The following is a 72,089-nucleotide window of genomic DNA, read 5'->3' on the forward strand; positions in this document are numbered from 1 at the left end:
TTGGCAGAAGGCCTGACTCTGTCCCCATTCCAAGATCTGAAGAACACTACAGTAATTAAAGTGAAACATTGTTAATCTCTGTGTTCTGTTACATATGTGTCCCACTGTGCCTCAGGATCATTCTAAACTATTTTTCCACGTGAGGCAAAGGACAATATGGTGCCTCCCCCTATCCCATTCCAAGTACAGAGGCTGGCCAGATGGACATGTAACTCTTATTTGGCACTATGGGCAGGACTGCATTTTCCACGTCACCTGAATGTGGGCTTAGGGGCTCCAGGGCAGGCCACATGGCAGTTATCTCTCCAGTCTCCAGCATTTGCTGCTATTCCTCTCTCTGTAAGCATCTGCCAATGGATCATCTCACTATGCTTGACTGAGAAAAGGCTGGCCCCCTTTTTCCTTCCCTCACAAAGCTTCTACTTGCAATCTGAGGATTCTGGGAAGGAAAACACTCACCAGAGAACCTCTAGAAAAAGTGGCTTCCTTTGCTGTCTGCTAAAAGTGCTGATTAGTGCTTATTTTGTCACATAGTTCAACAACTATTTTATTAGGTGCTGTTAAATGCATTATTTTAATTACTGCTCTACAATGCATTGTGAGCTGCCCAGAAAACCTGATGGCTAAGGGGTGTGGCATACAAGATGAATTAATAAATTAACAAACAAACCAGGTGTTAAAAATATACCCAGTTTACTTTTTAAAAAAATAAGCATCCAATTCCACCTTTCTAAGAATTGGAAAAAGTCTTTCTTAATCTACCTCTCTCTGACAAACTCAGAGAAAGAGAGAAGAGATCAAGGAGGCAATACTTAGTATTTAACTAAGTATAAGAACAAAGAGCAGCCCTGGTGGATCAGAGCAAGGTCCATTTAGTCTAGCATTCTGTTCATAGAATGAACAACCAGTTGCCTGTGAGAAACCCACAAGCAGGACATGGGCACAATAACACACTCTTGGTTGTGTTCCCCAACAACCAATATACATAGGCATACCACTCCTGCCACTGGAGCAAGATACAGCCCTCAGAACTAGTAGTTGTATTTTCATCTATGATTTTTTTCTGATCCAGATTTAAAGCCATCCAGATTACTGACCATCCTGTGGTAGGAAATTCCATATTTTAACTATGCACTTTATAAAGAACTTCCCTTTGACCATCTAGGCTCTCTTATCAATCAGCTTCTTGAGATGATTTGGTTCTAATATTACTATCATATTTATGACTGCAGAGGCTCTGTGGAAGTTTGCAAAGTGCAAATTAAGCTCTGGGTCTGGAGAAAGAGTTCCTGCATTTCTGTAAGCTGATTGTTTTCTAAACACAGAAGAGCAGTTCCTAGTAAGCCACAAGGAGATATGGAGATAAATCTGTCAGTCAAAGTACACTGTTGTCAGATGACTTGAAGAACCCTGTTTTTAGTAAAGAAACAACATCTTATTATATGGAATCAAGGAGTAAAAAAGGGTGAAAATAGCATTTTGTCATTCACCTGGTATATACAAGTTCTACATTCCACAAACCAGTTCCTTTCCTTGCTTTCATGTCATGAGTGGACCTGGCTGGAGCCAGGGGTCAGACTAGATGGCCCAGGAGACCCCTTCTGATTCACTCTGTTTCTATGTTCCTATATAACACTTAATACTTTTAAAATCCTACTGTGCACCTTGCATAAACATACAGTAGGTTCATAAGAGAAATCCTGCGGACAGTGATGGAGAAAAATCCTCTCTGAAGTCAATGGAACAGTTGCCTAAGTACAAATGACATTGATTTACCTAGACAAATGAACCAGTTTGTATGACAAAGAATATACATGGTAAAAGGAAAAGAATGCCAGCTCTTTTAAGGAATGACACCATGGACAATATTGCTTAGCTTCACCACCAGACTTTTGCTTCTGTACAAATTTTCATATTTTTCAACTCCAGCAAGGAGGAAAACACACAGGTAGATTTTTGCAATGCTACATATGCAACTGCCGAGAAAAGTGTGTATAGTCAAGGCAATGGTTTTCCCAGTTGCAACATGTGGCTGTGAAAGCTGGACCATAAGGAAGGCTGAGTGCTGAAGAATTGAGGCCTTTGAATTGTGGTGCTGGAGGAGATTCCTGTGAGTCCCTTGGACTGCAAGGCGATCAAACCGGTCAATTCTAGAGGAGATCAACCCTGGCTGCTCCTTGGAAGGTCAGATTCTGAAGATGAAACTCAAATACTTTGGCCACCTAATGAGAAGGAAGGACTCCCTGGAAAAAAGCCTAATGCTGGGAACGATTGACGGCAAAAGACGAAGGGGACGGCAGAGGATGAGGTGGCTGGATGGAGTCACTGAGGCAGTGGGCGTGAGCACAGGTGGACTCTGAGGGATGGTAGAGGACAGGAAGGCCTGGAGGAATGTTGTCCATGGGGTCACAATGGGTTGAGCATGACTTTGCAACTAACAACAACAACATATGCAACATGAAAACTCAGATTTTTTGGCTCACATTGAAGGAGGCCCCACTCTTGAGATAATTTAAATCATGATATATGAACTATTGGAAGAGAAGCTAGATTACTATTTTCCCTCCAAATTCACAATCATTGCTCACAATAATGTCCTGTAACAGGATGACATGATAAAAGTGGTAGAATGTAGTTCACTACTCTCAGATTGAAGAGGGAGCTGTCACCACAATGTGCAATATGTACAATCCATTCTACCAACTCTGGATTCTGTCACCTTATTTTTGTGTGTAAGAGGAATCATCCGAAGTACTATATGGATTGTGAAACAAGCGAACATGAGTTTTGTGCAAAAAGTGGCTTATGGTTAGATTCCAAACTAAATGGATTCCAAATTACTGCATTTTAGGCCAAAGTATCACACAATTTTCAAGTTTTTGGAGTTCCAGATCTCTTTATCAGTAAAACACTACAAAAACAGGACAGTGTTGGGGTGAGAAAAAACTCTGACAGGGAGGTGAAGTAACATTGTGTGCATGTTCAGAATTCCAGCATGCAGCGGGGAGGCGAGGAGAAGGAGTCTCTCAAAGCAGAGAGGTCACTTTAATCAAACCACTTTTAGATGCTGTACTAGGTAACAAAAGTGATTTCATGTCAAACTTGGTAGTTTTACCTAGTAGCTGGGGGGGAGGCGGGGGAAGAACCTTTGGAGAATAAAATCTCTCCGTTAGGTAGCACAAAATCCTCTTCCCTAGCTATAGATTCCCACTGCAGAATGGCTAAGTTCAGGATACTCCAAGTGACAAAAAATAAAGGCAGCTGTGAAAATTCCAAAACAAAAATGCCAAAATCCTTATTAGCGTAATGTGTTTATTAAGTCTACCAAAAGATCAAAAAATATGCAGGCTTTTGCAATTTCAGATCTCTTCTGGAATCCAGAATGCTTTTTAATTGATTTCTCAAACTCCAGCTATTGGAAAATAGAGAAATATAATCAATAATAAGTCTGTATAGTTTATGTGTTGCAATGTTTTTGGTATATCTGAAATATTAGTTTTACATGTTTAAGTAGTTTTATGCAAATAGTTTAATAAGACTTGTCTTTGAAACATACACAAATACACTGCTGTCTGTTGTTTATTTACAAATGTCTTAAACCTTTAACAAGAATGGTTTATGCTCTATTTGGGTTCACAATATCATCTCTGTTTTAAAAACCTGTATTTATATTCCACCTTTTGGACTGACAAACCTTCAAAATATCTAAAATACAACATGAAACGCTGAGAACACAGCTATTTGCAAACAGCTCTATAGAACTGGAAGAGATGTCTTCTAATTTCTGAGCCACAGTAGAGAAAGTACTAAGGACACTTTAAATCTAGCTTGTGTTTTCTGAGGCTTCTTATGCTTGTGCATTCTTCTGCTGTGAAAACTTGTTTTATATTCATTTTCTAAAACTAATTTCATTTCTGTGTGTAAATCTCAATAAGCAGAATCCATGTCCTTGTTTTGTCTTTTCTCAGATTGTGAGCAGAATTATTATTTTGTTAAACACACACGCACACACCTGTGACTTTAATTTTTGGCCTATCAGAGTACTTATTGTTTCCCTAGCAGCCATTATTTCAATAAAGTAGGAGTGAATTATTTCTTAGTATGCATTGATAGCAAAAGCATTTATGTTGGATATTACATTGCTTGCCCAAATATAAGAAGGATTTTTGTTTTACTATTTGGTTTCAGGTCTTGATAATCAGTATTTAATCAGTATTTGACAATTCAATTCAATTTATAATGGGCCAATCAATTGGTTCCTTTTGTTAACAATTTGTGTGACATTTACATCATCATAAGTACTTCCAGTAATGAATTTGCTGTATATTATTTGTAATTCATACCTGACCTTGGATGGCAATTATCAGTATCTCCTTTTGAGAAATGTTCTTTTCAAAGATATGCTATTGATGTTCCGTTGTCAGTGCAACCAACAACTTATCTTGCTGAATTTACTACCTTCTGTATAAGTATGTGCATAGTCAAAGATAGCTTTTGCATATTTCAGGTGGAAACTTACTATGGTTCTACTCAGAGATTAAGGAAATAGCAGTTAAAGCAATGAACACTCTCCAGTCTGTAGAACAACCAACCAACCAACCAATGTTTTGCCCAACTGGACACATAAATAGATACATTTGACTAAAATAAAAATAATGGTGGTAAACACAGGCTTCAGTTTTTGAAGTCTCAAGAACTATTGACTGAAAGAATTCTGATTGAGCTGTTATAAAATATTTATGAACATAACTAATTATGCATAAAACTAAGGGGACAGATGAGAAGTTTGCACAAATCTTTATGTCTTATAATGTGAGCCTATGTGTAAATTAATTAAAATTAAGTTGAAAAATATCCTTCAAGATGATGTGTTGTGTGCTCATAAACTGTATGGCTGACATTATCCTGTGCACAATTACTCAGAAGTAAACCAATGTCTTTCCTTCCAATTGGAATTGCAGCCTCCATTAAATTTTCATTAATCTTAGGTCTCCTTTAGCCCATGAGGTATCTGATTCTTTTGCTAAAGAATATGTGTGGACCATTCTATAGCAGTGCGTGAACAGAATAGAAAGTCTAAAGCATGAGTAGGCAACACAGTACCCCTGCGCACCAATATGCTTCCAGACACCTTCCTTGGCACCTACCTAGGTGCCTTACCTGCTTTCACACTTACCAAAACAACATTTTCTTAATGGCCAGTGAAATAAAATGAGATGATTGCATGGCTAGGGGAGTTGACTTCTTTTATTCAGTGAAGTATTGAATGCCAATTCTCTCTCTCTCTCTCTCTCTTTCTCTCTCTCTCTCTCTCTCTCTCTTACACACACACACATACACACACTCATCCTATAAGCCCGCCTTTTAAAAATGAATTTATCTGTTTTATTTCTTTTCTCTTCACATTTCAGACCTAATGTCAGGTTACACAGTCCTTCCTCCCTGCTCCTGCATTTCTTGATGTGTGAGTTTTGATTTCCCGAGGCACTATATCAGTCTGTGACTGACAACAGACTACATTTTGAGCAGAATTAATGCTTTGGATTTGCCTGCATTCCACTTACACTGATTTTTCTTCCTGTCCAATTGTATTTTTCCTCCTCCTTCCTCACTACCAGCTTTAGATTGCTTCATGTTCCTTCCTTCTTTCTCTTAGTGAGCAACCTGCTTCTCAAACCATCCATACCTATGATGTCCTTCCAATTAGTACTTGAGGCCGGTTTAGCTGCACAAGCAACTGCAGAAGGGTGTTTGGGGTAAAAAACAGTATTTGCCCTATGAAGAAGCATGCAATCCACACTGGAATTTCTTAGAATGGAGCAGAATTCTATGAAAATTATAGTCAAATTTAAGTGATACATAAAATAACAGTCCTGCACCACGAACACAGTCTTTTTCATGTATGTTTGATGTAGCATGACAAACTAGATGAGCACTTTTTATATCATGTGGTGTAGCCCCTTTGGAGAATGAAAAGTCTTGAGCTGACCCCATTGGAGCTCACATTCCAATTTTATACAGTCACAAGTGGTCCAACAACACTAATTGTTGTAGTGTGACATGTTCCTGCTCACTGTTCCAGTCAGACAGACATGCCCTCTTCCAGGCATTGCAACCCATTTCCCCTCCTGCCTCATTTTCTGTTTTTGCCCCAATATTCACCATTCTACACCCACTGAAGATACTCACTCCCCTTTGGGTCATCAGTTGCTCATCCTGATTTAGTTCTTTGCCCAACCAAGAAGTTGGCTCGATCCAGCTTGCCTAGATCACTCCTGATTTTCAAGGAGTTTAAAGGAAGCTCTAAGAAAACAGCCTTTCTTTTTCTATAAGAGCAAAAGCCTGGATTCCCACACATCTAGGAATAATTCAGTGTGTGGATGATTGCAGTCCTACAGAAAAAATATGTCTTTTGGTCTGTACTACCTCATAGGTTTGGCAGTGCGCACATACTATTTGTCACAGTACTCCATTTCATTTTCCCTCGTTCTGATTCTAGAGCTGTCCCTTCAATTTGAGGACTGTGACCTATGAAAACATTGCAGGCAAGACTGCAGAGAACTTTTAAACCAAGGTCCAGGGATGGGAGGTGGGAAGGTCTATTGCCCACCAATATCCTTCCATTCATTGCAGCGATTATGTATTCTCAGAGGGTTGCCATGACGGTAGCGTAGGGTGTTTGCTTGGGGATAGGCTACACAAACTGTCCAGTAGATGGAGCATCTACATTGCTTTTCTTCAGGATTATTAGGGGGAAATAGGAGGCAGGAAGGGAAAAAGGTGAGATGATTCATTCAGAAAACAAATGGGGTCTATTTTTCATGGTTTCAGATACCTTCTTGATTGCTGGTGTCTCCTGGACTACTGTAATGAGTATATTTAGTGTGGCATACTTAATTTCCCAGTTTTGATGACATATTCTGAAATGGTCATGTTAAGACCAAACCCAGAAATCTTCATGGACAGGAGTGGGAAAAATATTTATTTATTTATCAATTTATATCCTGCCTTTTTCCTACGAAGGGCTCAAGGCAGCTTACATCATTCTCCTCCTCCATCTTATCCCCACAACAACAACCCTGTGAGGTAGGCTGGGCTGAGAGTCTGTGACAGGCCCAAAGTCACCCAGTTGGCTTCATGGCTGAGCGGGGACTAGAACCCAGATCCTCTGAGTCCCAGTCCCATGCTCTTAACCACTACACCACACTGGCTCTCCCTTATATTATTCCCTTATATTGTGCCATTATATGATCTTGGTCATCACACAGCTACCTTACTAGGTGGTCACTGGTGGGATATAATGGACTGAATCCATTCACAGGGCTGGATTCCAGGTAGCCTTCTACTGTGGGGGTGTGTGCAGAATGTCATTTGGTGGTGGTAAGAGATTTTGAGAATCTTCCTTCAGGGATCTCCAAGTTTGCTCCCTTTCCTTCTTGATAGTTATTATTTTATACGCTGTTTATTTGTTCAGCTGAGATGCTGGCATATGGCAAAGTGAAGGTCTGCCACCTGTATTTCAGTTCCTAAGAGTGGTTTTGTGTTTTGGAGCTCAGACCCCACCTCTGTCTTGCACTAAAATGTTTGGCTTAGGGCACAATCCTAGACAGAGTTGTAGAACATTTTTCTCTTTGGACATGCATTGGAATGTGCTTTATGCTGCATTTGTTTTAGTTTCATCAGTTTAATTTCTGGAAAATGAGTGTTTTATGATCATGACACCTAGTTATGAATGGGCAAGCTCCCATGGCAGTTATTCTGTGAGAAAGTCCCCATCACACCTCTAAGATTCCAAATATGTCCACCAACCCAAAAATGTTGGTAACCCCAAGATGGTAGTGAGTATGATGTTAGACTTCAGTGTCATAGGAGTCAGGAAACTAGACAAATATATTATTTGTCTCTCTTCAAAAAGAACAGGAAACTCTAGACACTGTCCAGTTACAGCTAAGTTATAGAGAGTAGGACTTACATGCAAGCCAACGCCATCCCCAACTTCCTCCGCTATTCACGTTCCCATATTAGTACAGTTTTTGTGTGTTGTAGCAAGTGCTTGAATAGAGGACTTACGACTAAACTGTATAATGATTCTATTTGTGCAGTGAGATAGACTTGTGGGGAAATACTTAGCTTTACAGACCTCAACTTTTATTTTTAGGGGTTGAGACCCTGGAGTTTCTGCTTAGATGCTTGTTTGCCTGTTAAACCTATTAAACATAGGTTAAAGCCTATTAAAATAATAGAAATTCCTGCATTTTTGCAGTGGTTAAATGTTAAGTGCTATAACCCAAGATTACTTTTATATTTATTTTTGTATTGTATTGTATTTTATTGTGTTGTAAGCCACCCCGAGGCTTCGGCAAGGGGCGGCATAGACATGTTCTAATAATAATAATAATAATAACAACAACAACAACAACAACAACAACCTATCTTTAGCACCATCAGTTGCTCACTATGATGCTTTTAACAACCATTTTGCAGATAAAAATTTCTTGGATAAGAGCTGAGCTTGATGTGATTGTGGAGGTGGAGATCAATACAGAAGTGTCCAAGAGCTCCATGAATCAGGTTATCCTGGATCAATTTCAATTTCTATGTCTTGATGATGTTGACAGGCTGCTTGGTCTGGTAAGAAAAACCACCTGCCCTCTCAATCCGTGTCCATCTTGGCTGATAGTCTAGGGGGTAAAAGCATTGCCGGAGCTTTTATGCCTTATCACAGGGTTTCTGCCTGTTTGAATGAGGCTACCATCTGGCTCATCCTCAGGTAACCTGATTTGAACTCCTGGACCTTAACAACTTCGGACCAGTCTCTAACATACCATTTCTTTGTACGGGGATCAAGATGGCATTGTCTCTCCAGCTCCGGGCAGTCCTGAGTGATATTGATCTTCTGGACCCAAACTGACTTGAGCAGGACATGGAGTTGAAACTGCTTTGGTCACACTAGTAGATGTTGGTTCTGTTGGATCTCTCAGTGGCCTTTGATACTATTGACCACAGTAACCTTCTGCAGGATCTGAGGAAGTTGGGAATTGGAGACACTGCTTTGTATTGGTTCCATTCCCACCACTTAGGTCAGTTCCAGATGGTGATGCTTGGACTGACTTGTGGGGTGCCACAGGGCTCCATTTTGTCTCCAGTGGTGTTTAACATCTACATGAAGTTGCTGGGAGAGATCAACTGGAGGAGTGGCACTGGATGTTATCTGTACACTGATGACACCCAGATCTACTTCTCCTTACCATCATCTGCTTCTTCTAGAGACAGTGTCCCCTCTCTGAATGACTGCCTGACGCTGCTAATAGGCTGGACAAGTTGGAGCCAGACAAACATTGAAGTTGGATCCAGACAAAACCAAGGTGCTTGCTGTAAAGGGTCCAGATCCAGGAATAGAGGGGTGTCAACTGGTTCTAGATGGTTCCACATGCCCCTTGAAAGACTATGTTCACAGTTTGGGAGAGTGGTTCTTGGCCAGGCCCTTCAGATGTCAGCTCAGAAGTTGTGGTTAAGAGTTTCTACTGTTAGCTTAGACTGATTCGCCAACTGCGTCCTTTCCTGGAGAAGAAAGACCTGAAAACAGTAGTGCAAACATTGGTTACTTCTAGGCTTAATTTCTGCAGTGCCCTTTACATTGTGCATACCCTGGAAATCATGACTTGTACAAAATATGGCAGCCAGGCTGGTCTCCAGGACATCATGCAGAGACCACATATCACCTATTTTAAAGTCTTTTCATTCACTGCCAATACATTTCCAGATACAGTACAAGGTGTTGATAATTACCTTTAAAGCCCTGCATGGCTTGGGTCCAAAATACTTTCAGGAGCACCTTTGCCCATATATTCTGCCTTACCAGCTATGGTCCTCCAAGGATAATCTTCTGCAGTCTGTTTCTGCCTTATAACTACTTGAAAACCACTTTTTCAGTGGTTGCTCTTAAGCTGTGAAATGGGCTGCCAGGGGAGATACCTCTGATTTCCCAAATTCCCACCTTTAAGAGGAAGTTATGTATCTCTTCTGACAGGCCTTCCCAGATTAGTTTTCATGTCAGTTTTATTTAATAAGTTGTATAAATCAATATTACTCACTGTTAGTTTAATTTCTTGTAAACCTTCCACAGCCTATGGTAATGGGGCAGTATATAAATATTAAGATGATGATAAGATAAAGTAGGATAAGGTGAAGATGCTTATCGACAACCACAGCTATTTATCCATGGCCTGTTCTGAGGAGCAAGGCAGGAAAGGCACTCCACATAAGAACATTCTGAAACTGAGCCTTGCCTTAAATTAAACCCTAACTAATGTGGAAATAGGTTGTGTATGCAAACAGTTTGTGTGTGTGTTGCATGTTAATACTGCATTTTCCCCTTCAGAAAGATGTTATGCCCTTCATAGCTAAGTGACAACCAGAAATTCAACAGATGCTTAGCACAGAGATGCAGGAAGGGAGAATGTTTCATCTACAGAATTTCTGCCATGCATGAAGCTCTTAAAATGAAAAATAGCAAAATAAAAATCAAAAAACAAATCACATTGCACATAACACGAATTGAAGGCATATTAAAATGAAGTTTCTTTGCTTCATCAAGTGAAACCTGCTGAGGGACTGAGCCACAGAAAAAAGGCGGGAAAAAGGCTGCAGAGGGCCTGAGGCAAAGGAAAAAGGCGGGAAAAGTCTGCTGAGGGGCTGCGGCAACAAAAAGCCATGAAGGGAAGCTTAAGAGGGCACTCAAGGGCCGCTTCAAAGCTGATGAAACTCACTTCTTGACCATCTTTCCCACTCTTTTCTTTGGCATCTCTTCCTAGTGAGTCACTGAGGGAAGAGCTTTGTTGCTGTCATGTTAAAGATGGCCTAAACATTTGGTGTGTGTGTAACTCCTCCTACTCTGTCAGACTTTTCTTGATGTATTTATGCCATGAAAGCCCCACAAATAGCTTGGGCAGGAGAAGAAGGGGGAATGAACATGGGCATCGTTATACATGAGCGAATAAAATAAAACTGTCCATTACTTAATCTTACCTCTCCCACCCTACCCCTAATCATTATCCTGGCCTCCTCCCGAATGTTTGAGACTTGGCATGCAGAAATCCACAAGTGAAAATGCTATTTTCATGGAATTAAGCTGCTAATGGCATCCAATCAAACTGCTGTTAAAGGAGCATGAGATACCACTTGAATAGCCAGCAACCTTTGTTTGCCAAATGCTGACACTCCTTTCCTTGTTAGGGGAGGATACTGTACTTGGAATTTTTTAGTTTTATTTTTAAAAGAAATGGCTAATTTAGACAGAAAAGGTCCTATAAGCAGGCTGGCTGAGGTGAGGTTTCGGCAAAGGGCGGCATAGAAATGTTATAATAATAATAATAATAATAATAATAATAATAATAATAAAAAGACCATTTTTTCTGCCTAAACTTACATAACCGTGTGGGAGATGCAATGAGCTTTCACTATCTAACAGAGTGTTATCACCTACAAATTCTCCACAGGGAGGTGTGGACAAAGTAGATAGAAATTCATGTGTGCCTTTCATCATCTTCCTCTGATAATACTAGGTGTCTGGGGTCACCCAATGATTCTGATGGGAAGTAGATTCACACCAGACAAAAGGAAACACTGCCCGCAACTCATGCTTTAAGGAATTACTACTGCCAGGTGTGAACTGCTTTAGATGGCTTTAAAAGAGGATTAGACAGTTTCCTGGAGGTCTATCAATAGCTTCATGTTAAGAGGCAGTTTGTCATTAAATGCCATTTGCTGGGGGATAACATGACAGGGTTATTGTGCTCATGCCTTGATTGTGTGCTCCCCAGAGGCATTTGGCCATAAGAGGGCAGAGTCTTGGTCGTCTTCTTTTGCTCTTATAAAATTCGCCCCTAAATCCTAGATTTTATGGCATAGGTTGTAATTAGTGGATTGGCAAAAAGGCCATGCTATGCAGTACATGGAAGAGCCATGACTAAATCTCCTGAAAGAAAGTGCTGGGAGTTTTTAATTCAGCACTTGCTATTTAACCCTAATCCTGACCCTGACCCTAAGCAGAACTGTAACCAGAACCCTAACCCTAACCCAAAGCTCTCCTCCGGCACCATATTTCAAACACACACATTTTCTTCCTATCAGCTTTCTTTTCTGCCCAGCTTTCTGCCCATACATAATGATCAGAAATAAAATAATGTAGTCTTCTTTGAATTTCTTGGCGTCAGTCTCCATTTGAATTGATGTTACTAGTGCAGCCTCAACTGCTTTTACAGTGGTATATTGCATCGTGAATTTATGCTTTTCTGATGTTTTTCTTTTTTTAAAAAATTCTCTTACTATAGGTTACAAAATGAATGACATTATATTAAACAACCTGGACAAGCTGCTGCTACAACTTGGTATGTTGCAATGGCTTAACACTGAAATATTTTAATTTAATTTAATAAAACATTTATATCCCATCTTTCACTAAACGTCTCAAGACGGCTTACAAAACAAAGTAATATGAAGCAAAGTAAACCCCTTTTCTCAACACTCTGTTATTGAAAAGTTCCGATTATGTGAATCATTAGGTGACTCTCAGTTTCAAGCAAATGTCATTGCCAGTTGTATGTCACTGCCTTAACCATGAATGTGAAAAGTCCTTTGGCAGATGGAGTTGCTCTACTGGATCAAGGTGGAGTTACACTCAAGGCTGAACTACAGGTTACATAAAATGCATGTAGTAAAACTCTAAATAGCAATTATTTGTAATTAAGCAAATGAGAAAGGGGCATATATACATCAAGGACTAGTACCTCACATACCATCATCCCTCACAGTTCCCCGCACCAGATTCTCCTCTATACTTTTAAATAAATGTTTACAAAGTACATCTGCAGGTTGGAAGCCTGCAGAAACAGCCTGGGGATGGCAAGTTATGCAGGTAGGAGAGGAATAATGTGTCTGTGGCAATGGAGTGAGGGAAGGTTACACTGTCTATTACAGGCAAGCCATAGATGAACTGCTTGAATATAACAAAAACTGGAATAAAATCAATATTGAAGCAACTGAACTCTTTTCTAAAATACCAATTTCTTTTTAACATTTTGTATCTGAACTTTCAATAAGACCAAAACAAAAGTATATCAATTTCTGCTTCAGTATTTCAGCTTCAGCAAGCATCTTATGCTAAGGAACATGAGAGACAGCAGATTCAGAGTGAGTAACCTTTTGAAAGCCACAATACTATAGTTAAGAGCCATACCATTCATCACTTCAGCCCCATTATTCAGTTTTTGTTTGCTGCCAGTGTATCCCAGTCTGATTTGGCTCCGTTGTTCCACACGACTTCATCTCTTCTATAGCAGTTTCTTAGCTCCATTTACATGCTTCTTATGATTACATGATCTGAGATCTACATTACCTTAGTTGTACTAATTCCCTTCCACCACTGAGTTCCTTGCTCCACTCCTCTCTGGGCAATTTCACATATTACAGAGCAACAAATCATGGTTTGCTGTTGAGTATACACTTGTCAGAAAGCCTCAGTCAGTCCTAGCTCTCTGTTGAGTCCAGCAATACACATTTTCATATGCTAGCTTGTCATATTAAAGGCCAGATTATATTGTGCACAAAGTCATGTATAACCTTGCTATTATTATTATTGTTGTTGTTGTTGTTGTTGTTATTAAACAGCATCAGTCTTGGCTGCAAGATGAGTAAGGGAAGGCTGCTATTTAACCATTTCCCCTTGGATTATTTTGTTGAAAACTCCCCCAAAAGCATTATCTTCTGCAGGGGAAAAGGTACAGGTGCAAATACCTTTTTCTCCCAAAGAAGAGAATTTTTGGGAAGAGGCAATTTTGAATGAAAAGAACTGGCTCAAGAGCTTAAATTGCTCACTTCTCTTGTTTAAGATTGTTCAGTCTTTAATCTTTGTTCAAGACAACTGAATCTTAAGAACTTAAGAAAAACCATGCTGAATCAGAGCAAAGTCCTGTCTTGTTCAGCATTCCGTTCACACAGTAGCCAAACAGCTGCTTGTGGGAAGCTCAGAAATAAGAGGGGAATGCAACAGCATCCTCCTGGCCATATTCCCCAGCAACTGATATACAGAGGCGTTGGATACTGGAAATAATATACCTATCATGAGTCCCTGGTAACCCTTTCTTCAGTGAACTTTTCAAATCCTCACTGCATCTTGTGGTTATGAATTTCAGCTGCAGGTGCTTTTCCTGATTTAAGAAAAAGCACAAAGTTACATGCCATTACATATTATGAGTATATTGGCTTGCATTCATAAGGTGTGAAGATTATGGTAAATATTCTTGTGGCTCCTTTTCTGGTAGAGTGAAATATATAGTGCTAGCCAGCCTACAATTAGTTGGCTAGCTTGTCTTCTCCTCAGCTTCTTTTGTGGAATGCTTCCAGAGCTAACAGCCAAGAAGACATTGCATTGCAAATCCTTCCTTTTTCCAGAATGGATTTTATAAGTAAGGACAGAGACAGAAGAAGAAGCAGAGACACATGGAAGAGATATGAACAGAAGTTGTTGATGACATAACAACATAGGAAAAGCCATGCTGGATCAGACCAAAGGTCCATCCAGTCCAGCATTCCATACACATGGTGGTAAACCAGCTGCCCATAGGATCCCTCCAGCAGAAGGAGATCTCCTCCTGCCCAAGCTCCTCAGCAATGGATGCAGGCAGGCCTGCTCTGGTGAAGGAGGGAGCACATAGCCTGCATGGCTAGTAGCCATGGAAAGTCTCCCTCCCTCGTGCATCTGTCCATTGACATTTGGGTCCCCCTAAACTTCTGCAAATGAGACATGGCAATGATTCCATAACAGCCTCCTCTGAAAGCAACCTTGGTCCATACGAAAAAGAAGAAATGAAAAACATGATCTCCCAAATTTAAAGAAATGCTTCTGTACCTCCAATGTATTTGGCTGTTGGAATAATAATAGTCATAGTAGCAGTAATAATAATACTTGCATGCTTGAAACTGCCTGGGAATTGCCTTTCACAAACAACTATCTCTGACCAAAAGCACATTTAACTAAAAAAAGTTAAAGGACATGCACTGTGCTCTTTTTGCTTGTAGTAATCTGTTTTAATTGCACTAGTGCTGAAATTTGATTTGTTTCATATTTGTATGTTTTGCTAAACTGCCCTTGTTAAGGTAGTGTAGAAATATCCTTATAAATAGTAACTGACCTAGAAACAATGGAGCAGAGGAATTGAATGTGCATGATAGAATTCCAAGAGCCATAACAAGGTCCAGGATCAACACTCTGACTTGATTCATGGGATTCACCGAACTAATTCTGTAATATAAGTTACAGTGAGCCATTCTTAATTTAAATGCTTTAATATATGGAAGATAGCATTTCTTTTCAGTATATACTGCAAAAGTTGTGGAGAAAAAAAGTGAAATCTGTCAGCTACAAGAAGATATTAACAAAAATGATGAAATGGTTAGTAACCTGAGCAAGCAAAACAATAGCAGTAAGGAGAACTGTAAGGCGTAAGTACATCACAGAGCTTACACTCTTTCGGCGCCATGTCAAAACCTTTTTATTTAACTGGTATTTTAAAAACTAATATTAATGTAACAGTCATGTTTTATTGCTTTTACTGCTTGGATTGTTTTAATGTATGTGATTTTATTGATTGTTTTAATGTATTGATTGCGAGCCGTCCCAAGATGCCTTGCATGGGAGATGGCATACAAAAGTTTTAAATAAATAAATAAACTATATTCCTGAAACTACATAATACCAACAAGAAGGGGACTGTATCCAAATGATGCTTTATTACTAGAAGGCAACATGTTACTTGTGATTTAATCCAAAAAGTCTTGTAGACTATTTTACAAAGATCAACAGTAAGACAATCATCGCCCTCAGACTTACAATGGAAAAGATACAATACAAAGGAAAAGGGATTAGGAGAAAGGGAGGCGGGAGCAAATTTGGGCACTAGTTCTTTTTTATAAAGCTCTTACATTAACAGCTGGAATGGAAACAGTTCAAGGAGAGGAGTCAAAAGTTGTGAACCTCTTTGCTAAGTTAGGGGATACACCCACTTCTCATCTCTCACTCTGCTATTTTGGTGGAGCAATTGCTGATGGAGAAAGAAGGCTGATGGAGCTAGATTCTGAGCAGAGCTCATAGCTTGGCAGTGGCACTATTTCCCCTTTCTCACTCTCTGTAGCCTGATGGAATTATTTGGTTGTAGACAGAAAACAATAATGCTTAATGCTCCCTGAGCATTGCAAGAGTTTTCAGTACATTCCATAATCTTAAACCAGCTCTGTAATGCAGGCCAGTCAGGAAAATTATCCTTATATTGCAGGTGGTGGTGTTCAGATTTGACCTGGAGCCTTCTTGAGTGACAGAACAATCTCTTACACTTACTCCCTGTGAATTTTATAGTATTACCGAGTATGAGTGTTTTCATGCCCATGAAATCTTTATGCTATTTTTGTTAACTGCCCAGAGAACCTCAGCTATCAGGTGGTATATAGATGAATTAAATAAATAAATATCAAAAAGTTATTACATATTCACAGCACATGCTAGTTTGTATTTGATGGTTATAAGTTGCATCCCATGTAAGTCAATCCAATGGTTTTAACTAAGGTTCACAGAAGCCAACATTAGCCTAGGTACTTTTCTTTAGAGTGCATTGTTATAATGTCTTTAGGGGATGATATATGTGGGTAGGGAAGGATGGTGTAAATAGAAAGGTAGTTTGAAACCTCACTTTCATAGGGATGGTAATTATGCATTATTTTGTTGGTTTGGTACTGTTGATGTACTATTTTAATAAGTAAATACTTTTGGTTTAACAATTTACCTTAGTTGGAAACCAACATACATAATTCTTAATGAACATGAAAAATATTTACAAAAAGAACTTGAGAAACATCAGGAATCTACAGAAAAAGACAGGTATGCAAGAACATTTGAACTTATATTAATAATAATTTCACAAAATATTGCTAATCATAATCATTCCACCCATTAGCTATAAAAATGTGAAAACTATGTTTTGGGAAGTTACAAATGTACACTTTCATGAAGGATTGCAGTTATGCAACAGCATTTCAATGGCACTTGCTAACCATAGCAAACCACATCCTACATCCCATTGAAAAGTAATAGAAAAAATGCAAGTAGTCTCAAATGTTCCCATTAATGAAACACAGCATGTTGTGTCAATATTTTTCCAAATTTCTTCTGAGTAGATCTAAGTCTATGTCAATGTGCTTGTGCTTTGAAAAGACAAATAGTATCTAAACATTATTCCCTTGTTTAGGAAAATGTACCAGGAGTATATGAAGCAGTATCAAGAAACTTTCAATCAGCATCAGGCAAAGTATTCAGAAAATGTAATTGCCCAGGAATATTATGAGGAGAAAAAAAATTGTGAAGAAATCCAAAACCGAGTTCTGAAACTATCTGAACTACTTAAACAGAAAGAAGCTGAAATCAAAGATCTTCAAGGTGAAAGCATGGTTTCCTGCAATGTCCATTTATATAAAATACATGAAATAAGATAACTTCTTGAGATCAAAACATTAATTCAACCGATTGCACTGAATCAAGATGTCCTTTATATAAGGGAATGCCGAAATAGCCAGTTTCCTCTGCAATAGTGAAAAAGTGTGTCTCATCATCTGATCTCTCAGTCTCTTATTTAAATTATTTGTGAGTTCTCACAGTATTAATCTGCACATTTACCATTCTTGCAAATTGCAAGTTTGGAATTGTCATATATTTTTCTAAAAAACTAAATTTGCACAAATATGCCCCAAACATATATTTATACCCATTCCCCCAATAAGCAGGTCTCCACAAACAATGTCTAGTTTTCTGATTGCATTTATACAAATTCAGTTTTCTTGTCAGGGAAACCAAAAGAGCAAACATGTATAGAATATGGAATTTTAGCATATATTATGTTCTTTGATTTTAACTGGAAATGTGTCATATGGAATTTTTAAATTATATTGTATCTAAAATACTAACTAGGAATAGTAGAAATTGGGTTGAAAACACAAATACTAAGGCAATCAATTAAATTGTATCATACAAATATCAACTGATACATTAATTTGGTGTGGCTCAGAAGTTGTACATACCCTTGGTAATTCAGCCCATTTGATGGCAAGTATTACTGCTGGCAAGAAGCCTCAGGGGATAATAGAGTTGCTGAAAGGTCCTAAACTTTGCTCCAGCTCACCTCAAGTTCTTGTTGATGGGGACAGTAGCAGTAACATTGACTCTGTTACCTGTTGGTATTTCTGGTGGATGCATGCCCTTTAAAATATGGGAGCATCCAGAAAACCAGCACAACCAAAGAAAGAAAATACTGTACAGCTGCTAGGCAAGGATTGCTGGCCAGGAAACAATAATAAAACTGTTATACCAGCAGAGGTGTGCCACTGCTTCTGATTGCTTTAATATTGGTGAGTTGGTATTTACTCCGTTAGTTTGTCAAAGAACTCCTATAGCATTAGCAACGATGTCCAAATAGTGTTCTTATTCAAGAATTACTTCCCTTGGGTACAGTTACTTCTTTAGAGCACACTCAATTGTTTATTTAAAACATTTTTAATCTACCTATGTGCATAAAAAGATTATTAATATCACATTAAATAGAGTCATTAATATGACATCAGAGTCATCATTTGTCAGGGAATTAATGTAAAATAAATAATCAAATATATTGTTGATTTTCCAAGCATTTGGCTTCTATGTTTACTTAAAATGCTATTTTCTATGGTATTCCACTAAGCCCTGATGTTATTTCCTTCAGCATATTGCTGGTATGAACAGCACAAACAAAATGCTGAATGGCTAATAGTTCCTTATACTAACATCTGTATCATCATGGAGTAATGTTGGATTTTATTTTATTTTATTAGCATTAGTACCATTCATTGTTGTCATGGTTCTTCCATAAGTTGGATGTGAAGTGTTTCATTTTACCTCCCATTCATTTAATTGGAATCAGACTGACCTCACTAAGCAACACCTCAGATTAAAAATAATAACAACAATGGGAGAGTGTTTGTGAAAATAGAAAACAATGGGGCCCCTTTTTTCTGGCAAATATACATTGTAGCATAGACCAGAGGGATTTTAAATTTGTTTTGGATCTGTTTTTACCCCAGAGGCATAAATGTGACTCATTCATTAACACTTTTTTTCCTAGAACCTGGTCTGTTTCAGTCACTTTCATCCTGGGGGTCACAGATGTATCCACACACCAGTTGCATCTTTAGGAGGAAATGTGAGGTTAAAGGTTTTTGTTGCATTTTGTGGCTTTATCTGGTAGGTTCTGGGTCAATATTCCACTTAGGGTGGAATAACTACAGTGTAGGCTATATTCAAAATGAATTCAAAATGCACTTAATCCTCAGAATATCATCATTGTTGACATACAACATAAATCTATCATGTTGTAGATTTATGGAAACAGAGCACAGGCTCTTGTTAAAAGCTACGTAATTAATTCAAGGATTTGGACCACAACCCTATCCAGTGCTTTAGTCACTAAAGTCCAGTTCTCTGCACAATTAAGTTGAATAGTGGACATGATTTTTATGAGTGCTGATTTTTGTGGTATTGCCCTTCCTCAGATCCACATGCAAACCTATCCATGATGATCCCTAAGACACTAAATACAGCTTAGCACAGAACCATTAATCTTCCCGATGTGGGTTCCAGCATCTCATAGATATTTCCATTTGAACTAAATAGCAAATGATTCAGGAAGCATGCTTCCTACCACCATGGCTGAATCTAGGAGGTGAATGCAGCTACTCAAGTTAAGTAGCATGACTGTGAGAATTTACTCATTGATTTCAGTGGTTTAAATCCAAGTGAATACTTTATAGTTGTGGACTGAATTGTAATTCTATTTAGCCTTTACTTGACTGCTGTACATGTTTTATTGATTCCTTAATATAAGAAAGCGCTTCTTTGAGACAGAACACAAAAGAAACGCTTATGCATGCAGTGGTTCTCAGGCAACAATCACTTGAACTAGACAAAACAGCAGAAGAGCTGGAAAAGAACCTGAAGTATTTCAAACAGGTACTATAAAGAGCCTATTATTAAATTCCATGTTACATTATAGTCTGTGTTGAAATCCTATAGTATCACACTACAATGGATAAAACTGTAATGCATTGTTTGGAACATAAATCAAGGTAAATTGTCTAGTGTTCTGACTGTTGTTGACTAGAATACACAATTATTTTATTTTTAAAAAAACTAAATGGGATTTCCTCATGAATTGAAGAAGCATTGAATGCACATGTATCAGGCTGCATATTGTCCATGGCCTCTCATTTTACTCAGATCCAGCTATCTCTCTGTGCTCTAGCTGTCGACTTCCCCACAGGTAGAGATATAGATTGTCCCTTGTTACCTCTGTATCCCACAACCCATTTAAAAGAAACAGACTCCCATCTTCATCCCACCTAGAAGACGTCACCTTACTATGAAAGCCTGATATGGTTTTTGGATCTGATGGGTGACAGCAGCAGGCTCATTAAAAAGTTGGGGAAATATGGAAACCCAGTAAAATAGCTGCAGACTGATCAGAAGCTAGATTTAAGAACTTAATGGTGATTTCATAAGTGTTAGCCAAATGAAGTGTTTTCAGTTTCTGCTATTGTTAGGTGAACATTACAGAGTCTTTTCTTAATACTACAGATATTAAACTTATTTATTTTTATTTTATTAGCACGCAATTGATATGGGACTGACACTAACATCTCATCTGACAATATTTCGTAACTATGACAGAATTATACACATAGTATTTATATACCCCTGTTAGAGGGACCAAAGCCATTCCTGCATTAACCCTCTAAGACAAGTCACTATTATTATCTCATAGTGCAGATTCGGAGCAGTGACTTAGCTCAGCTTGCCTAAGGCTACTACTGAATTCATGGCTGAACTAAGGTTGAAAATGTTTCATAGATCAGTTTCCTGGCTTTTGTTCAACACCAGTCCTTGGAAGGACAAAGCACATTAGTTTTGCAGCAGTTTATGTTTGTTGTATGATTAAAGGTGGTTTTGCAAACTTGTTTCATTCACATGTATTTGTAAAGGCAGATTTCAAAGGAAGGTTGTGTTGTAATGTATAAAGTACTGCAAAACCTATATAAATCATAATTACAGTCCCACATTTCTGTCGCACACACTTCACTCTAATAAGTCAGTGTCCCTACCAGTTACGCACTGTTTAAGTACCTACAAATTCTGCATCATATTCTTGCTGTGTTCTGCACTAATGGAGTCACTTCTGCATAGTTGGTCATCTATTGCTAACCAACTTATATATATTTGTGAGTCGCCCCGAGGCTTCGGCGAATGGGGAGGCATAGAAATTTTCTAAATAAATAAATAAACAAACAAACAAACAAACTTGAGATCTAGTAGTAGATCCAATATACCTTTTACCTTCCTCTGCTTTGTGCTACTTGATTTATTGAAGAATTGAATGTACTTCTAGGGAAGCTTAAGGACTTGGTTAATGACCTGGTTTCTCAAATTGGGTGAAAGACCAATTAGGATAGTCCTAAAGGCTAATTGTTATGGATGGTTTCCAGAGGGTTCTAGGGAGAGCATTCAGCAGACTTTGAGAGCTATTCTGTCTAAGCTTTAGTGGATTCTTGGAACAAAGAACTCATTCAGGCAGGTAGCACAATAGTTTCTAGACATTGTTTCCCTCTTGCTGGAGCTTAGATTTCTCGGTGGATTACTGGAGAGCTAAAGGTAATGAGGAAGCAAAGGCAAAAGTTAAGATGAAAATCGAAGGAAAATTGTGGACAAATCCAACCCAACATAGTCTATTGCTCATTTGAAGGCCATGGGATTGATGGTAGTTAAGAGACCATGCCCTTTCTTTCAGGTTTTGTATTGTCTTGGCACTTGCTATATTGATTTTTGTGGAGTTCATATTAGTTCTGATTTTTTTGGTTTTAAGAAACATTGCTGTTTGGATCCTGAGTTGCCCTTGTTGGAAGGGCAGGTTTCTTTCATTTTCAGACAGGACTGCAATCTGGTGGAGGCCCCTGCTGGAAGAAGAGGAGGAAAACAATCTTTACTGATTCACTCTTCCTCCTGCATGCTCCTTGCATCTCTGCTATGTTGCTGTAATGTTGCACCAACCCTCTGGAGCAGATTTAGGAGGAATTAGTAAACACCCCCCACCCCAGTGTGAGTAGAGTATCACTCACAGAAATTCTGGATTCCAGCCACTGTGAATAACTTTAATAATTTCTGTTTTTGGTATAAGGCTCTTTGAGGGCCTTTTAAGTTTGAAAGGTGCCATCTAAATAAGGACAAACAGGCATACCCTGGGATTACTTCAGTTAGTGGAGGGCAGCCATGGAAAGATAAGATTCCCCTAGTTAGAAGCAGTTTTCCAAGTCTGAAAGGACCATCAAAGCAGTCCTGTGAATATAGATTCCTCATTGAAATTTATATGATACAGTATAGTTGACAGCAAAAATGCATATTTGGGTAAAGTTACTGCATTCCCTTATATTATTTTTCTTTTAGAAACTTGAAAAGATTACAGAAGATCAGGATAATCCTGAAGTTCAGAATCATCATGAAGCAATAGAAGAAGAAATGGCAACAAGTATAGAAACAGAGAAGACATTTGATGAGAGGTAGCATTTTAAAATATATTCTTCTACACATGGACAAGAATTGAGAAACAGATGCTATAATCTTATATAAACCTTTGGACGTATCCACACTGCCAGTATATTAATATCCATTTAACTGCAATGGGGTTCCCTTGTAGTTTGCTAATGATGATACAAAGTTTCTTGTACTGATCTCTTGCCCACCTTCAAAAACACAGAGCTGCCAGAAAAGACAGACTGGCAATTAAGCCAGTTTTAATCCATGCTCTGCAGCAAAGGGAAGAAGTTACTCCACTTTTAAACTGTTGCTGTGGTTGAATGTTTTAATTCCAGTTCAGATCATTACCATATTTGCATATCTTCAGAAAGAAAATGATTTATTTCTCAAGTAATATAGCCTAAGATACTTTCCTGGCATGTAAGAATTAAATCCTGTCTTCACAGAGGCTTGTAAGAAATCTCTCACTGAATGCAATAGGAACAGATTTACCACTTTTAACTATGCTATATTTCTGCCTCAGGTGTCACATATGGTTGTTATGCAATTAAAGCAGGCTCTTCTGTATATGAAATATGTATACTTCAATGAGGACATTATCTATCTTTGGCAGAAATGCCAGACCTTCTCAAGCTCTTGCCTTTCACTTTCATAACCCCTGGTCCCTTGCATTGCATCTCACTTTTCCTTTTAGAAATGTATTTATTTAGTTTATGGTTTGCTTTCATTGTAGCTTTTTCTTTCAGCTCACTCAGCAAAAGCCATCACTTGATAAACAAGAAACCTGAGACATATAAGCTATTGCATCTTCCCAACTTATCTCAGAAACTAGTCCAAAGTGTATCAACTTTGAAGCCATTGTTTGATCACACAGAGAAATGTGCAGGTACTGAAAATATTCTGAAATATTATTTTTTACTTTTTTGAGAGGAGAGGAAACATAGTTCTGTTACCACGTGTTTCTTATCACATGTGTATGTACACTGGCAACTTTACACACGTGCATCCATTCCTAGAGGAAACCACTCCTCATCCACTGCAGCTTTTCGTTTAAACTTTATAGGAGCTTTATATAAGCTATCCATGTGCTGGACCTTGCCCCAAATTAAGTTTGTCACCATGGAACCTCATGGATAGCTTCCATAAAGCTGAAAAGAAAAATTGTAATAGATGAGGAATCCCACTAAAATAGGAGTCACCTGCCTCCCCTGTGAAGGAGGTGATGGGTTCAGACAAAAGATTCGAAAGCTTGCTTCCTGGCACATGGTGGGCATGTTGTGAGCAGAGCTAGGGGTCAGACTAGATGGCCCAGGAGACCTCTTCTGACTTGCTCTGTTTCTATGTTTCTATCTTGGTGGGTAAATGCTGATCTATATAGATAAAGAATTCTTAGGAATGGATCATATTTCTTGCCAAGGCTTTTGATTGGCCAATTTATAGGCTACCTTGTGGATCGATTGACTGTGGATGGCTATCAAGAATGTGACATGTTCCCTCTTTTGAGCATCTTCTTTTTAGAACCTTTAACTTCTCTTACTGTTGCCTGTTTGCCCTTTAAAATGTTTGTAAATAAACATTGTATTGTATTGTATTTAACAGGTATTGTAGTTTACCTGTTAAAGAGCCACCTCTTCATCCACCCCTACCCTGAATGATTAGGCTCCCTAGTTAATCTGTTTATTAATCAATGTGCTTTTATTAAACATTTTAGCTGTATTTATCATGATGAATTTGAATCTGTTTCTGTAGAAGGTTTAGATATAGCTTTTGACATAGGCTGAATGGCTTAGATAAAGCCTTTGATATAGGCTGAATTCACACACAGCAACAAGCCATGCTGGAAACCATACAGACATGGCTTGTCATTGTGTGTGAATTCAGCATCCATGGTGAAACATGCCATGTCTGGTTTCCATGAAATCACACAGAGAAATAATGATCTGTTGTAAGGGTTCCTGCATGGTTTTTATGCTTCTACCATTTAATTTGGTGCCAAGCAGCTGCACCACTTCCTGTCTTCCCTGCCCGCACATGGATTTATGATACCCAGCTGCAGCAAAAGGTTCTCACAAGCAGTAGGACATCACACTGTGCAAGTTTATTTATTTATTTAGAGAATTTGTATGCCGTCCCATCTCATAGCCTCGGGATGGCTTACATAAAATAAAATAGAACAATTCAAATAAAATCCAGATCCACCCTGGCTGCAGATTAAAACCTATAAGCTGGTGTTAAAAGTTATTAAAATATTGTTGAAATAAAAAGGTCTTAGCCTGGTGCCGAAAAACAAATAATGATGGCACCAGGCAGACCTCTCTGGGGAGCGCATTCCATAGGCGGGGCACCACTGCAGAGAAAGCCCTCCTCCAGGTACTTTGCCTCCTAGTGTCTTTCACGGAGGGTTCCTGGAGGAGGGCCTCTACTGCTGATCTCAGGGGACGGGAGGGCAAATACGGAAGAAGGCGTTCCTTTAGGTATCCAGGTCCCAAGCCATTAAGGGCTTTATAACCAGCACCTTGAATTGAGCCCGGTCTTCGATGGGAAGCCAGTGAAGCTGGTAGAGGACTGGGGTTATATGAGAGTAACGCCCAGTCCCCGTCAGCAACCTGGCTGCTCTGTTTTGCACCATCTGAAGTATCCAGACTGTCTTCAAGGGCAGCCCCACGTAGAGTGCATTACAGAAATCCAAGTGGGAAGTAACCAATGCATGTGTCACTGTCGCTAGGCAATCATCCTCCAGGTAGGGACGCAGCTGATGGATGGACCGAAGCTGAAGGTAAGCACTCCTTGCCACTGCAGTCACCTGAGCTTCCAGGGACAGCTCCAGGTCAAGGAGCACTCCCAAGCTGCGGACCCTGTCCTTTAGAGGGAGTGCAACCCCATTCAGGGCAAGGTCCAAGTTCCAGCAACCTCCAGCAGATCCAGCTGTGCTTGGCACTCCTGCCAGGTAACTGACCTGTGCTGGAGCAGCATTTTGAGGTGGCACCATATTTGTGTCACTGTGGGAGCCAGCAGTCCTGCACACGAGTCACACATGGGCAGTGCATGGGATTTCACAAACAGGGTGAGCATCCCACGGATGCTGTCACTGTGTCCCACTCTCTGTCCTGTTTCCTTCTTGTCCCCAACAATCGTCATGACCAGGCAAAATCCCCACTGTTCAGACAGCCTACTAGCAAGGGTATCCTTGGAAAAGTCTACCTAGCAGGTCACATGCTCTTTGGCCCTGGCAAGCTGGCTATGTCAATGCCCTCCATGTGCCTGATTGCAGTGGGGACAGCCGCGGATGGCATGTGTGAGTCCTGCACATGGAGGGCATGAACACATGTGCAAGGAGGGGGGGTAGAGGTGGATGTGCAAGTAGATGTGATTGATGCAGTATGTGGCAGCAATGGGAGCACCAGAGCTACTAAAGTGAGTGGGCAGTTGCTTCGCTAAGTACCTCCCCTCCACCCCAAAAAAAAGCAGGAGTTGCTGGCTGCAGCCATGTCCAGGGAAACATGTGGGCCATTGAGGGAAAGGCAGGCTAAGTAGGCAGGAGTGATGTCTTCTGGGATTGATTTACAGCCATGGGGGTTAAAGAGCTATGTGCCATCATTTGGAGGAAAGATGGAGAAGCATAGAAACCAAGCAAATGTGTGAGTCCAGTACAGAAGGTGAGATTCCATGCAGTGCAGTAACCGCACAGCATTGCACCATGCATACATTGTGTACATAAATTAAACAATGATACTTTTACAGCCTGCACCAGTGCTGATAAATCTAGTATTCAGAGACATTCCCAAGTTTTTCATAGCAACCGGCTGTTTGTCTTAAAAATGCATAGGTTTCTCCTGAATGTAGGGGTAATAGTCTTACACTGCTATTAAATAATACAGGTGAGGGGGAGAGAGCAGATCCTGCAGAACATTCTACAGTGGCCAGTATGTACTTCAGCCAGGTGGAAAATGAAAATCAGGTATGCAAATAGAAGGTAGAGGAAGTGGCTAGTAAGGCACAAAAGGATTGATGTGAGCAATCCTTGCATTTATTTTGCAAAAGGATTATTTTACAGAATGGAAACAGTCATTTTTTTATATTGATGTATCTGTAACAATAATGGAGGATGTCCACTTGACTGTAAACCCCATAGTTCCATGACCATGGCAACTAATGGGAACTAGGAGTGTGCAACTCAGGACTATTTGCTGCTGCTTCTTTTTTTTACAATGCATTAATTTTAATTTATTTAAACATACTTGTGAGTTTGAAGCATGCAGTCCCATCTTCAGTCCTTACGTGACTACCTTCCTTAACTAGCAGTTTTACATTCAACACAGCCAGTGGACAAGTTTGAAAGAAAGTTAATTTTCCTTGAAGACATTGCTGTATCACACTAATAGCTAGACCAACCCACACACAACCAGGCATGTCCACTAGTTTTATGTATGAAACAAACAGCAATTATATGAATCTAGATGTCTAAAAATTTTACTTTGACCCTTTTTTGTATTTCTTAATTTAAAACATTTATATGACTCAGCTTCAACTTTCAACAATAATTAGGGTTATATTAAGACTTTAGTCCTTGGGCCCCTGGGATGAAGGTCTAGAACTCAGAGATAGATTGAATCTTTTCCTCTGAAGTAAGAAACAGAGCTCTGACTTGGAAAGGAACACTTGATCTGGGATTCCTCTGTCTTGTTGCACCCAGAGAAAGATCCACAGTGTTTGCCTTCTTGATATCAGAGAAGTATCCAAAGCATTTGCAGCTCTCTGCCATGCTTCCAATATAGGGGAATGCTTAGATTGGCTCCTGCTGGTCTAAATGTTGAACTAGAAGGAAGTGGGGTGAGGTTTCAAGAAAGAAAGAATGGAGGATAACTCCACAAATCCAACATAAGATTATCCTGAATGACAAACATTAACGCAGAACACCACATTTTTACAAATTCAGTACAAAGCTTCAACAAAAGTTCACAACAGCCCCTCCTCGTCATACAAAGCAACAGTTGTTTTTTTTTCAGCCACTATGATCATGTGAACTGGGACAGTATAAAGCAACTTCCTAAATCTTATGAGGAGGTCATTCCACAACCTTGCAGCAACTGCAGTAAAGACCCAGGTCTTCACCAATCCATAGATCAAAAACAAGGGTGGGATTGTATGGGGAAAGGTGGCATCAGGTGGCAGGAGCTTTGTCTGTCATCTTTACCTATAAGAAGCCATTCTGTTTCTCCATATTTTCTCCTCTTGCCCACAATACAGGTAATGCATCAGGACAATCAAGTGCAGAAGCACACCCATTTCTTCCATAACTTTTTAAGATCCAGGCAGTCAAAGTCTTTGCTATACTCTATACAGTAAAGACTGATCTTCTTCTGGAATTTTTTTGGTGCACTCCAGTAGGCAATGTATATTTGCAATATGATCTAAGGTGCCTCTTCCTTTTCAGAATCCAGCTTGAACATCAGGGCCTTCTGTCTCCAAACAGTATATTATTCTTTGGTGTGTCTATTCTTTGAGGATCTCTTTGCTTGCAAGGGAAATTAGTGCAACAGTCCTATTGTTGCTGCAATCTTTTGCATCTCCTTTCTTGGGGATTAGAATGTATATTGAATGTTTTCAGTCTGTGGGACTTTTTTTGTTTTCCATATTTGCTAGCATATTCTTGCTAGGATTTAGACCAATTCTGTCTCTGCAACTTGGAATAATTCTCTTGGTACCTTATTCACTCCAGATGCTTTATTCTTTCCAATTGTTTTCAGAGCAGCTTTCACTTTCCTTTCTAATATTGCAGGCTCTTCCTCCTAGGATTCCTATTTGAAGGAATTCATAATACTTTCATCTCTTCTGTATAGCTTTGTATACTATTTCCACATTCTCTTTATTTTATTTATTTAAAATATTTTTATGTTATACTTGAACCAAAAAAGCTCCCAGGACCAATCTTGATATAAAGCAATGGTCCTTTTTTATAATATATTCCTTAGGAGCAATATATGTATTTGTTTTGTTTCAGTTAATAAGAAATACAGTATAAGATCACAGATCCAGTGGGAGATATTCCATAACCAGAATGAGGTTTCTTCCATCAGATCACCATTACAGCATGTATAGGAAGTACAGGGCAATCCCACACACCCATCCACACAGGATCACACTTAGAATCCAGCCCTGATTCAGAAATTCACTGTATGTGCATGCTCATGAACATACGAACTTCACCCATTCAGCCAGACTTTTCTGCTCATCTCATCTTCCTTAACAGATGACCAAAACTAAAAAGCTCATAGGTTTGATATAGGAAGGAATAGCTCCTCAAACTATGATCAATTCATGAATCTCTGTGTTAGAGAAATCCACAGCAGATTCCAGTAAGTTTGAATTTCTATGAATCCATCCTGTGGATTCTGCAGCTGACTGGCTTTTTCTGAGTTGTGAACAAGGGCAAGTGTTAAATTTTTAATTTTTCAGGAGGTGTAAGTGCACATGTGCACTAAAGCACATGTATGCTCATATGAAATGCTCATAAGTAGAATGAAAAAATAAACATATATATTTGCAAACAAGAATGAAATTCTTATACATAAAATTCAGTTCTGTCAATGACAGAATATGAATTGCCTGACACAAATGGAACAGTTTTAACAAAATTCATACATCCTTAATACCAGGGCATTTTCCTTTGATGAATATCAACAAATGCATCTCAGAATTCTGAGATGTCAGTAAGTATCTGAAGTCCCCCTGATTTTAATGAGCGAGAGAGATGAACACATGCTTAATTATGTCACTAAAATCAATGGGATTTACAAGGGCTTAACTTTGGCTACATCATGCTCTTGTTTGGATGTTCAGCATGACAGCCGTGCACTAAATCCTTTCCTTCTGGCCCCTCTTGATAGAAATATACTTTGTCTTTCCCTTTTAAGAGTACATTAACTCATACTATAATAAGGTGTCCTAACGTATTCCATCTAAGAGGCTTTCAAAAATCCACTCAGATATATGTTCATGCAAAACATAAATGACACACTCACCTCAGTTATATTTTCTATTCTCTGTTTAACAGATAGCCAAAACAAAATTTAAAATGATCATTTCAGCAAATAAGCATTTTACAATTAAGTTCATTAATTTATTTGCTACAATAATTTTCCTTCAGTTTATTTTTTTATGGGGCAAACTGGAGAGCATCCAGTGGCAGCAAAAATGTTTGAAAAATATGACCTGTAAATAGAGGTCAAGAGAACTGTATTTGTACAGCCTAGGGAAAAGTCAACATGTCTGAAGTTATCATTTTGTATTTTCCTTCATCTGAAATGTGTCCTTTGTTCTAGAATTGTAATGACACCACAGGAACCAACAACACAAAAACTAGCAAGGTTTCATCTAAAACTAGCTTGCAAAAGCAAACCAAACCATTCAGGTAACTTTTTAAACAAATCCCATTTTCAAGAATGAAAATATAGATTATGGCTCTTGGATGAAGATACAAACAATTCATCCTGTTTATTGTCTTAGGTTGCTGGATCATCAAAAGCAAACAAGCAGCAACCAGTGGTTTGAAATTGAATCTACAGAAATAGGTAAAATGTCATTGAAATATTAGCACAGAAAATACTACTACATACACATCCAGTGGTATCTGATTAACTTCTCCAACCAACTGTAGGATTTCCATCAGTGAAATGGGGGGGGGGGGGGGGGGTTAATTCCTCAGACCCTCCCTGCTTGCCTTTTCAATCTGCTCTGGAGGGTTGGAAGAATCTCTGGAGCAGATTTTGGAGAAGCAAAGGGAGGTGCTGGACTGGATGGATCCAGCGTGGCTGTTCTTAGGACATGTATGTAATGGCACTTTCCAGCTCATGTTCTCCAGCAGCTGCTATACACAGGCTAGTGCCTTCATAATTGGTATCAGTGAAACACCACAATCATCAGATAATAGCAAAATTTTCAAATATTCTCTTCATGTATAATTACTAAAAAAAAAAATAAATTCTACAGCAGAAAAGGAGGATGACTATACAGGAAGGAAAGAAGAAGAAGAAAAGTCAAAGGAGTCTACATTTCCATCTAAAGTCAGTCCAACTTTCTTTTTAATTATTTCATTTGCATGCTAACTTTTAAATTATCATTTTATAATGATTATTTTCTTTATATTAAGGGGCAGTTAGTACAACAAAATAGTGCAGCTTATTCACAAGTATTTCTGAGTTGAAAAGCTATGAAATGAAGTGTTTTCTGACAACCATGGTATTAACTGGAACAAAATAAGAATACCCAGATCCAGAAATTAAAAGCAACCAGTCAATCCAGAGTACTTTTCATTAAGAAATCAATAACTTGATTTGAAGGCTCATTCCATAAGTAAATGTAAGCTGATGATGGAATGTCCAATCACACTTCAAGTTCAACCTCACAAAATATAATTGTGGTACCTCAGGAACATCTGCAGCTAGAAACCATTTTCTTTCACTTACTCACTGTCTTGCTGTATGTGTGTGTATGTGCATAGATTATTCCTCTGTCACGACCTCAGGAAAGGAGTTGGATGCTGTTTTGAACTAAGGGGACAAAGGCTGCTTGACTGCAGTCCTCAGTGCTTTGAGTAATCCCAGAAAGAGTCCTTGAGTATGCTGTACTTTCCCACTGCAATAGCATACTGAATCTTGTCTTTTAGTGAATCATCAGAGAGTGTTGGTAGGGGGCTATAACACAATGGCAGAACACCTGCTTGTGCACAGGTGTTCCCATACAAGCCCCTACTAGAATTGGAATCTCTTCTGTCAGAGAGTTGCTTCCACTCACTGCAAATTAAACTTTGCTGAAGGGACTAGTGTTCTGCCTTTGTTTAAGGTGCTTCATAATCTTCACATGCATGCTTTTCTGTGTTTATATATAGATATTGTTGAATTCTTCTTACTGCTATTGTACCTATGTACTTACTGTAGAAATGGATATCCAACATCTTCAGCATCTTTGCTTCCAGGATAGCATCTTATCAATGATGAGGTTCAAAATTGCTTACCTTCATGCAAAGCCCAAATATGTTCAGTTAATGTTGCTGTGGGTGTAAAAGCTATATAGACATAGCCTCATATTTGCATTCTCTTTAACAGGATGGGCAGGCAGAAAGTTATATTAAATCAACTGGACATCACTTTCTAAGAACTCCAGAGTCTAATATACTTCCAAAGACACCTGATTCTAGTGGGATGAAAACTGCATATGATTTGTAAGGATTTTTAGTTCAACTATTATTCATAAAAGTTGCTCTTCCCTGGGATTCCCTTGATGAAAAATTCTACTAAAATAAGATTTGGGCTGCTTTCAGGTATAACACAAAATGTTTTCTTCTTAATCTTTTTAATGTTCTTTCTTTTATTATACCAGACTTCACTCAGAAAGTGAAGGCTCTACATCCAAATCACCTGCCTTTTCTTTTCTTACTGGCTTTACATCAAAATCACCTGGATTTAATTTCTTTGATTCTTCTGCATTTGGAGCTGAAATGTCACTTGACCAGGTAATATTAAACTGTCGGTAGGCAGGGCTATGTAAAAGAATAAAGATGACCTTTGCAGTCCTGCAATACCTATGAAACTTGCAGGTTCTGTTTGCTGTAGCAGCATCATAGCTTGTCAATGTGTAAACACATTATTATGATGTCTGTAGAATTTCTCATGGAGCAATTTGAGTGCTTGCAAGAGAAGCTTGCTCAGCTGCATTCTCAGCATTTTTCAAGGGGACAAGGCCTTGTGTTCATTGTATTCCATGTGTTCTTTCACTTCTTCTGTTTTTGTTTTTTTTCCCAACAGGAAACAAAATGGTCTGAACACTGTTGAGAAACACTCTTTATCTCTGAGTTTAGCTAGGACCAAACTAGACAGTTGGATGCCTCTTTCCTCCCTCCTTTTTTAAAAAAATGACAGCAGTATCACAGCCTGCAGTTGGGAATGCAAGAGGGGCTATTTAACCCTTTTCCTTTCTCTTCACTTTTTATAACATATGGCAAATTAAAATAGGGAGTTAAAGAATTCAGATGTGAAATTGCTGCCCTTCCTACAAAAGTGTGTCACTTATTCCTGGCATCAGCTTCTGTACCTTAGGATGGAAACTAGGAAATATAACGCTCATTTTTTAAAAGGGGTTTAGGGGTGATTCAAGGAATTAAAGTCCAGTTAAACTAAATTGGGCAAATTGGTGGAAAGTATTAAGATAAAATTATCAAGCATATAAAAGGACATACTTTGGTAAAGAAAGGTAAGTCCTGCCTCAGTATTCCCATTTTTTACCTTCCTTCTGGTGTTTTCTGTAGAGGCTGCAGAATGACCAGTGTTGGATTTTCCCACCAAGGTCACAGCAGTATCTACAGCCTTGGAAGGGGAATCTGACATATCCTGTGCTCCCTCTGATGGTCTCCAGGAACCATAGGGTTGCTTAGCCCATGTACCACTGTTTGAATAGGTAGCCCCTTGAAAGAATATGTATGGAGCTAGAGAACAAACCTGGAAAAATGGCAACTTCTTGCATCTGGTATCCAGTCTTGGAATGTCAAGTTTTATACCTCTGCAGATCCAATGTACTGGTGAGCTTTTAAAAAAAAATTCTTGCAGCACTTCCTAAACATAGGTAACTGAAACATGGTGCTTTTAAAATCTACCATTTTCTGACTTATTATTCTATTTTCTGATCAAATCACTATGATTCTTCGTCGTGGCCTCTGTGCATCACACATATGGGGTGCTGTGCCTGCGCAGTGCCTTTGGCCGGAAGATTACAAGCTAACAGTTTATTTTGGCAGGAAAGCTCTGCTCCCCCTCCCCAACAGCCTATAAAGAGCGGAGCGTCCGCCATTTTGTTCAGTCTTTGTGACCACCGTTCGCTGTGCCTCATGCCGCTTTCGACTATCGCTTTGATCGTTACTTGTAGACTATTTTTCCTCTTCTTGTTAACTCCCAGTTTTATATCCCTGATAATTCTTGTTAGCTCTAGTTATTTCTACAGTTCTATTGTTCTACCGTTCTACCTTCTTACTTCTTCTATAAAAAAAAACAAACAAACCAAAAATATATTCTTACCCTCTGCACTGTCTTCTTTTTTCCTCTTCTTGCGATGGCGCAGCGAGCGGCTTTCCGCAAATGCGCGGAATGCGGGTCGAAGATGTCTCCATCTGACCTGCAAGACCTAAGCCTCCTCTGCTTGGGGGAGGGGCATAGGACCGACAAGTGCTCCCACTGCCTGGCCTTCTCTAAGCAGGCCAGGAAAAATCGGGAGAACCGCCTCCGGAGGCTCCTGTGGGATTGGGCTCTTATGCAGTGCAACCCACTCGTCGCCGCTCCGAAGCCTGGCCCGGCTACGGTGGTCCCACCCTCGCGCCCGTCGGACAAGGGTGCCTCTACTTTGAGGGCCCCACCAGCTTCTCCCAGAAAGAAAAGCGAGAAGTGCAAGCACGCTGATGCCAATAAATCAGCTAAGAAGGCCAGGAAAGAGAAGCCTCCTAAACCGGCCCAGAAGTCGAGGGATCCAGACTGGCCTCGACACCGCATCTCGGGTTCAACGACAGTGTCGGTACCGGCGCCAACCACCGTACTGACTCCACCTGAGCCAGTACTCCAGGCAGCCATGAGGGTCACCCCTCAAGGGTCTCCCTGTCGTGTGGCCGACCTCCCTACTGAGCCGCTTCCATCTCTCCAGCGGGGATCGCTCTCTGATGGGGAAATTCAAGACTCTCCCCCAAGGGCTAGGACACCAACGCCTAAGCCCATGGCCACACTGGAGGCGGATGTGGTCGAATACCCATCCAGGGCCCGCCGGAGTCGCTCCAGGGAGCAGCGATCCAAGCAATCTGAGGACTGACGTCGCTCCTACTACCCATCTTGGGGTGAGCCATACTCGACCGGGTACTATCCTGCACCAAGAGATCGGTCCCCACCATGCTCTCGTGATCGCCCGCTGCCGCTGGATCCGAGGCGCACATCCCTGGTTCCCCGAGAGGAAAGCAGCTGGTCTGTCTTGCCAGTGGAGTCCTCTTCTTCGGCCCCTCCGCATTACGGTGTGGACTCTGACGACTCGGACGTTGATTCCACCTCTCCCGACGTCGTGGTGACCTCCCAGGGCCCTGCGTCACCAGATGAATCGCACATCTCTTTTGCAGAGCTGATGTCCAGGCTTGTCCAGTCCCTGGACATTGACACCGTCCAGCGCCCAGGACCGTCGATGGATAAAATTTATGACGTCATCCTTGGGGAGCAGTCCACCTCCATCATCCTGCCCCTGATCACCACCCTCCGGCAGGCGATGATGCGGCCTTGGGACTTGCCCTCTCACCCTCAACTGACATCGCAGAGGTACAAAGCCATGTACCGGGTTCGGGAGGAGGACATACCATTCCTCCTCTGACACCCCAAGCCGAACTCGGTCATGGTGGAGTCCTCCCAGAATAGAGAGGCAAGAGCCACACCACTCCGCAAGACAAGGAGGGCCTCAAGATCGACTCCCTGGCCAGGAGGGTCTACGCAGCTTCAGGCTTGGGGCTGCGTATCTCGAACTACGAGGCGACGTTGGTGAGATACCAGTATTTTATAATGCAACGCCTCCACAACGTTGTCTCGGCCCTCCCAGACCAACAAAGCGACTTGGTCAAAATACTGATCAAGGAGGCGATGCACGTCATGGTACAACAGTTGTCCACAGCCAGGCACCATGTGGACACCAACTCAAGGGCCTTGGTCGGTGCTGTTTCTCTTCATAGGCATGCGTGGCTGAGGAGTGCCAAGTTCCCCGAACAGACCAAGCGGCATATCGAGGAAATGCCCTTTGATGGGTCCAGGCTTTTCCATTTGAAAACGGACCATAAACTCAAAAAACTTCATGAGTCCCGCATGACGGCCCGACGGATGGAGCTCCAGTCGCAACCGAGGCGTACGAGGGCATGGACCCGTCCGCCCTACAGACAGCCTTATCATTCCAGGCAACAGCCTCAGCACAGGCAGCAACAACAGCAACGCCACCGACAACAGCCCCAACAATGCTACCAACAGGGCCGCCACCGATATGACGACAGGAGGCAGCATTGACGGGACTGGTGAACCATTCCTCTACCCTATCCTATACCCACCCCCCCTCTCATCTGGGGACCGGCTGCAAAGCCGACTCCACATCTGGGAGTCCATTACATCTGATGGGTGGGTATTGTCTATCATACAGCACGGCTATAGGATAGAATTCGATACCGTTCCTCCATCGAGTCCGATCCGGTTTACATCTTGCTCACCAGTACTGCTCGATGAAATGCAACAACTTCTTCATAAAGGAGCGATTTGTCAAGTAACTCAATATGACGGACTTCACGGATTCTATTCTAGATACTTTACAGTTCCCAAACGGGATGGTGGCCTACGTCCGATTTTAGACTTACGTAGTCTGAATCGATTCATCATGACAAGGAAGTTTCGAATGACCACCCTCCAAAATATTTTGCCGCTGCTTAGGAAAGAGGATTGGTTCACCTCATTGGACTTGAAGGACGCCTATTTCCATATTGCAATCCATCCCAAATACAGGCGTTTCATTTGCTTTGCTGTTGCCTCCAATTTCTACGAATTCATGGTTCTACCCTTCAATTTGGCTACCGCTCCAAGAGTGTTTATTAAATGCATGGCCCCTGTCTACACTTACCTACGCCTCCAGGGCATACAAGTTTATCCTTACCTTGATGACTGGCTCCTAGTCTCCAGGTCCAGGGAAGTGCTTCTCACTTCTATCCGTATTACCTGCGCCTTATTGGATGACCTGGGCCTTTGTATTAATACTGAGAAAACTTCTCTCCTTCCGGTACAGAAGCTTACGCTCATCAGAGCTCACTTGGATTCGACGTTGGAAAAGGCGTTCCTCCCTCGGGACAGAAACTGACTCTCGCTCGCTATGTTCATTGAATGCGACGAGACAGATCAGTTCCGGCGAAGTCCATCCAGAGGCTTCTAGGACATATGGCTTCCACCGTTGCGGTGGTGCCACACGCCAGACTGCGACTCCATCCTTTGCAGCTATTTTTCAACAAAGCATTCCACCCACAGAGAGATCCACTGTCGAAACTGCTTCAAGTCCCATCCTCGGTGCTCCATTCCCTACTATGGTGGTTGGTCCCGGCCAATCTGACTGTTGGGGTCCCCTTCAAGCCCCAAGGCCCATCGATAACAGTCGGTACCAACACGTCTCTTCTGGGTTGGGGAGCAGTATGATCTGGCCTGTATACTCAGGGCATGTGGACTCGTCAAGAATCCACGAATCATATCAACTTCCTGGAATTGTTGGTCGTATCCAAAGCCCTACACTCTTTCGAAGATGTTCTTCAACATCGGGTTGTTCAGATAACGTCGAACAACATAGCCACAGTTTTCTATCTGAACAAGCAAGGTGGGACGAAGTCTCTGACTCTGGCCAGCCTTTCTATGCAGTTCTGGGACTGGTGCATTTCAAGAGACATTACAATAATAGCAGTCCATCTGGCTGGTACAGACAACATGGAAGCGGACCTTCTCAGCAGGCGCATGCTCATCTCTCACGAATGGGAACTGGACCCCCAGACACACAATGACCTTTTTCATCGCTGGTGGTTTCCCGACGTGGACTTGTTCGCCACCCAACAGAACAAGGTGTGTGTGACTTTCTGTTCGAGAGCGGGAATTGGGTACGAATCCCTAGGGGACACCTTCATGATTCCATGGAACAACCTGAATTTCTACACCTTCCCACCAATTCCTCTGGTGATGAGAGTCATAGCAAAGATTGTTTGCGATCGGGCCACAGGGATACTAATACTCCTTGGTGGCCACGCCAACCTTGGTTTCCCACACTGCTGGACATTTCTCATGGGGAATACCTACATCTTCCACCGTTCCCGTACCTGATAACCCAGCAGGATGGTGTACTTCACCACCCAGATATATTATCGTTGAAACTAACAGCATGGCGAATCCGATAGCTGACTTCATTACGTCTATACCAACCACTACTTCAAGTGGTTCGAATCCTACCTTCGAATCTGCTATTGTCCTCGTTATGTCTACACTGATGACTACTTCAAATGGTTCGAATCCTACTTTCGAATCCACTACAGTTGCAAGCTTCGAATCCGCTGGAAGTGGTGCTGTTCCAGCACAGTCGGACCCGACTATTGTGCCATCGAATCTGACAACCTTTCATCCGGACATTCAATACATATTGGACTCTGCTTTAAAGCCTTTTACACAGAAGTCTTACGAAGCTAAATGGAAGTGTTTCTCCACCTTTACTGACTCTCGTTCATTCTCTCCATTTACATCATCGATACCTCAAATTCTTCAGTTCCTCTTAGAACTACACCACTCTGGACTGAAACCATCTTCGATTAAAGTGTATATGGTGGCGATCGCCTATCATCATGGTATGGTGGACGGCTCGTCCATTTTCTCCCAACCTACTATTAAAAGGTTTCTGAAGGGACTTTATAATCTGAACCCGTTGATCAGACCAATAATGCCCACCTGGAGTCTCTCTGTTATTCTGCAAGCGCTTACAAGAGCTCCTTTCGAACCATTGGCAACAATCGATTTACGTCTTGTCTCATGGAAAACAGCATTCCTAGTTGCGGTTACCTCAGCCCGGAGGGCCAGCAAGCTCTGCGCTCTACGCGTAGACCCATCTTATCTCAATTTTCATAGAGAAAAGGTTGTCCTGCGGCTCGATCCATCTTTTCTGCCTAAGGTGTCCACACCCTTTCACATGGGACAACATATTATTTTACCTGCCTTTTTTCCGGCTCCGTCTACTCCATTAGAAAGGTCATTACATTCACTTGATGTTTGGCGCTGTTTAGCCTTCTACAGATCCAGGACGGAATCTATTCGATGTTCACATAGACTTTTCGTTAAATATGCTACCAGGGACCAAGGCACCCCTGTCACTCCGCAGAGACTTTCTAAGTGGATAGTTCATACCATCACTTTGTTTTACCAATGGGCTAACATCGACTTACCCACAGCCCCTCGAGGCCATTTGACTAGGGCTGTGGCTGCCTCATCTGCTTTCGCAGCGGGAATACCGATTGACAATGTATGTAAAGCTGCTACTTGGGCGAATCCTTGCACTTTTGCCAAGCATTACCGCTTAGACGTCCATGCTCGACAGGATTGTTCCTTCGGCAGAGCCGTTCTTTCATCTGTTCTTTGTTGAGGACACCTCCCCTCCTCCGTTATGGTAAGCTTGTTAACCTACCCATATGTGTGATACACAGAGGCCACAACAAAGAAAAGCAGGTTGCTTACCTGTAACTGATGTTCTTCGAGTGGCCAGCTGTGCAGTCACACAACCCACCCGCCGGCCCTGCTCGGTGTCGGTGAGTGGACCTTTGTCGGTATTGAATGTTATCATTATTTTCTTGGTACCGATATTGTTCATTGTTCTCTTGGTACCTATACTGTTCACGGTAGAACTCATTTTAGAAATCATTTTTTCCACATGGGGGCGTCCGTTCGGTTGTCACAGACTGAACAAAATGGCGGACGCTCCGCTCTTTATAGGCTGTGGGGGAGGGGGAGCGGAGCTTTCCCGCCAAAATAAACCATTAGCTTGTAATCTTCCGGCCAAAGGCACTGCGCAGGCGCAGCACCCCATATGTGTGACTGCACAGATGGCCACTCGAAGAACATCAGTTACAGGTAAGCAACCTGCTTTTATTGTATTTCAGTCAGGCGATAGCTGTTCTGCTGGAAATTTGCATCCCATTTCACCATACAAAGATATTGGTAAGTTTTTGCAATAAGAGACACTGTTTTGCCAATAGTTTCTTTTAATGTACATATTGTTAATAAATGTATACTAGTAAGCACTCTGTGGCTTTATTCCTTTAACACAACTGTTTAAAATGGAATCTAGCCATCCCTGTACTGGGTCCTGGAGGTCTTGGCCTCCTCTGTCTACCAATTCTGTGTGCTCTTGAGGTTTGTCAAGCTGCAACAATTCTACATCTACTACTTTCTTTCTTCACATCCTCCTTCAGTAGTACTCTGAGCATCTGTAATTGCACAGTCTTCTTCATGGTCTCTGCATCATACATATGGGCTGAACAGAAATTCAGGACACTACTATGGCTAAGGAATGTTTAATGGGAACCCTCTGAGTGCACATATTACTGGCAAGCATCTGCCTAGTTCCTCAATTCTCTTTCTACTGCCATGGGGGTAGCCTTGCTAGGAGCAACTCTGCACTCAGTAAGCATATTTCTGTGAACTGCTGAGGTTTTTCTTGTTCCTTTGCATCTCTGCTATCATTTTTATCTTTCATTTTGATTGTTTCCTTTATTTGCTGCAATCTTCACTCTGAAACTGACTTCCACAAGCGATCATGATGGCCTCCAATTGGGATGGCTTTAATAGGGAAAGGGACAAATTCCTGGAAGAGAAGGCTATCGGAGGGGGGATACCGATGTATACCAGTTGCTGGGGAACTTTGGCAGGGGGTGCTATTGTGTTCAAGTGCTACTTGCAGGATCCTGTGGGCAGCTGATTGGCCATTGTGTGAATGGAACGTTGGACTAGATGGCCCATGAGTCTGGTGCAGCTTGGCTTTCCTTATGTTATTAATATATCACTTTCAATGCATGTATAGGAAATGTATATATTTTCATAAAAATGTGTCCTTTAAGCATTAAAGAGCAGTGGGACAATTTTGTGGCCAGTGTTACAGCTGCTGTTTGTCCCTTTCTTCTACTAAATAGAAATACAGTTGACTGTATTCCATCTAAAGCTAGAAGTTAATTCAAGATGTTATTTCTTTCAAGGAGATTTATTTGGGAAAATGGACAATGAGGATTCATTTGCATTTTCCTTTCCATCAAACTCTTCTGCTAAAGTTTCCCAAGATGACTTCAGGTTTCCCTTTGCTTTTGGTTCAGCCCAGTCTGCCTCTCCAAAAGGCTTCCAGGCTTCCTCAGAAAACAGAAAGTCATTTTCACTTTTTTGAGTATGCCTTCACTGGCTTTAGAAATCTGTTGCTGCTTAATGTTGTTAAATACATTCAGCTTTGTACCTAAAACGAAGAAGACAATAAACGAAAGAATATAAATTGGTGTCTTTAACTACACCTAAAATATGTGTGCACTTTTGGCAAAATTATTATATTTTGACAGAAGCTTATAATTGTTGTATTATCTGTTTTCAATGTTTTCAGATAGTTTCCTATAAAACACAAATTTAAATATTTTATCATATTGAGCTCTTCACTTTTCTTCATGGGTCAAAAAGAATTTATGTGAATGTTGACCAAACTGACAATTTTTAAAAATAAATAAGTAAATAAATAAATAAACCACAATATATGTGCTATTTCCTGATTCTAAGTATGTACTTTCATAATTTTTTGAATTTTTAGTGAATGTAAAATTGCAACTGAAAGACTATTAATCACAACTTCCAAGAAACAGAATATGCAGTTGGACAAATGTTACCATTACTTTTTCTGATGACAAGGTTTAAGTTTTTTCTGATTACGTTTTCTTTTTTTCTGCCAAGTCAGGACTTCACTGAAAAAACTTTCTCCAGAATTTCCACTGTCATATCACTAGTCACTCACTTAATGTGCAACAAGACTATCAACCAAAGCTCTCAGGCTATGGGCAAACAACACAGATGCACATACTCCACCCGTACTGGCTTAATTTGAGCTTTGATTCATAATGAAAAATGGAGACAACCACTTTTAATAGTATTTCTTTTCAATTAGCTAAGTGCATAAAAAGATATAAAATAGTAACAAAAGGTCCTCCTCATAATGTTAGATATATCGCTATTCACCATGGTGTCCAGTCCACCTCCTAAAGGGCTGAATTTTCTGCAAGACATTCCAACCCAAGTTGCTAAAAGATTCTGAATGTAATTTTTTTTATAGAAATGTTCATGTGTTCTTCAAAAGGTTATGTTTGATTGTTTTTTTAATGATTCCACCCTGTTCTAGTCAATTCTCATAATTTCACTTCATAAGAGTTGGTTAATCCTTTCAGGTCTTAAATGTCTCCTGCTTGAGAGTTAGGGTGCTTCAAGAATAAGGAGGGAAAAGTAAGGGTGGGTAGCCATGTATGCTTTTTTCTTCGTCCTGTCCTGTCCTGTCCTGTCCTTCTCTCTCTCTCTGCAGAGGCAGTCCTCTATTTGAAAGGCTGTCAAAGGACTACCTTCTATTTGAAGGTGTCCTCTACTTGAAAGGATATCTGTTCCAAGTCCTCTTTAAAGATTAGGAACAGTTGCCTTTCAACACTTAGCACCTGGGTGAGAGACAAAAAAGGAGAGCACACAGATCACCTGACTCATCTTCCACACTAGTGTCTTGGGGTAAATATGGACTATAAAGCAATTTTATGTGTTCCCTAGCATTCCTATCAAATTTTAATCAAGGCAAGACCCATTTGGTTGTCTTTCCAGTGAAACTGAAGGGTGAGATAAAAACATGTCAAAAAAATGTCTATTTGGGTTTTGCATGTGATTAACTGGCTATGTTATAATACATGTAAGGATGTACAGATTTTGTTAATTTATTAATAGTAATAGTATCTTTATTATAGATAAAAGAAAAAACAAAAAAGTAACATGAAAAAGAAAAAAAGATACCAAGGATCCTTTATGAAAAAAATTATATATAGCCCTAAGTGCAGGAAATTACCCAAAACCAATAATTATTATTATGTCTCTCAGTTTTATAACTACAAAGTTGACTTAATAATACTTGGTTATTAAAAAGAGTTTTAACATGCCTATCAAATAAATCACAGTCTACCATGGCCTAGTGGGCATACATGGCTGAGTGTCTCTAAGTCTGGTCTCTAATGTCTGTAAGGCCAAAGGTACTTAACAAAAGCCAGCCACAGGATCAAAAGCAAGCTCCACAATTGGCTTAGCAGGCTTCCTGCACTTATACCTGGAGCCATCCTTCGGGCTGTCGCCTTCTGGAGCACTTTCTGCGCTTTGTTCTGTAATACAGTGAGTTGTAGGAACACAGGAACTTGCTTTTTACTGGCTGGGTTCACATGAATACTGAGAAGAGAAGCCACTGCAGTTTCTTTTTCTCAACATTCATTCATTAATGATAGTTATAGACCAGGAAATTAATAAACAAATAAAATAGCAATAGTAAAATAAAACATGTTTAAGAAAAGCACACTTTTCAATATCGTCACTCAGAAGATGACCACATTTTGCTCTAATTTGCATTGCAGTCATTAAAAAATTGGCAACATTTCTAGTGACATAAGAGGGTTTTCCCCCTGTCCCTGCACCTGCCAATATCATCCTGTGTGATTTGCCTAATTAACCTTGTGCTACACAGGTTACCATGTTAGCCTAACCCAGGGAAGCGTGCAGTAGGGGGTGGCTTTCAAAGTTCTCCAGAACCCTGCCACAGACCATGGGTCTTGGGGTCACTTGGAAGCCACCCCCACCACGCTGGGTTAGGATGAACAGTATTCCATGTGCTTTGCGGATAATTAGGCAAACTACACAGCATGTGACTGCATCCCTGAGGCAAGAGGAAGAAGCCATGGTGGTATCATTTCCCTAGTGACACAAACCCAGCCACTGAGGCAGGCAGTAGCTTTCCTGACACTGGCTGGCAGCAGCTCTGCAGGATTCCAGGCAGGAGTTTTTCCTTCTCTATCTGGGGATACTGAGGATCAAAACTGGAGCCTTATTCATGCAAAGCAAGTGCTTTGAAACTGAGCTATGGACCCATCCCCTAATTGTAGGAGTGGAAGCAACAATGAATGAACTCAAATCTTCCGTGAAAAGTTATTCCCAGATGTTCCCAGGTCAGATGCCATCTATCTAGCTAGCATCTATCAGCAAACCAATATTGACCCTCAGCTTACAACTATTGCAACAACTAGGCCATCTGAGAGAAAACAGGAATAGTCATAAAGTATCTATAAAGTGTATGGATGCACATTTTTTTCCTTCCTATCCATAAAGAGTGAATAGAGACTTAAAACTGAGAGCACACCTGGATTGATGACTGTTTTCCTCTGAAACTGAATTGCTGCCAGCTTGCCTGCCATCAAGGCTGAATGGCTCATTTAGAAATCTCTCAGTTGCCTTGACTTTTTTCATGTTGACATCTCCAGAGCTGACACAAGTCACATGCAATCAAGTCTCTCTTCCTGGTGGACAGGGTCTACCCTAATGTTCTCTGACTCACACCCAGGTTGTTTGCAGCGCAGCAGTTCTGCTTCCAGACACATCACTTTGTGTTCTCATGTTAACATCTTGCTGGAAAATTGCCTTTTGGCATGCTACTCTTTTTACCTTTACTTGATACGATGTGAAGATGATGCTCTTTTTTGAACACTTGCAACAGTTCACCTTTGCAAAGGTAAGATGGTTCTTTTTCTCCCTCTACAGTAGTCTCTTTTTCGTAAAAGGACTTATTTTTCCCAAGAAGAATCTGCAAGACTGAAATACAGGGGCATAGCTTCCCTGGAGTCCCCAGTGTGGCATCCACAAGTACCAGTTCTCAATGCCTCCCTATTTTTTTTTCAAATCCTCTTTTTAATGCAGAAGCTACAATGCAATGAAGAGCCAATTGCCAGTCTTCATCCACAATCCTCATGGGAAATAGTTGGAAAATGGAGGCCCAGGGGCCTTCCCAAGAAATAAAGATGGTGGCTAGAGGCCATTGTTTAGCTTTGCAGTATTCCATGGCCACCTGTGAAAACCAAGAGAGAGTGAAAGAGCCTTGAATCCTGGTATGTGTGGTCATTCTGGTGAACAGGGCAATCCCAGAAGTGGTTGGCAATTATGGAGGCATTGGTCAGAAACAGGAAAATTAGTGGGGCAATCATAAGAGGGAGGGAAAGCTCAGGCAGGGCATGGGGTAGGGTTCCAGTGAGCTTCATTCCCCACCTCTGCCTTTTACTCAGTTTTTTTTCACTAAGTTTCTAGTCATTCTAATGTCATTAGGTGCATTAGCTACATCAGGATGAGAAGATGAGAGCTAACAGACACTGAAACATTTTTTTATTTTTAAATCAATTTTTCAGTCTATAAGACAGCCAAGAAAAAACTGCAACTAAAATAAAAACATATAAGATTAACATACAATTAAAATAAATCTTAAAGATACTTTGCCCCCCACCATCAGGATGAAGGATGCATGTTACAGATAGAAAACTCGTTCAAACGTTCTTTCAGGACACTTCCCCCTTCCCAAACTGCAATGATTCTCTTGATGTTTCAAATCCTTTTGACTTTTAAAACACATACTAAATAAATGGCCTTCCTGTAACTTGAGCCTGCTATTCCATGATCAAGAAAAGATCTTGTCCTTCCTCTTTGTGACAGCCTTTTAATGGCTATCATACCTCCCCCCTCAGTCTTCTCTTCTGGAGGCTAAACATGCCCAGTTCTTTCAGTCTCTTCACAGGGCTTTGTGTCCAGTCTCTGGATCATCCTTGCTGCCCTCTTCTGAACCCTTTCCAGCTTGTCTGTATCTTTCTTAAACTGTGGTGCCCAGAACTGGAACAGGACTCCAGATGAGGCCTTACCAGTGCTCAGTAAAGGGGAACTAGTACTTACATGATCTGGAAGTGATACTTCTATTAATGTAGCCTAAAATGGCATTTTCCCCTTTTGCAGCCACCATCTCTCCCTTTTTGCTTTCTTTTAAAAAGAAGCCTAAGAATTTTTTCTAAAGGTCATTAGGGTTATATTAATTCTGTATATTGAGGCTGATCAGAGATGACACAACTAGAATGAAGTGGATTGGTTAAACTCTGGGCCAAATCATTTGCAAATATTGGCAAAAACTGAGGTAATGATTTATCTTTCTGTTTTCTGTCTTTTATGGCTTATATTCCTGGTTGCAGTGATGGTTTTGACAAGGGACAGCTGCCGGTTACAGAGCCTGTAACATTTTTGAAGCTCTGAAAAGACTCTGTTCTGAGCAGCACATTAGGAGTGACAGATGATGGCCTTTGTTTTGCTTTACTTTTACAGATGTTAATCTTTATTTTCCACGTCTACAAAATACAGAGAGGCTCAGTACATCACCTCATTTCAGTAGGTAAAAGTTGTCAACAACCAATCAAAATCATACCAACCTAACAAAGGTGGCACTTCTATACCCTCTCACCTAGAAGCAAGTCCTCATGAACCTCATGGTACTGACTTTTGAGTAGACTTGCCGAGAATCACATTGTGAGCAGTCAGTGGATCACAGGAATACACCCAACAGTACAGAAATGGGAAAGCCAAGGAGCTCTGATTCGGTTATTCCAACGATGTCCTGAAGGTTATATTGTATGTTTGCAAAGTGATATATGGAAACCATGCAATAAAAGGAGTCCCGCTTCCCTGAATTCTGGATGTATTCACACATAATGACAAACCATGTCAGGTATGGTGAAACATGGTATGTTTGATTACTGTGAATCACCACAGAGAACCAACAGTTCGTGCTAATATCCCCCCATTTCAGCATTGTTTGTTGGTATGTTGGAGCCGGTTACAATGTTTTTCTGTGGTTTCCTCATTTCCACCAGCGAGTTTGGTGGCAAGAGTGGATATAGCGGCCGTAGCCGCTCCAGCCATCCACTTCTATTGTCCTGTTCACCGAACAACAGCTGACTTGCCAGCAGACAGGGTGTTGATTGGTTGCCCCACCCTTGCTGCCCTGCCTCCAGCTCACACTTGCCAGTGCATGACCACTCCACTGCTGCCATGCCTGTCACTCTGCCCCTCACCCCCCACCACTTCGCTGTCTCGCCCCCTTGCTGCTCTGCCTCCTCACCTCTGCTATGCCAGTGTCACAAGAGAGATGCCCACCCATGGCTTGCAAGGCTGCTGTAGGGAGGGGGCAAGGGATGGCATGGTGGAATGGCAAAAAGGGGGGGGGCAAAGAGGTGAGGAGGCGGGGTGGCGTGGCTGAGCATCAGGAGCTCACACCAGGAGGGAGGACAGGCTACGGCTCCCACAGGTGCGAACATGGGGGCAGCCACAGGTGACACTCCAGCCTGAATCGAGAGCAAACAGTGGCACCTGGCTGAGAACATGCCCAGGGAGAGTGCAGACCAATGGGGGAGAGGCAGGCGACCCAGACAGGAGAGGTGCTTGCTGGGATCGGTTCCCAGCTGCAGGGGCTGATGGGATGCACACCACCATAGAGATGGAAGATGGGGGCGTGAGGAAACTGTTCATGAGTAGTTACCTTGTGGTAGTAACTTGGTGGCCTTCCTTAGCATTACGCATGAAAATCTCCATAGACCATTGCTGAGCCCACTTCCAGGACACTGCATCTTCCTGCTCATGCCACATCTGAAATGTGATTACTGCAGAAGTAGCTTGCCTTCCTATTTAGAAGGAAACCACTGCAGGCTTTTCCCACCCTTGCTGATGCATGCAATCTCCCCATAAGGGACTGATAAGCAGCCATAATTCGTCCATCCCACTGCATCAGCAAGCATGACCTTCTCACAAAATCACCCCCAACACTGATCTATATTTCCTAACACAGTGGCTCTTTGGTGGAGCTTGATGTCACCTGTAAATGAGCTTCCACTGTTTGCCCTGCTGTGGGTAGATAAAGATCGGAATAACTTCTTCAGTCACACAGCAGACCAGGTTGATGTGATAGGGAACATTACAGGCCAGATCTGTCTTCCAAACTATTTAAAGACCCTCTGAACAGAAGTATACTTCTGGAATTAAAATAGCATTAATTGCTGTAACTAGGTCTTAAGGCACAAATGGGTTTTTTCCTCCAAGGTCAGAGCTTCATGTGGTATTATCCATCTGAATCCCTGTGAAGCAATTGTGTATTTGGATAGAAAATGAGTTTGATTAATTTTAGCCACCATGTTGTTTCCAACACATAAACTCTGGACCAAATGTTTCCGGAAGGGACAGATGCAAAGATATCCCTTTCCCACCCCACGAGAACCTCCCTGTTTATTTCAGTGGTGGAGAAAACTCAGTATGTGCATTGGACATACACAGTGGCATTGCTTCTAGCTATTAAGGCAAAGAGGAACTCCATATTCAGGCTCAAGATGCAGGTAAAGCTCTAGATCAGCATGAAAGGAAAGCCTTCTACTGAGATGTGAGGTAGTCTTGATGGACTGAGCTTCAGTTCCCATTCTACTTTCAGTCTATATACACAACATAATTTAAACAATCTTATCCAGCTCAGGGAAGGATGGAGGAAACCCTTCATTCCTAATATCGCATAACAGTTTAGGTAAGCCAAACAATTATTTTGCTACTAAGCATAATTAATGCCTGCCTGCCTATCTGTTTTGATTAACAAGATGCTCAACATCTGCTCCTAGAAATAAAGATTAGTGACCTCGAGACTTCTCTTCCCTTTTCGAGTGTTAGTCAGTGTTAAGTCTTTGCTCAAGGCAGGCTCATCTCCAAACCAGAAAAATGCATATGAAAATATAGAAAAGTAGCAAACACTTCACTTACAGACAGCAAACCAAAATCCTGCAGCTTGTGTGGGCACAACACCCACTGTTGTACACTCTTATTTTAAAGAGGTCACTCCTGAAATTATTCTAATACATAAATAGGTCTCTGGAACGATCCAGCGAGCCATGAGAGGAAGGAAAAGTGTTACAAGTCCTCGTGCAAGGAGGTTCTACAAGTCTCAGAGGCATGAGTATTTTTAAAGCTTTCTGTTTGATGTTTCAAACATGCATCTAGAGAGCTTGGCTGGTGATTAAAAGGTAAAAGGTAAAGGTTTCCCCTTGACATTAAGTCCAGTCATGCCTGACTCTTGGGGGTGGTGCTCATCTCCGTTTCCTAGCAGAGGGAGCCAGCGTTTGTCCAGACAGTCTCCGTGGGCATGTGGCCGGCGTGACTAAACACCAAGGTGCATGGAACACTGTTACCTTCCCACCAAAGTGGTACCTTTTTATCTACTTGCAACGGAACTCGCCCCGTTGTGCAGATTCAAACCGACAACCTTTCGATCAACCAGCCCAGCAGCACAGCAGTTTAAACCACTGCGCCACCTGCATCCCTCCCTGGTGATTCGGTGGATCCAAATTTCCACCACCTGCCTTCTTCCAGAGGTTTGGCCATAACCTAAAGTTCCAGATCAAATGCAGGTTCATCAGCAAACACCTAGTTTGACCTTGTCCAATTGCACCCTGGGGGTACCTAGCATTGACAAGGTAGTTGTTGTTAGTTGTGTTCGACCCATCCCGACAACATGGACCCCCTGTGAGCCGTCCCGAGGCTATGTAGCAAGGGGAGGGCATATAAAAACTTTAAAAAAACCATTCCTCCAGGCCTTCCTGTCCTCCACCATTCCCCAGAGTCCACTCAAGCTCACACCAACTGCTTCAATGACTCCATCTAGCCACCTCATCCTCTGCCACCCCCTTCTTCTTTTGCCATCTATTGTTCCCAGCATTAGGCTCTTCTCCAGGGAGTCCTTCCTTCTCATTAGGTGGCCAAAGTATTTGAGCTTCATCTTCAGGATCTGACTAGTCTCCTCTAGGACTGACCAGTTTGATCACCTTGCAGTCCAAGGGACTCACAGGAGTCTCCTCCAGCACCACAATTCGAAGGCTTCAATTCTTTGGCGCTCAGCCTTCCTTATGGTCCAACTTTCACAGCCATACATTGCAACTAGGAAAACCATAGCCTTGACTATAGGCACTTGTGTTGGCAGGGTGATGTCTCTGCTTTTTTAGTATGCTGTCTAGATTTGCCATAGCTTTTCTCTTCAGGAGCAAGTGTCTTTTAATTTCTTGGCTGCAGTCCCTGTCTGTGGTGATCTTAGAGCCCAGGAAAATAAAATCTGTCACTACCTCCATTGCTTCCCCATCTATTTGCCAGGAAGTGAGTGGACCAGATGCCATCTTAGTTTTCTTAATGTTGAGTTTCAAGCCGACTTTTGCGCTCTCCTCCTTCACCAGCATCAAGAGGCTCTTTAGTTCCTCTTCACTTTCTGCCATGAGAGTGGTATCATCTGCATATCTGAGGTTGTTGATATTTCTCCCAGCAATCTTAATTCCATCTGGTGATTCATCTAGGCTTGCCTTTCTCATGATGTGCTCTGCGTATAAGTTAAATAAGCAGGGCGACAGTATACAGCCTTGCCGAACTCCTTTCTTAATTTTGAACCAATCAGTGGTTCCGTGTCCACTTCTCACTGTTTCTTCTTGACCCACATATAGGTTTCTCAAGAGACAAATAAGATGGTCTGATACTCCCATCTCTTTAAGAACTTGCCACAATTTGTTGTGATTTGTCTGTGATTTGTTGTGACAAGGAAGAAGAACTTTTAATAAACAAGTCAACCTAAAACGATCTGGATCACACAAAATAATATCTACCGGAGACAAAAGGTAACCTAGTCAAGGATTGGATTCGTTTTCTTTTGCTTGCTTCTTGCTGGAACATTTCATGTTTCTCCTGGGGATAGAGGGGGGTTTAAATGTAGTGTTTAAATAAAAGGTCTCATTAGATCATCACCTCACCTCTGTAGCCCCCTCCCCCCAATGGCATGGCCCAGAGGATTTGCAGAAGGCAGGCTCCAAGGCCTAATCATCCTCCTGCCCTAAGACTCTCAGATGGAAGGCAGTGAGATTCAGATGCTAATCCACTCAGATAACAGACATCCCCATATGGTTACTCATCAGCTTTTCCTTAAGCTAATCAATAATTACTCTGATGAAGAAAAATAAGATGTGTTTTGAAGAACTGGGGTGGAAGGTTAGCAGTTGGGGGGTGTTTGTACTGGTCTGTTCATCTATTTGCATGCTATCCTTTCTCCACCTGGCCTGGTGAAATGGAGGAGCGAGTCTAGGAACCCTTGGCAGCCCGCCCAGGCTGGGGTGCAGGCCCTCACAGCAGCTGGCGCCCCATGTCCACCACTGACTCTGGCCCTAAGGCCGATAGGAGAGGTTGCAGACCAACATCTGCAGGGCCACCTTTACCTCACCCCTGCATTAGACCTGCACCTCAACTCCACAGCCCTATCCCAATAATCTGTACTGTAAAGCGTTCGTTTGCTGGAGAACTCACTCTGTGGACATCATTTCGGTGCGATGAGAGGTCATTGCATGATTTTGCCTTTGCCACACAATTGCCCATGGAAGATCATAACTCTGTGTATCTCTGCCAAACCAATGGCTTTTATAAGCTCAGGTGAATCTCTACTTTGCAGCTGCACCTGACTTTCCTGAAGCAAGGAGGGCATTTAGATCCAATATCCCATGCAGACCCTTCAGATCATTTTATGCCTGTTTTCATTCTCCTCCTCTCTCTCTCCTCACCTGTACTTCTTCAAACAAAGGCATTAAACACTAAGCACTGAGCAAAAACTTTCAGTTTCTCTTTATGAACAACTGGAAACCACTGCTCTCCGAAAGACTTGCTCCTGGTAGAGATCAGACTGCTGATGCACTGCATTTTGAACTCTCTCCTTGGGCCTGGCTCTGGAGAGAGTCCTACACTTCAGAATGCACCATTACTGCACTCTAAAGAACAGTGGGGCAGAACCGTTATCCCCTGGCAGATGGACTTCCTACGACAGAACAACTCCTCAGGTTTGTTTGGCTAAACCAGGTTCTGGAATGTTCCTAGTTGCTAACTACACGTCCTAATCACAGTTCCTAATTATCTAAATTCCATTTTTTAAAGATGGAAAAATGTAGATTTAATAAGATGTCAGGAGACAAGGAGTATCAGCTAATTGGCCCATTACACAATAAATGTGTCATCATTGCTAGCCAGAGGGCAACTAAGTCTAATTGAATGAAAACTCTTGATGGTTTCATTATGTTCCTGCTAAGGGAACTGGCACTGACCAAAGGATGCTTTTAGTTTTTCTTTTTTTTTTTTTTTTTTGGAGGGGAGGTGGGTACAGAAGGCAAAAAAGGCTGGTTTCCTTTTCCTCTTGAAATATAATTAAGAATGTCAGCTATTTGTTAAGCTGGTTACTGAAATGTTGGAATGATTGGTGATGACTACTGGGAAAAAGCTATAGGTTATTCACCTGCCTCTTACTTGATTAACAAATTAAACACATCTGCATATTATTGAAACCTCTACAGAGGTGTTTTTTCTTTTTTCACATATTGAAATAAAAATTGGGTTCTGAATGTACAAAGAAACACTTCTGTTCCACATTATGTTAGTCGCAAAGTTGTGTCCAACCCATCATGACCCCATGGACAACACTCCTCTAGGCCTTCCTGTCCTCCACCTTCCTCCGGAGTCCAGTTAAGCTCACACTGACTGCTTCAGTGATTCCATCTAGCCACATCATCCTCTGCCATCCCCTTCTTGTTTTGCCGTCTGTTCCACATTACAAGGGGTATATTTGTCTCTCTATTCTCAGCTATAGTAATACAGAGTCCAGATAATTTCTAAAATATAACTCTGGGTTATGCACAGCTCCATTCAGTACAATTTGACACCATTAACTAAAGGTGTCACCCTGTGGTTCTCCAATATCATCTGCATGTCCATAGGTTTCTTTGGAGATCTGGAGTTTAGGAATTCTGGAGTTTTGGGTGCTTTGCCCCTCACAGCCAGTGTAGAAATAATTGCAAGAACCCACAGTTCAAAAATAATCCACGCTCCACCCAAGCTCAGCCCTTGAATGCAGTTTATCATACAGAATGGGCTTCCATGGGAGGTGATTGAGGCCCCATTGGTGAGGGTGTTCAAGGATAGGCTGGACATGCACATGGAGCCAGCTGGAACCGGGGGTCAGAATAGATGGCCTGGGAGACCCCTTCTGACTCACTCTGTTTCTATGTTTCTATTCTTGCTCCAAACCACAATATGCTCAACAGCTGATCCAGCACAAGATCATCTCCACCTGCTCACCCCTCTTTGCCATTTCACCACTACATCTCTTCACCTGGCTACCTTCTCCTTTCCCCTTGGACCTTGACCTGAAAGCTTTTGCAGAGGTAAGGACATCTCACATGGAACGCTTTGGGCTTTTTTCTTGGGTCTTCCCAACACGAAGATGCTCCGGCATTATCTTACAGTCAGTGGGATGCCGTTTCAGGCATGGCTGCACCTGGCGCCCCACCTTGCCCTGTATAATGCAGGCAATTTGCAAATAACACAAGAGGCCAATGTAACACATGATCTTTGGAAGAGGCACTTCTGGTTGGCCCACAAGCTTTGGAGATCTGTCTGGAGCAGGGCCTTCTGGGTGTTGGCACCAGCCCCGTGGAATACCCTTCCATTTGAGATCAGGTATGTTTGGTTTTGGTGCTTGCTGGGCAACCATTTCCTGCCTGACAAACAGATCCAAACCAGGGCTTTATGCTTCTAGCGTCACTTCTTTAGATCTGAATCTCTTGTATACTACCTGTTATCTCTCAATGTGGAGCAGTTTGTCAATCTTATAAGGAATGAACACATCCATAAAATGATGCAATCTTTTGCTGAGTACATCGAATGATGTGGACCGGGCCCATGAAGGCTGGCCCCACAAGATACATATTGGTCTTTAAGGTGCAGCCAGACACTTCGGTGCCTCCCAATTACCCCTCCACTAAACGAAGCAGTGACACATCACGTCCCATGAATGCGAGCAAAGAAGGGAGTCCGTGTACGTTAGTTGTTCACAGTATTGCCAATGTGTGAAGAGGCTCTCTGAGTCTAATTAGATTTTAGGGTGGACCAACTTATAAAAAAGCTGCTGTGGATTATTGGTAAGGCAGGGATTATTGAAGCAGCGAGATCTTTAACAGACACAAGGGGCATATTGAGACAATCCTATTAGTGCCTCGTACTCATTAGATATACTTATGTCAATTAGCCAAGCACTGTAGCAGAAAGGTGAAGGCAAGACATGTTTCTGCGTCTTTTTTCAAGCAGCATAGATTTCCAGCTCTGACCAGCCACCAAGCATCATGGCCAGTAACGAACCTTATCTGACACTAATGTGATGTAATTATATTAAGATGTCACAACTAATTTAATGGTATAATTGCTCCCCGGTTCAGAACCAAAATACCCATTTTATTTTATCTTTTTAAAAATTCCTTTCCAGATAGGCTTGTTGTGAAAGTGGGTTTCCGGGGAAATCAAGGCTGGTATCTTAAAGAGACTTGAAAGTGATGTGAAAGGGGTTTCACTTCCCATGGTATCCATGTGCGTGTCAGCTTGGGATCAAACAGGTTTGCCAAGCCATTGAGAAACCTGCAAACCTGTTTAACGTTAAAGTAAGCATGCTCAGCTGAGCTATGCGCTTCCTCTGAAGGGAGAGTTCTGGAGACCATCATGTACTTCTTTTAAAAAGCTGCAGAGTGTGGTAGCAGTGGCATTTTCACAGTGTACCACATCTTGCCAAGCACCAGAAAATGAAGTGCCACCAAAGCTTATCTTTGACTGGAAACCATAGAGAGGAGCAGCCTCTGGGGTTTCCCAGATGGCCATACTCAACTTCCACAGCTCCATCTCTCCCCACAACCCTTAATCCCTTAAGGCTTTGCTGGCTTTTAAGCCACACCCCTCCGCCTCCAATTTCAAAGGCTTAATTACCGCTCCGAGGCTGGGTTCAGAGGGCACAACAAGCCATGAGACACCATGTGGCTTGTTTGCCCCAGTGTGTCTGACAGATGAGCAGGAACATCATGGCTTGACAGCTGCATCCCCCACTGCCTTCTCTGTCCTCCCACAGGTGGCCAAGGGGACACCACAGCTGCTGGGGGGCATGGGGAGTGCCCACAGATTCATCCACATCCTGGGTGCTGCTCACTAGTGCATCCTGCCAAAAGGGCTGGCCGCAGGGGCAACAACCTCCTCCCACGGGCGGTGCCAGCCGGAAATGCCGGCCAGGGAGGGCACAGCGGCAGTGCGCCACTGCCAGCCCTGACAAAGAGGGTCTGATAAGCTGCAACACAGCTCAGCCTTCTCCAGGCGCTTTGGACGCCATGGAGCTTGTGTAAGCCAGGGATAGTTTTCTCTTTCTCGATTATAACGCCTCTTGATGAACCTTGGTTTGTTGCAGGGCCGGTTTGCCCCCTGTGACAACACAGTTGGCTTGCTAATTACGCTGGGGCAACAGGACCCATGGGGGACCGCCCCACAGCCGGTGAGCCCCTAGGCAAGCACAGTGCACTCCCCTCGTTGCTTTTGCCAAGCGGCTCCCAGAGGTGCCCAAGGGGCACTGAAGGGCAGCTGCCAGAGGCTTTCCTGCTGCTGTGCACCCCCCCACCCCCAAAGCCCTAAATGCTGTCCCGAGTTCCTGCAGGGGCAGGGAGGGCAGGCTGCTGCCATTAGCTCCTTCTCACAAGCCAGGGCGGTGGGTGGGTGCTTCTGCCTGGGATTGCGGTGTTAATGTGGTGTCCACAAGCACACACACACCCAGCGGGTGAAGACTCCTCATGCGCCAGGGGGAGGCAGCCCCTCTCCTGCTGGCACTGCTGGAAGGGGGCACATTCTACTTGGCCTCCTCCAGAGGTCAAATCCTGGCAGAGAGGGGTCCCCAGGCACTGGGTGGCTTGTGTCATGTGAACGCCCCCAGGGAGAGCATCAAGCTAAGAGATGCTGGTTGATTTGATTGTACTTGTAGGAGTTTATCTGTTTAATATTAGAAAAATGAAAAGATCTTGAATTGTGTAGAGTTGGTTAGATTGAAGCTACTACTGAAGAAGAAAGAAGATATTGACTTTTACCAAATATGGAGAGTCTTTCTTTTAATATTGGTGAAGAAAAATGGGACTTTGTAAGAAATGGATGGACTGATCTTACCGCAGAAGGAGAAAGATAGTGACTTCTATCAAATTTGGAATCTCTTTTTTTTATTGGCGAGAGAAACAGGACTTGGTTTAGAACTAAAAATGTTTTTAAGATTTCATAAATGGATCTGAATATGATTACAGAATGTTAAAAGATCTGTAGTAAGGGGCTGACCCAGTAGTTCCGATGTTTGTGATGATTGATGTTTTTAGTATTGGTTTAAAATTTAATTAAAAAAAAAAGCTAAAAGATGCTGGTAATGTGGGTCCTTTTGGTCTCCTGACCAGAAGGCGGTTCCCCCAAGGACTTGAAGCCAGCCCCTGAACTCAGAGGGGTCCTCGGGTCTTGAGTAGTGTCACTGCTATTCGTGCTTCTGCCTGCTAACCCCAGATGTTCCCTCATGAGACTGCTAGCGCCCAAAAGGAGTCCACAAAGAAAAGGAGGATCCAAGAATGGCAGAAAGTCCCTTGTCTAAATACAGGAAGTGAATACCGAGGGCCATTTTGTTGTGTAGCTGCACCTACAGCATGATCTAATTTGCCTCCCTCTTGAGAGATACTTGGTCTTTTGCATAATCTCAAAACCCTCAATTCTGTCCATAATTCTGCAGGGCATTTCTAGGAATATCTTCTCAGAAGTCCGTCTCTTGTAGTTCAATAGGGGCTGAATCTCAGGTGAGCATCTGCAGCCTTTATTCCTACCTGATCAAGTGTTCCATGAGAGCTGGGTATTGCGCGCGCGCGCGCGCGCGCGCGCGCGAGAGAGAGAGAGAGAGAGAGAGAGAGAGAGAGAGAGAGAGAGAGAGAGTCAGTCTATCCCTGGTTTCCTCATTCCACCACAACCCAAAGTGACTTACAAATGGAGACAGAAATGCATCCAGTTAGAGATGAGCGAAAGCTTGAGGTGCTTGAGGCCACAATATATTAATACATGATATAAAGAAGCACAAGGGAAGAATTCCAACCGTACAGTAAGGCCTCCGCTTTAAGTGCATCTCTGGTAGTTCGAGAGAGGAAATACATGCTGTTCTCTACATTTTACAGCCCTAATTCATACTGGTTTGTTCATCTAACTATGAAAAAGAAAAGAAAAATTGCCCACCCACCGCCGCTTTAAGTACTAATGGCCCAAGTGCTGGCTGAGCAATTCCGAGTGGCCAAGGCCTAGTTAAGGGAATCTGTAGCGCAAGGGGCTTCTAACACCATACGGCTGCCTGGGCAATTTTGGTTTCATCAATAATGCAGCATTCTTGTTTGCAATTTCTATCCCCAGTACATTAAATTTACATCAGAACGTCTCAGGTCCCACACTGGCAGCAGAGTTACTTAACAGGGGAAGGAAAAGAAGAGTGTTTGCAGTTTACCATCTCGTTTTCTCACCCCCCCACGCACCCACCCTCGTGAGTGGAAGAATATGTTGCAAGCAATGTACCCTTGCTATTATCATTTCATTCCTACTGCTTTTGTCATGTGGAAAAACCATTACAGCTTCCGGGGGCCCATGGCTTTAGACTATGCAGTAGTGATGCTTCTTAACACCCTCGACTTCCAATCATGCTAGCAATCAAAGACACGCTTCCTTAGACCGTACCAGTTGTCATTCTCTGCAAACACTGGGATCACGCTCAAACACACATGAGGCTAAAGGCAGGGATGCTTTTAACCTGTCGCTCCACAGCCACCCAAGCGGGATTGGATTTGCAGCATGCAGAGGTGGGGTCATTTTATTTTATGTCTTAGATTTAGATCCTGACTTCTTTCTCTTGCAAGGAACCCAAGTCACCTATCCGGTGTGCCTTCTCAAATTCTCACAACCACTCCGTGAAGTGAGCCAGGCAGGGAGAAATGGCCCACCGAGCTTCACTGCGGGGTGCAGACCAGAACCTGACTCTCCCAACTCCCAGCCCAACCTTCTAACCACTACACCACATGGCTCTCCAGCAGCACCAGCACGTGGGGCCTAAGCTGTGCCCCTGCCAGAATGACCCTCTCCAAAGCTATTGGGCCAATGAAGCTTCCCTCCCCGAGCTCACAGCAACGGCTGGGACTGCAATGTGGGGCTGGGAGACATGTCAGGCCCTTCCCTGTGACCCCCCTGCACCCCCATTTGCACTCTGGTGCATGCTGACACCCCCTCTTGCAGCTGCGGCTGTTCTCATGGCGGAACAGGGGCACAGGAACACAGATGTGTCCAGTTGGGCCCTCCGAGTCCTGATGGGCACATGCAGCAAAACGAGGAGAAGGCAGAGCTGTCTTCTAGGGCTGCCCCAGATGTTCACTCACAAATATTCAGGTTATGGGGTGGCATAGAAATAAATACATATATACATACATATTACAGGGCAAAAGGGGCTGTCAGATCACAATCAATAATACCTTGACAAGTTTCATTTTGCATACATGACTTCAGGCAGAGAAACACACATGCATTACATCAGCTCTCCAGGCATGTTGGGGCTACAGCTTCCATCATCCCCAGCCAGCAAGCTTCCATCATGCCCAGTCCCAACACATTGGGAGGCTGCCAGAGAAAGGAGGCCAACCTAGCATTGTACCAACATGGAAACTCACAGCCTTTCCCTTTTGCTCTTTGACTTATTCTACACCTTCTGAGACAGCCTGGGGAAGGGCGTGTGTGTTTTGTGTCAGACCACAGGTGGGAGATGGCATGCCCAGGTCTGAGCAGTTTGGATGTTTACCCCTCCCCACAGTGGGGGCTTCTCTGAGGGGACCCCCACAAATGGCATCCTTCACAAAAGAACATTGTCCGTCGCAATTAGAAGCAAACATTTTCTCCATCACCCTTTTCTTCCTCCACCCCAGCTCTTGGAGCTTCACGCGAGCCTCTTTTGTGACGCGGGAAGAAAAGGCGCAAGCAGTCCGTGGGACGCAGCGGGTCGTCGCAGGCAGTGGATTCCCGCCTCCTTTGGTCCGGCGGCATAATGCGCTTGGCCAGGGACCAGGCTGACATCCTGAGCTGCTTTGGTGAATTAAAGAGCACGGCAGGGGCAGGAGGCCCGTTGCTAAGTGACCGGCCCGGCTGGCTGCGTGTCACCCGATCCCACCAGGCAGAGGTCTGCTCCGCTTTTATCCTCACTGCTCACACAACCCCTCCGGCCTTGCCTCGCAAGCGGTGCCGTAACTAACTCTGTTCGGACAATGCCTCCGCTTCTCGTCTTCTTGCTGAGGTGCAGAGACTTGTTGAGCCTGGAGGCTGGGAGAGATGCGCTGGCGGGTTCCCCGTGGGCCCGGCCCGGCTGCGGACCAGCGGGAGCGTGGCAGGACTGCACTTCCGGATGGAACAGGGCCGCTGGCGCTACCCGGCCAAAGCCCTTGGGCAGCGAGTCCGTCTCTGGCCTTTGCGCAGACTGCTTGTGTGAAGAGAAAAGAGGCGGACGGAGCAGTGGGAAATGTGTGAGTGTTACAAATGGGAACATCTGGACTCCGTGACACTCCAGAACACAGTAAAGCCCAGGGCTGGGTCCAGATATCCCTGTAGTTATTTATTGCATGTAAAGCATAAAGGAAGCCTTCATTGCATGCTTCCCTTCCTCCTACAAGGATCTCAATGCTCCTCCTCCTCTGCATTTTATCCTCACAACAACCCTGTGAGGTAGGTGAGGCTGGGAGTCAGTGGCTGCCCAAAGTCCATCAGGGACTTCCTGCTCCCTCCATCCCAGGACAGCTCCTCCAGCCACCTGAGACCACCACACAGGGAATCAGGAGATCCTGCTGAATGACAAGTAAAGAGAAGGTGGATCTCCCAAAATTGGGGGAGGGACCTTTCCTCTTGGAGAAGCTCCTTCTGCAAGAGGCACATCCTAGATCCAGCCCTTGTCTGGAAATGCCGTGGATCTCTCCTCTTCCTTCGGGCCTAGGGCCTGCTCTTGGGTCGGGTTGTGGGAGAGAAGGTTATAGGGTTGTTACCAATTGCAGCACCCCAAAACACCCCAAGAGTAATTGGCCAGAGAAAGGCCCTAAAATTAGTTGGCCAGAGGAAGGCCACATAGTAAAAACACCACAGTTATACTGTCCCAGAAGGGAGGGCGGGTAAGAGCAAAATGAGCTTTGTGTAACCCACAGCGAACACGCTAGCCTGACCTCGAATACGGTAATCAAAGGGGCAGTGGAAACTGGCTCCAGCCACCATGAAAGTTGCAAATGTGCAGGGAGTAAGAACATGGCAAGCCTGTGTGAATCTCGAGCAGATAAGAAATAGGCATGGGAAATGTCTGGTCCTTGACAGAAGAAAGGACTCTTTCGCCAGCACGGGAGGGGTGCATACGTTGATGTATCGATGCATTAGATGTGTGTTAGGTGACCGAATTGGCTACCTAGGGTATGAAACGCATGTACTGGGGTGCAACTTTGGAGACACTGCTTTGGGCTGAATGTCCCCTTTTGTCTCCCTTCATTCTATAGTGCACTAGAATAAAGCTGGTTTGGCTCTAAGTCTCGACTCAGACTCTGTTTGGCTCAGGTCTGGGGTCTACCCAGGTTTGCCCCAGCTGTTGACTGGCACAGGGTTATAAAAGGAGGACTGAGGTGAGAGAAGGACAAACCTCCTTCTCCACTTCTACCTCCATCTCCACTTCTAGCCCATCTTCTTCCTGTAATTGCTGCCCATTCCCTTTGGCAGCCCACCGCATACACAACTTTCTGCCCCACAAGGCCATGGTGTCGCACCTCTGTGCCTTTCACACATTATGCAAGGCAAGCCCAGGTTTGCCACAGGGATAATTCAACCAGGAGCTGCAACACTTCTTATCCTGTGGAATCCTGCTCTGGAACTACATGCGTTTCATACACTCACTTTACATGCTGGAGGTAACACTGAAAACAACAGAGAAATATTATTTTGCAAAACATACTTTGTGTCATACTCCTTCGGCAGGAGACTCCTCGTTCCATGACCCAACCCCTTACGCATCACTCCTGGAAGGATCTGTATCACTAAAAAAGAGGATTATTTTTGTATGGGTAAATTAACATAGATAAGTTTCATTTCAGACACTTTTCAGACTAGGATTGTTTCAATAGTGGGGGCACACCTGTATCCGTTGCTCAGTTTCTACTTCAGCTGCCACCGAGGAGGCTTCAAGGCTCCTCTTCTTACAGCTCTTGGCTTTAAACCTGCCTTGACTGGATGACCCATCACATATAGGACACTTCATAGAAAGTGTCCCATATAGGAACATAGAAACAGAGCGAGTCAGAAGGGGACTCTTGGGCCATCCAGTCTGACCCCCGGCTCCAGCTGGCTCCACTCACGACATGCCCACCATGTGGACGTCCAGCCTATCCTTGAACACCCGCACCGATGGGGCCTCGACCTCTCGTGGAAGCCCATTCCACACCCTCGGGGTCCTGACTGTCAGGAAGTGCTTCCTGGCATCCAAGTGGAACCTTGGCTCCCTGAGCTTTGCTCTGTTGGAGTGAGTCCTGCCTTCCTCTGCAGGGGAGAACAGGTCTCTACCCTGTTCTTCCCTGGCAGGCAGGCAGAGAATATGTCCTCTGCCTGCCTGCCAGCCAGCCAAAATAGAGGACTGCCCTCCAGGACAGCCTCTCCAGAAATCAGTTAAGAGCAGAAGAAGAGCTGTCCTAGATCAGACCATGGGTCCACCCAGCCCAGCATGCTGTCACCTCACAGGCCAAGCATTTGCCCACCGGAAACTGCGAAGAGCACCCTCTCACCCATGTTCCCCAGCAACTGCTGCACCTAGGCATGCTGCCTGTGATCATGGAGGCAGGATATAGTTCCCAGGACGAGCAGCCCTGGATAGCCTTCTCCAGGAGTTCATTGCATCCCCCTGTAAAGCCACCCAAATTAGTGGCCAACACTGCCTTCTTGCTTGGCTTATCAACTTCTATTGTTTGTGTATTATTTATGTGTTAGACTTATTTTCTGCCAAATTGACCGGAGGGTCCTCTAAGCAGCCCTTTAATAGTTTAACCATGCTCAGTTGCCTGCATCTATGGGGCAAGCTGTTTGGGGTGGGAGCTCAATGCGGGAATACTTTGCCCTGGGAATACTATCTGGCCCTTCTCACTGCTCTCTGCCCACCCTAGAGAGGTTAAGGGATTGACTATTCAGTGCGACTTTGCCTGAGTTTGTTTCAGTTTTTGCTTTGTGTTTGGTGAGGTCAGTGCTTCGATTTTCTTTGCTGCAGCTGCTGTAACGCTGGTGAAGATCGATCGGTCCATGAGCATCAACCCACTGAGGCCCAATCGGTCCCATGTCGTCATCTTTCGGCATCAAGATAAAACTACCCTCTTTTTCCAGGCATTTCATGGCATGTCAGTTGTTTTATTACATTTTCATTGGCATTGTTCAAGATATTTAAATTGTTTTTACCCTTTCTATATTTTGGAACTTTTTGCTGTTTTAAAAGTGTTTATTGGGATTTTATATTGCATTTTTATTGTAGCTGTATTTTTATTGCATCCCTTTTTGTATTCTTGAGAAATTGTTGTGAGCCTACCAGAGAACTTTGGCTATTGGGCAGTACAGAAATAAAATTGTTGTTGTTGTTAATAAAGGGCTTAGGTTCAACACCCCTCTTTTAAAAACTAACACATTACGGTATGAGATTTGTGAAATAGTCAGTGTCCACAAGAGCTTATGACAGAATAAATGTGTTATTGTGTGCGTTGGATTGACTTTCTGGTTCAAGAAAATACTTGCAGTGCAATAAATACTGGTTTCTTGACTTCCTTACTTTCTCCCTTCTGAATTTTGAAAAACAAAAGGAAGCGGAAACTCATAATACTTTTAATTAACTAAAATATATTAGAGCCACCCAGTCTTCTGACACACACACACACGCTCACTCACCCGCTTACCTTCGCAGGATTAGTTGGCATTCACTTTTTGCCAGTTTTGCTGCAAAGGTTAATAGTTCAGGGAGTAAAGTTGGTAGCGAACAGAATTTCCCATTGCTAATCCTCTGTCTTGAAAAGCGAGGGGGCTTTTGTGTTGACAACTAAGGGGGACGTAATGGGACTCTAGTAGAGTCTTAAAGCATGTTTCATTCACCCCTCCGTGAATGAGGCTAAGTAAAATTATAGCCCATAGGTGTTTTCTGTAGCTCTTTCATAAGCAGGGCCTCCTGACACCAATTAAAGAGATTATGTCATCGGCTGAAAAGAAAACGCTGTAACTTTTGTGTGCTAAAGCCGCGATTAGTCAAGACAGGGTCACCGGGCTCAACAGAATACCGGGTGACCTTGGTGAAATTAACTTCGGAGCTCAATTCCTAATTAACTGTTTTCAGTGAAAGAATAGAATTTCAGGCAATGGGTCACAACATTAACATTATGTGGGCAGGCCATCTTGTTTAGCCTTTCAGACAATCCTAGAACTAAGGTATGCTCTAGAAGATTGGTGTACACATAATTGCAAAACAGCCCAAAGAAAAAGCCACAAATATTTGGTGGGTCTGGGAAATCACATGGGGCAACGTACCTGTGGAGCACCTGCCCACCAGTAAGTGTGGTCATTCATAAGGAGACGAGGAGTCAGTCCAAACTCCCTGGGAGAGCAGAGCACTGAGGCCTGCAAGTGGCTGCTTCCAGGGTCTGGACTGCCCACATTACAATGTGCTGATGCAGAATTAGGTGTGAGCAGTGAGATGCTCAAATTTAGTTTTTTTCTTTTGCTACTGCACAGATCTTTTATTGAATATTCTAAAACAGGGGTCTCAAACTGACGGCCCGCGGGCCACTTGCCAGGACAGGCGGGACACAGGGGAGGGGCTCTGCGGCCTTCAAAGCCCTGGTGGCCCCCGGGCCGGCCGCGGGATGAGCGGCCCCCCACCACCGCAGGGGTGGAATACTTGATGCGGCCCGGCCTCACCCAGCCTCTACTTCCAGCGGCCCCCAGGTCAGCTGAGTTTGAGACCCCTGCTCTAAAATAAAAAACCCAACAGTGTACAAAGAGTCAAATCAGCAAGCAAATGAATGGGCCAAAACATAAACAAGTCGATGCTGCTACCAACTGTTTGCACACAAGTCATTTTCCAAAGAGGAGGGCTCTCCAAGGGAAAACGTTCTCAGAGCATCTCAGGGCTGAAATCTCCAAAACAAAGTAAGCTTGTCCATATATTGCCATGTGTCACCAGGTCAGACCAGAAGTTTGCTTATGACACAAGAGTGGTTTAGGGTGGTTAAAACAAACAAAGATGGGCATTGGTGCAGTTCGGTGAAAACAAGGATAAAGTGATGCATGTTGGAGAAATAGCATCATGTCTGTGCTGGTGGGAGCCAGACAAGCTGAAGGAGCTTTGAAGCTAATAAGGAGCTAACGATTAACCCCTGCAAGGTGTGAGGCAAGGCAATGCTGATCTTTGCTGCAGCCTCGTCTCATTTTCTGCTGTCTCGATTTAGCTTCAGGCAGGGGAAAGAAAGCACCCTGCAGCACCTGTCAGTTCCTCCCCTTCCAAGCTCCTGATATACCCCTTTCCCCCCATCCAGGCCCAGCTGCAAACCCCAGGAAGTTAGCTGCTACTGTTCTTTCAACAACAGCTGTGAAGAGCAGGACAGCGGCTCAGACTCTGGAGTTCAAGCACTAAGGGCAGTGGACCTTGGTGTTCAGACTCTGCAAAATCCTTTGGCTTCCCAGATGGTGTGAGGAGGCCATAGGATGGCTCCCTTAGAGAAGGACAGGAAGAGAAGTAAAGCATAAGCCGTTATCACTACTTGGTCCAGAATGCAGGGAATGCAATGCACCTCATTCTGCAAAATCCATCCAGACACAGGCCAGCCTCAGGTTTTCCAACTTCGTTATGATCAAAATCAGCTCAATGTTTTTTAGACACCCTCTCCAGATCCAGGAACTATTTCCACATCTCCACAGCCTCACCTGTCTCAGATGTGTTGCCCCACAACATTGCTGGTGCCAGCACAGAGATGCCACCTCCCTCCATATCCCCTGAGGATTTGATAGGTTCGTTGATGATTTTAGCTGAGGATGTCCAGTTGCCAACCTCTGTGGACCAAGGTCAGAGTATCTCTGAGTGCCCGTTTGGTGCAAACCAATGCCCTCATTTGTCCTCTTTTCAGGGGAGAGGTGATACTTTTCCTTCTTTCTGGGCAATTCAGAAGCAGCCATGGTCCTTCCTAGAAACAGGATCTGGGCCTTCAAAATGTCTAAAGAAGCATCACAAAGGATGGATTCATTTGTATTGTTAGAATGGTTAATAAGAATTGCAAGGTAAGTCCCAGGAATCTGGCAGGGTATGTGACTCATTCTTGCAGGGGGCCCTGTCTGTTAATTGAGCTGCATCACTGTAACATCAGAAATTAACTCCAAACGGGACTTCTTCCAATCACTTGTGCAAAAAGGAATTCAAATTTCAGCGTGCAGTGTCGTTTGGCCGAGTCCTTCAGGCAAGGTATTGGAGCCCCCTAGTGGCCAGTTGTAGTCCTGTCTCTTAAAACCCCCGCAGCTGGTCAGAACAGGCAAAATCAGTGCAACTGGAAATCCACAGAAACACGCACTACCACAACAATAGACGTTCAGATTAGGGCAATCTTAAAGGAAAGCAGAATAGAGCGATTTAAAATAGGCATGAGAGGAGGGGAAGGCTAGCAGTGGCCACTAGCCTCGCTGGCTACAGGCTACCTGATTTAGGTGGTATGTCTGCATGCCCCAGCTGCTGAGGAGCTTGGGCAGGAGGAGGCCTTGCACCCATCCTGCTGGAGGGATCCTGTGGGCAGCTGGCTTGCTGTCGTGTGCCTGGAGTGCTGGCCTGGATGGGCCTTGGCTCTGACCCTGCAGGGCTTGTCTTCACGACGGGGCAGGTAGAGGATGACCTGAGGGTGAAGAACTTATGTTTGACTCCCCTGTCATGGTCAGATCACCTCCTGGTGAGGTTTGTGCTCGAGAGCGGCCTCTCCCTCTATAAGAGTGCGGACCCGATTGTATGGGCCCGCCCCCGGAGCCGGATGGATCCGGATGGATTCCTGGGGGCCCTGGGGGAATTTCCGGCTGACAAGACTGGTGCTCCTGTCGAGGCTCTGGTCGAACTGTGGAACGGAGAGATGACCAGGGCTGTGGACACAATCGCTCCTAAGCGTCCTCTCCCACCGGGCAGAGTCCGCTCTTCCCCTTGGTATACACCTGAATTACGGGCGATGAAGCGAGTTGGGAGACGGCTAGAGCGTAGGTGGAGGAAATCACGGGATGTATCTGACCGAACACACTTGAGAGCCCACTATCGGGCCTATGCTGTGGCGGTGAAGGCGGCGAAAAAGAAGTTTTTTTCTGCTTCCATTGCCTCCTCACAATGCCGTCCAGCGGAGCTTTTTCGAGTGGTGCAAGGCCTGGTTCGCCTGGGTCCTAAGGAAGATCCGATGCCACCCTCAAAGGCCCGCTGTGACGACTTTGCCAGGCATTTCAGGGAGAAAATCGCTCAGATTCGTCACGAGCTGGACTCCACTAATGAATCAGAGGTCTCTGAGGAGTCGCCAATGCCACCGTCTGGTCCAAAATTACTGGAGGAATTTCAATTATTGCGGCCCAATGATGTGGACAAGGTGCTTGGAAGAGTACGTCCCACCACGTGCCTATTGGATCCTTGCCCGTCTTGGTTAATAAATAACTCCAAGCACGGGATTGGGACCTGGATTTTAGAAGTGGTTAACGCTTCTCTGAGGGAGGGTCGAGTGCCTGCCCCTTTAAAGGAGGCGGTAATACGACCGGTCCTGAAGAAAGCGTCACTGGATCCAGAGATGGCCACTAACTATAGACCTGTGGCCAACATCCCGTTTCTGGGCAAGGTGCTGGAGCGAGTGGTGGCGGGACAACTCCAAGCACTCTTGGAGGAAACTGATTATCTGGATCCTTTTCAGTCCGGCTTCAGACCCGGGTACAGTACTGAATCTGCCTTGGTCGCCCTGTACGACGACCTGTGCAGGGAGAAGGACAGGGGGAGTACATCCCTGTTGGTTCTTCTGGACCTCTCGGCGGCTTTCGATACCATCGACCATGGTATCCTTCTGGATAGACTTGCGGGATTGGGGGTTGGAGGCACTGCTTTGCAGTGGTTCCGCTCCTATCTCGACGGTCGATTCCAGAAGGTAGTGCTGGGGGACCATGTCTCTACGTCATGGCAGCTATGCCATGGGGTACCACAGGGCTCCATTCTATCCCCTCTGCTATTTAACATCTATATGAAACCGCTGGGAGAGGTCATCAGGAGGTGTGGGCTGCGGAATCATCAATACGCTGATGATACCCAGCTTTACCTCTCATTCTCCACTAATCCAGGTGAGGCAGTGGCTGTGCTGAACCGGTGCTTGGCCAAGGTAAGGGAATGGATGAGGGCCAATAAACTGAAACTCAACCCAGACAAGACGGAGGTCCTGTTGGTTGGCGGATCGGGTTTCGGAGAGGGTGGATTTGACCTGGTCCTGAATGGTGCAACACTCCCTCTTAGGGATAAGGTCCGCAGCTTAGGTGTACTCCTCGACCCGGAGCTTTCTTTGGAAGCTCAGGTGACAGCGGTAGCGAGGAACGCCTTCCTTCAGCTTCGGCTGATTAATCAGCTGCGCCCCTACCTGGAATACGACTGCCTGGCGACGGTGACACACGCGCTGGTGACTTCCCGCCTAGACTTCTGTAACGCGCTTTACGTGGGGCTTCCCCTGAAGACAGTCCGAACACTTCAATTGGTGCAAAATAGAGCTGCCAGGTTGCTGACGGGGACGGGGCGTTATGCTCACATGACTCCAGTCCTCCATCAGCTTCACTGGCTTCCCATTGAAGCCCGGGCCCAATTCAAGGTGTTGATTATGACCTACAAAGCCCTAAACGGCTTGGGTCCTGGCTACCTGAACGAGCGCTTACGTCCGTATATGCCCGACCGCCCTTTGAGATCTGCGGGAGAGTCCCTTCTCCGGGAACCCTCCATGAAAGAAATTAGGAGAGTAAGTACCCGGAGGAGGGCTTTCTCTGCGGTGGCGCCCAACCTATGGAATTCACTCCCCAAAGAGGTCCGCCTGGCACCGTCGTTACTGGTTTTTCGGCGCCAGGTAAAGACCTTTTTATTTAAACATCATTTCAATTGTTAAAACATATGATCTGGCCTGGGCAACTTCTTCTTCCTTCTCTTTCTCCTCCTATATTTTTATTTTATACTGATAATTTTAATTTTGTATTTGTAAATCAATGTATTTTTTGTATTGTTATATTTAATGGTAATTTATTATGTACTATTGTATTTCAATGTATTTTATCATGTTGTAAGCCGCCCCGAGGTTTCGGCAAGGGGCGGCATAGAAATGTTATAATAATAATAATAATAATAATAATAAATAAAATGGAGGAAGGACAGTTGCCCCGTTACATGACCAGGTTGTGGAAGATTTTCCAGATTAAAGGGAAAAGTGCTGGAGGGGAGTCCTGTGAGTCCCTTGGACCACAAGGCGATCAAACCGCTCAGTCCAAGAGGAGATCAACCCTGACTGCTCTTTAGAAGGCCAGATCCTGAAGGTGAAACTCAAATACTTTGGCCACCTAATGAGAAGAAAGGACTCCCTGGAGAAGAGCCTGATGCTGGGAACGATTGACGGGAAAAGAAGAAGGGGACGGCAGAGGATGAGGTGGCTGGATGGAGTCACTGAAGCAGTTGGTGTGAGCTTGAGTGGACTCTGGGGGATGGTGGAGGACAGGGGGGCCTGCAGGAATGTTGTCCATGGGGTCGCGATGGGTCGGACATGACTTTGCGACTAAAAACAACAACAACAACAACAAAGGGGAAAGCCCAAGCAGCTGCCCACAGGATCCCAGAAGAAGGGGCTGGAGAGCAGCAGCCCATGTTCTGCCCGTGTTCTCCAGCAACGGCCTCTGATTCCAGAGGAAGCGCACAGCCATCAGACCCAGAGGAAGGAGTACAGCACAGGCTACTAACCAGATCATGGATGTGAGTATATTGTCTTTCCTGTTCACAGATCAGAGATCTACCTTAAGCTGCAGCACCTATTTTCAATGTTAGGTTGCAGCCGCAAATCCAATCAACAGAGAGGGCTTCGGAGCCTGTGTTCCCAAACCACTGTTCCTTCCTGTGCAAGTTTAGGTCTCAAGGCTTCCAGGCTGGTGGAAAAGCAGGTCTGAGCTCAAGAACCATAATTTATGAATTATGCGGAACTCCAGTGTTCGGAAATCAGATGGAACCACTTCATGCATGTTGTTGTTCGGACGTTATATAAAAAATATATATTTGTACTTCACATTTCTATCTTTTTAAAAGGGCTACCTGAACGAGCGCTTATGTCCGTATATGCCCGACCGCCCTTTGAGATCTGCGGGAGAGTCCCTTCTCCGGGAACCCTCCATGAAAGAAATTAGGAGAGTAAGTACCCGGAGGAGGGCTTTCTCTGCGGTGGCGCCCAACCTATGGAATTCACTCCCCATAGAGGTCCGCCTGGCACCGTCGTTACTGGTTTTTCGGCGCCAGGTAAAGACCTTTTTATTTAAACATCATTTTAATTGTTAAAATATATGATCTGGCCAGGGCAACTTCTTCTTCCTTCTCTTTTCTCCTCCTATATTATTTATTTACTTATTTTATACTGATAAGTTTAATTTTATATTATTATGTTTGTAACTCGATGTATTTTTGTATTTTTGTATTTAATGGTAATTTATTATGTGCTATTGTATTTCAATGTATTCTATTGTGTTGTAAGCCGCCCTGAGGCTTCGGCAAGGGGCGGCATAGAAATGTTAATAATAATAATAATAATAATAATAATAATAATAATAAAATGCTCACAGTGGCTCCGTAGTTAAATTCACATAGTTAAATTCACGTTTGCTTCTGGCATGCTTCACCTCCGTTCTTTGGGTGTTTTGTGCGGTTGTTATCATAGTTGTCATAAACTAGGCTAACAAGGATTGTATTGTCTTCAGCATGCGAACATCCAGAGATGTTTCCTCTTGCGGACCGGGGGGGGGGGGGGATCTGAAATCTTCTTCGCACAAAAGCAGAGAAGGTGGAGGAGGAGGTCAGGATCCTAAAAAGGGGGGCAACTCTAAAACAGAAAGTCCAGAGCATCGGCATCTGCTTGGAAGTTCCTCCTCTCAATACGGCATCATGGGGGAAGGAGTTAAAAAGCAGACGGGGAAGAAAAGGCCTGACAGAACAAGGCAAGGCCCACTGGGACAGAAAGTACTAACGTGGCAGTCCTCCTTCTTCTGGGGCTGAATTATGAAGGAGAGAGGAACAGCCCAGCTACCTTTAACTCTTTGCCTACCTAACTCCATGTTGCCTAAGCCAGCATTCCCCAACCTGGTGCAATCCAGATGTACTGAAATGCGACTCCCACCATTCCCAGCAGGCATGACCATTGGCCATAGGAGGTATGGAAGCTGTGGGACCACACACTGGAGGCTCCCTTGCTGGGGAAGCCCCGGCTGTGATGGCCTGGAAGCAGCACTCCAGGTGGTCAGCCCATCCGTGGCCACCTGGCCCCTTTCTAACAGGAAACCCTAGGGTGCGAAGTTGCCGTCTTGTGCATCCAAAGCAGGTGTTTTCCCACGGAGCCACGGCCCCCCGCAACTCACAGACGTGGATCCCCATACCTGAAACGATGCCATCCTGGCCTGGCACATTCCTGCTCTTGGTTCGCCTGTTTCCCTTTTCTTCCCTGGAAGTGGCGACTGTGTTTTGAGACACCTCCACTGAGTCGTCCGGGCTCAGGTCGTTTTAGGACCTGGCTCCGTGTCGCAGTGCGGCCACGGGTAACTGCGGCCTCGGAGCGCCTTTCCTCCCGCTTGACTGCGAGTGCCTCGCGAGGGAGGGGGTGGCGAGCGCAGAGGCGGAAGCGGTGGTGGGGGTCCCGGGGAGAGTCAGCGGCAAGGGCTGAGCGCTCCCTTCCCCACTCTGGGCAACAGGATTGAATGGGCCACTGAGGCGAGCGTCCTGTCGGGCTCATTGAGGTCACCTGCATATTCATGTTTAAACATAAATTGGGTACCTTCTATCGTATGTGGTGGACTTGCGATAAAGCGAAAATGTATTGGATTAAAATACATAAATGGCTTGAGGAAATGTTACAAAAACCTCTAGCTTTTAAACCTCAAGTTTTCTTATTAGGCATTATACCTGATGATATTAGTAAACAAGAAACGTACTTGACTTTACATGTAATTACTGCAGTGAGGATCGCATTTGCCCAACACTGGAAGAGTGAAGAGTCACCCACTGATGAACTGATCCTAAAAAAGATCTTGGACTGTGCAGAAAAGGACAGATTGACTTTGTCACTGAAGGAGAAAGAAGATACTGACTTCTATCAAACTTGGGGCTCTTTTTATTATTGGCTAGAGAAACGGGGCTTCACATAGATTTAAATATGTTCATAAGTTAACATAAAAAGAAAAAATGTGGGGGCTGACCCAGTAGGTCCAATGTTTCCGATGATTGATGTTGTTGTTAGTTTTTCTTTGTATTAGGTTTATTCAGAATAAAATTTATTCACAAAAAAGGTCACCTGCAGAGTTGCCCTTGAGGGGAGGCCCACCTGGGAGGCTCACACCCCAGCAGGGACCCCAAAAGAGCAACCGGCTTGTGCCCCTCCTCTTCTCACTGGCCAGCCTGTTTGTGTGCCTCTCATTTTTCTGACCCAGTTCATGGTTTTATGGGTTATAGTAATGTTAGTCCTACTTAGCAGAAACCCATTTAAATGAATTGCACAAGTGAGATTAACACTCAATATGACCACATGTTCCAAGTCCCCCCTTCCCTTCCCTTCCCTTCCCTTCCCTTCCCTTCCCTTCCCTTCCCTTCCGGACAAGAATCCAGCAGACACCAGTGTTAGAGTTACACAAGTCCTACCCACCAGCTTACCTGCTCACAAGGAGAACAAAGAAACCCAGACAAATACAGATGTGTTGGACCAGAACACCCATCGTTCCCAGCCAGTGGACTAGCAGTTATAGTCCAACACATCTGCGGGGCAACCAGGTTGGACAAGGGTAATTTAATTAACTTACTTTAACTGCACAATTTAAGGAAAGTTTGATGCCAAATTCCAGGATCCTTGAGAGCCAGTGTGGTGTAGTGGTTAAGAGCCTGGGACTGGGACTCAGGCGATCCGGGTTCGAGTCCCCGCTCAGCCACGGAGCCAACTGGGTGACTTTGCGCCAGTCACAGACTCTCAGCCCAACCTACCTTAGCTTTAAAATAGGAGGCAATTCTACCTATTAAACTGGGATAAAATGATGCAAAGGTGAGGAAACCACTGAAGAATTGGTGGGAAAACAATGACTACCGAGGGTGGAAGCCACTCGCTTTTGGATTTCATTGCTTTTAGGTTTGCCCTGCTGCAAACAGAGAGCTGACCATTCCTTTAAGCTGCCCTGTGTGTCCATGGTATTTGCAAGGGGCTTCTGGGCACATTAGCAAAAACAAACACGTCTGAGTAACGAATCAAGCACCGGGCATCAAGCTCTTCCATGATTTTGCAAGGAATCCTGCAAAGACGAGGTTCTGTAAAGGTCACGCTGCGAGTCTCCGTTTCCCTGCTCTGTTGCTCGAAAGAGCAGCCGCTCTCGACCGTGACAACGATGCCTTGGAGGGATGGCAGCAATCCCTTCTGTATCAGCGCACATACCGAGCGCCTCGTGGGGGCTCAGAGCTCTCTTTGCACTTGATAGCAGGCCTCTTGGCTTCTCTTGACAACACTCCCAGTAAAAAGATTTAA

The 72,089-nt window shown here is 43.4% G+C and overlaps 1 protein-coding gene across 1 annotated transcript; it reads left to right on the forward strand.

Moving 5' to 3' along the window:
- Positions 1 to 12,340: 12,340 nt before the first annotated feature.
- CUNH14orf39 (chromosome unknown C14orf39 homolog) lies at positions 12,341 to 40,645 on the forward strand. Its single transcript, XM_044436252.1, has 16 exons — positions 12,341 to 12,389; positions 13,135 to 13,191; positions 15,375 to 15,501; positions 16,841 to 16,930; positions 17,298 to 17,485; positions 19,200 to 19,242; positions 19,963 to 20,083; positions 22,568 to 22,680; positions 23,404 to 23,543; positions 26,536 to 26,615; positions 29,980 to 30,068; positions 31,812 to 31,877; positions 32,036 to 32,155; positions 35,422 to 35,441; positions 39,376 to 39,429; positions 40,464 to 40,645. The coding sequence occupies exons 1-16, from the start codon at positions 12,341 to 12,343 to the stop codon at positions 40,643 to 40,645; spliced, it is 1,539 nt and encodes a 512-aa protein (XP_044292187.1).
- The last annotated feature ends 31,444 nt before the right edge of the window (positions 40,646 to 72,089 follow it).

This window comes from Varanus komodoensis, unplaced genomic scaffold (genome assembly GCF_004798865.1).
Source record: "Varanus komodoensis strain SLA01 unplaced genomic scaffold, ASM479886v1 scaffold3, whole genome shotgun sequence".
In the NCBI taxonomy this organism is placed as follows: domain Eukaryota; kingdom Metazoa; phylum Chordata; class Lepidosauria; order Squamata; family Varanidae; genus Varanus; species Varanus komodoensis.

Bases quoted from the DNA above. Each gene is read 5' to 3' on its own strand.
- CUNH14orf39 (XM_044436252.1), top strand. From the start codon at position 12,341: ATGAATGACATTATATTAAACAACCTGGACAAGCTGCTGCTACAACTT. The intron at 19,243-19,962 runs GTATCCACACAC...AATATAAGAAAG, and splicing joins TCATCCTGGGGGTCACAGAT to CGCTTCTTTGAGACAGAACA. The intron at 31,878-32,035 runs GTAAGGATTTTT...TTATTATACCAG, and splicing joins ATGAAAACTGCATATGATTT to ACTTCACTCAGAAAGTGAAG.